A 72,089-nucleotide genomic window follows, 5' to 3' on the forward strand; every position below is an offset into this window, starting at 1 on the left:
AACTTAGTTCGCGCTAGGTTTATTGAAAACTCGAGCTTTAAAAAGTCATTGAATACTTAATTTATTCCAACTTCTAAGCTTTTAATCTTATCCGAGTAGGCTTAATTTTCATAAAAAAAAATCACCGTCCTCGTTTATGTGCCCCCCAAGTAACCAGTTTGTATAAATTTTCCTAGTTGCTTTTACAATTATAAGAACACGAGCTCACAATAATAAACTAGGAAATGGTTATTTAATAATCCATCTGTTATTTAATTGAAGCGACTTTGATAAACAAGCCTACCATTGATGGTAGTACTATTGATAATACTTTTTCAAGTGAAGAGCATTCCAGGTCCGTGGGACTACTTCCACATTTAGTCGAGCTAGCTTGAAAGTTCCTTCGCGTAAGACTTCTATGATCTGGTATGGCCCTTCCCAGTTCGAGCCGAACCCACCATCCTTGTGGCCTTTGTTCACCAAAAAGACCCTTCTGAGAACCAGGTAGCCTAATCAAAGGGTACGCCCCTTGACTTTTGAATTGAAATAGCGAGTGATCTTTTGTTGATAATGGGCGAGTTGTAACTGTGATTCTTCTCATTTTTCTTCTATCAAATTGAGAGATGCATTAAGTAGCCTATTATTCTGTTCTTGATTAAATGTCCTTTGCCTGTGAGTAGTTACCATGGCTTCAATTGGAAGCATGGCCTCGCTTCCGAAAGTTAGGGAAAAAGGAGAATGCCCCGTGGAGGTCCTATGAGAAGTTCAGTAGGCCCAAAGTACTTATGAGAGTTGTTCGGGCCATAATCCCTTGGCTTCCTCTAACCTCTTCTTCAGGCTCGCCTTAAGGGTTTTATTTACAGCCTCGACCTACCCATTGGCTTGTGGGTATGCTACTGACGAGAAACTCTTTGTTATGTCGTATCTTTCACAAAAGTTTGTGAAGAGATCACTGTCGAATTGCATTCTATTATTTGACACGATCTTCTTAGGGAGTCCAAATCGACAAATGATACTTTTCACCAAAAAATCCATGACTCTCTTTTAAGTAATGGTTGCAAGAGGTTCTACTTCTACCCACTTTGTGAAGTAATCAATCGCCACTACCGCATATCGAACCCCTCCATTTCCCATAGGTAGCGAACCTATCAAATAAATTCCCCATGCTACAAATGGCCACGGGGAGGAAATCATTGTTAGTTCGACCAGAGCCACTTGGGCAACTATGGCAAAACGCTGGCATTTGTCACACTTTTGAACATACGAGATCGAATCTTTCATTAAGTGGGCCAAAAATAGCCTTGTCTTAGTACCTTCAGCGCCAGGTTTTTCCCCCAGCATGATCTCCACAAAACCTTCGTGTATTTCTTGCAAAATGGTTTTGGCTTCCTCAGGCAGAACACATCGCAAGAGAGGCAAAAAATGACCACATCGATATAAGGTCCCATCGACTATTACGTACCTTGGAGCTTGATAGAGTACTTTTCTCGCATCTTTTCTGTCGTCAGGTAACTTTCCAGTTGCAAGATATTCCATTATAAGAGTCATCCAGGTCGGTCTTATGTCAATCATTCCGACCTCTGTTGCTTCTCCCGTTACACTTGGGCTCTCCAGAAACTCTACTGGCACTACGTTTAATGTTTCAACCTCTTTCATGGTAGCAAGTCATGCCAAAGCGTTAGCATTAGAATTCTGCTCGCGGGGTATCTGTTTAATAGAGTTGTACTCAAAGTCAGAAAGTTCCCCTTTACCTTAGCTAGGTAGGCCGTCATCTTGATGCCTCGAGCTTGGTACTCCCCCAATACCTGATTTACCATGAGTTGTGAATCACTGTAGTATTGGATGGCTTTTGCCTTCAGTGCTCTTGCCACCCTTAGCCTGGCCAATAAGGCCTCATATTCCACTTCGTTGTTGGATGCCTCAAACCCAAATCTTAGAGCTGGATGGAATTGATGTCCCTCTAGTAATATTAAGATTATCCCAGCTCTTGATCCGTTCTCGTTCGACGATCCATCAACGAAGATTTTCCATAATTCCTATGCCGGCTCCCTCATGAGTTCATCTTAAAAACCGGTGCATTCAGCCATGAAATCAGCAAGGGCCTGACTCTTGATTGAAGTCTGTGGCATGTACAATATCTCGAACTAGCTAAGTTTGATGGTCCATTTTAAAACAAGTCCTAATGTTTCAGGTTTTTGCAAAACCTGCCTTAAAGGTTGGTCAGTTAAGAAGTTGATAGAATGGGACTAGAAGTATGGCTAGAGCTTTCTGGAAGCCAATACCAAACAGAATGCTAGCTTCTCTATTAGTGAGTTACGTGACTCAGCTCCGAGAAGCCTCTTGCTTACATAATACACAGGTTTCTGAGCACGATCTTCTTCTCGAACTAACACAGCACTGACTACATTCTCTATCACGACCAAATAAAGGAATAGAGACTCTCTACGTATTGGTTTAGATAATACTGGGGGCTCAGTCAGATGTGTTTTTAGGTAATGGAATGCCAGTTCACACTCCTCGGTCCACTAAAATTTATTATGTTCCTCTGAGCAAGTTGTAGAATGGCATACACTTGTCAATGGATTTTGAAATGAAGCGATTCAATGCCGCCACCCTTCTAGTTAGGCATTGAACTTCTTTTCATGACCTGGGTGAAGGCATTTCCAATAACGATCTGATTTTTTCAGGATTCGCCTCTATTCCCCTCGTGTTGACTATGAACCCCAGAAACTTTCTAGATGCCACCCCGAAAGTGCATTTCTGGGGATTCAGCTTCATGTCATATCTCCTCAGTATTCCAAGACATTCTTCCAGATCGGATACATGGTTATTGGTAGTCTTCGATTTGACAAGCATGTCATCAACATACACTTCCATATTTCTCTCGATCTGGTTAGCGAACATTTTGTTGACCAAGCGTTGGTATGTAGCCCCGGCATTCTTCAATGTGAATGGAATAACTATGTAACAATATACATTATGCTTGATCATAAAACTAGTATGTTCCTAGTTGTAATGTCCTACTCCCTTAGAGCCGTTACCAAGTGAGTTTTAAGACAAAACAGTGTGCAATGAACTCGCTAACCGAGGTTTTTAAACAAAAGTGTGACTAATAAAAAGTTAAGGCTGTAATCTTTGAAAATGTGTCGTTTCATTAAAAGCTTCTAGTATTAAACATTTGGGATCCCAAAATAAGGTTTGAAAACTATTTACATCTTAAAATAAGTTTACAGTTGATTAATTATAAAAATCATAGATTATTACAGCCATTTCTCGAATAAACCCCCAACCAAAGCAGTCGGGCAGGCCAAACATGTACGCGTCGCTTCACGCTCTCCGTACTCATGGTTGGTTGACTCAATCTATGCCCTTACCTGCAACATAGAGCACCCGTGAGCCAAAGCCCAGCAAGAAAACTCATGCAGTTCATAACATATGCAAATTATACAGTTAATCATATTAGATAGCCCACAGATAAATAGGTCAACCATTAGACTAAGCAAACATGGCCATGCCGCCCCAGAAGCCTTACCACATCCTGGGGTCTCGATCCTCTCCGTAGGGATATCACACGTATCCACTGGTTCCTACCCTGACCATAAGCATCCCATGTGCTAAGTGTTACTACCGGCCCCACTGCCGTTCTCGGCCTTTCGCCGTTCTCGGCTCCATTGCCGTTCTCGGCTCCGCGCCGTATCATTCCACTATAATCACGTATAGTATAAATCAAACAACATTCAAACCAATATCAATTCATTTAGGTCTACACCCTAACATGTAATGCAATATAGGGTCGTGCCCTGCAATCATCACATCATGCAATATAGGGCCGTGCCCCGCAATCACACTATGGGCCCATGCCCTATCCTACGGGTGTTGTAGTTTTCTTACCTGTCGATTCGATAGCCTTGATCACCTGACTCCTTGAGCACGATCCTACTCGAACCCTAGCGCTCACCTATGCAAAATCCATAAGTCAAAGTCATTACCAAATCTTAAGTCCATAACCTAGCCTCGGGACCACTCCCGAGCCCCCGGGAAGTCCTAGATCCCCAAAACAAAGTGGTGGAATCGAGCCCCGAACCCTAGGTCAAAATCCCTTAGCAAAAGCCCAAAAATCCCCTTCTGTGAACAGTGCAGTGCTACAACGCTCTAAAGAGGGCGCTGTAGCGCTAAAAGCAGAACCACCCACCTGAAACAGGGGCTAGCGCTGTAGCGCTAGTTGCAGCCAGACCAAACCCAAAAATCGCATCTTGCGATTTCCTTCTACCATTTCAACCCCAAACTTGTCCAAACCTTTTCCAAACCCAAAAACAAACATATCAACACCTCACACTCATCCCAAGTATCCCAATAACTCAAAACCCAAGCACATTCAACCCAAATCTCAAAATTCACCATGATCAACCCTAAACCCAGAAATTCAGTCAAACAACAAGGTTAAAGGCTTAGAATTCATACCGTTGATGCAATTTTGACCTTGATTCATTTCCTTGACCTCCATAGCTTGCTCTTCCTCAAGCTTGCCCAGAAATTCCCTAAAATTCCCATCATCTTAGCGCAAAACACAGCTCAAACCAGCCAAACCCTTAAAACTGAAAACTCTAAAAACTTACCTCAAACATTGATGTGTTCTTGCTAATCCTTGCCAAATCTTCAAGCCTAGCTTTAAGATCCTTGATGCTCAGCCTATCCTAGCTCTCCACTGAGCTTTGCCCCAAGAAAAATGGAGAGAAGTGGTGCAAGAATGCACAAACCGATCCTTTGGAAAAAACCCCTCTGTTTTCTCTCTTTTCTTTCTTTCCTTTTTCTTTCTTTTCTTTCTTTCTCTCCATAGCCAACACTCTTTCTCTATAAATCCCACTAAGTTTAAAAAGCCTCATAAATCAATCTCTAAAAGACAATTGACCAAAATGCCCTTCCTATTAACTCTAAACCCTTTTTGTCCAAGTAGGGCCATTTTAGTCATTTTACCCAATTCCCGCTAATCCTCAAGTGTCTCTAATATTTTCCCGTTGCTTTCCAATACCTGATAAATCACCAAATAAGTATTCCCCATCATCAAAATTAATCTCAATATATTTTCCAAATTCTCATTTAAACTCCCCAGGCTTAACCCAAGCCGGGTATAAATTCCCGCTTTGACTTTTCCGCTAACCCGCTCATTCTAGGATCTTCTCGAGTCACAGATCACAGATACACCCACATACCACTGTGGTCTCAACAATCATCACATATCAATACAGTTATGCCCAAAATGGCCAAAATTACAGTTATGCCCTTCTAACACGATCCGTGCCTACATGCATACTAATATACATAGTCATGCATCTCAGATAAACAACTAGTCATATAACATGCTTTAAATCATAATCATGCATTTAACTCATCAAAGTCACACATAAATCCCATCATGCCCTCCTGGCACACTAATCAAGGCCCTTAAGCCTTATTAGTGAAATTGGGTCGTTACACTAGTCCCCAGGCTTCATCGCGATCTAATTATATCCAGAATATGCGACCATGAAAGACATGAGCTCATGACCTACCGTGGCGTCTACCAACTAGTCGATCCTGGACAGTGGGAAACAGTCCTTGGGAGAAGCCTTGTTTAGGTCGGAGAAGTCAATACAGGTTCTCCACTTCCCAGTCAGCTTCAGGACTAGCACGGGATTGGCAACCCATATTGGGTATTTTTCCTCTCAGATAAACCCATATTTTAGTTTCTAATCTACTTCTTCCTCAAGGGCTTCAGTTAGGACCGTTCCCAAAAGTCTTCATTTTTTGGATTTTTCCGACACATTCTTGTCCAAATTTAAAGTGTGCATAATTATATTCTGATTGATTCCCACCATATCCTTATGCGACCAAGCGAAGACATACAGGTTTTTCTGTAAAAAATCAACCAGCTCCGCCTTTGTTTTTTCGTCAAGATTCTTTCCAATCTTTACGACTCTTGAAGCTTCTATGGGATCGATGTTTACTTCCTTGAGCTCTTCTATGACTTTTAGCTCTGATCTGTCTTCGCCTATCTGTGGGTCAATGTCGTCGCGTTGCGCGATCTCACTATCCTCTTCCTACTGAGGTTCTTCCATCCCATGAGTAACTTCTACTTCCTGGGACTCCTCACTTTCGTCATATATGACCATCACTTGCTGCCCGGGTTGTGATTTTTTCTTCATAGAAATGCTATAGCATTCCCAGGCTCTGGTCACCTTTGACTGTGCATATCCCCGTAGCTGAGGGGACTTTCATTGTCAGGTGGCGGATAGAGGTTATGGCTTCAAATGCCATCAACATAGGTCAACCCAAAATCGCATTGTATGCGGCCGAACAATCGATTACCAGGAACTCGAGTACTTTGGAAACAGTTCGTGACTCTTCTCCCAATGTCACCACCAGTCCGATTGTCCCGATGACTGCTGACCCTTCACCCGAAAACTCGTACAGAGTCAACGAGGTCACCTTCAAATCAGTTACGAAAAATCCCATTTTTTTCCAGGGTGGACTTGAAAAGTATATTTACAAAGCTTCTTTTATCCATTACTGTTCTTCGGACCCTTCGATTGGTGAGCTAAACAGTTACCACCAGCGAATCATTATGTGGGAATTGGACGTCGCTGGCATCTTCTTCTGTGAAAATGATTCAAATCATTGTTGTTTCGATAATCGTTGCTCCGGGACCAAATCCACCCCATTATAAGCCTTCAGTTCGTTAATGTACCTCTTTTGGGCCCCGCTGTTTGTGCCCGCCAAATGTGGCCCTCCCGCAATAGTGGTTATATATCCCCCTACTATCGGAGGACAGGGGTCTGGCAGGTTCCTGCGACAGAAGCTCGCACCTTCTCCATGTTTATCCGTTCTTAAGCTCGGGCCAAGAATTCATCTTCACTCTTAACTCCTTTTCTTTGGAGCTCCTGACATAAATCGCCCTCGATGAGGATTCCTGTCCTCATTTCCATGAGCTTGGAACTGTCATCAGCATCCCTAGCTCGTGCAGCAACATTGGAAAATCTGCTAAGATATGCCTTCAACATTTCGCCAGGTTGCAGCTTTACATTGGCCAATGAATCGACCTCATCCCGAGATTCCTGTGAGGCTCAGAATGCTTTTTTAAAATCAGAAGAAAATTTCTTCCATGAGCTTATGGAATGCCTCTTGTATTGTTTAAACCACTGCCTAGCAGGTCCGACGAAAGTTGCTGGGAACAAGATACACCTTAGATCGAGCCCGACATTGTGGGCCATCATCATGGTGTTAAACATTCCTAGGTAATCGGATGGATCTCCATCTCCATCAAACTTTAATATATGTGGCATCCTAAAACCTATGGGATATGTTGTCGCCGCAACATTTGGAGCGAAAGGCTTGAGCTCCTCGTCTGAGTCTCAATCATCCTTTTCTTTTCTAGCAAGAGTCTTTTCATTTGCTCTTCCATTAGAGCTAGTCTCTCAAGGATTTGGTCCCTAGTCCCTAGATTAACTGGGGGCTGTTCTACAGCTCCCATCCTATCGTACGCATTTGACAAGTTATTGTCCCTCCAAGCTCGAGCTTGGTTCGGTGGGGCATTCCCGTTGTCGCGTACTATGGATGGACCTCCTTCGTGTAGAGTATTGCTAATATCTTCACCCCGAGCTAGAAACCTTCTCTGCGAGTTCAGATTATCGTGCAAGTCGGGTTGCGGGTCATACCGAGGGCTTTACGCTGAACTCAAGTAATTTCGTAGGTCGCTCTCGGACCTATTGCTATGATGACTTTCAGTCCAGTAACTTCTATTTGCGAAGCTTACAGCTCGCGGTTGAGATTGAGGGCCTGGATTCTCAACACGCGTTCATGGAGCATAAGTATTCGCGGATGGGGGAGGATTTCTCCTTCTGTCCCTATAAGTTACAATATCTCATTGAGGATGAGGTGGCGTCGGATGTCTTACAAGTGATAGGGGATGCCTTATTGGTGAGGCTATCCTTGTTCCATCAAGATGTACTAAATTAGCCCGCCTCTATTCTACTCCAACCATTACACCAAATACCCATTTCCATAACACACAAATATAATACTAATAAAAAAGTGTTATGCTATAGTAATATATTGGGCCACTGAAAAAAAGGCGGTAATAATTCACCATCCCGGCACACTTAGCTTTTCTTTTTCAAGACCTGAAAATATGTGAGACCCGAGAGAACCAATTCATTCCCTTCAATTCTTTCTCTTTTTTCCTCATCATTCTCTCTCCTCTCTCTCGGATCTCTTTCTCCCACCAGACCCGTCGAAGCTTCGACCACGCGGGCCCAAGCCCTCACACGACACCAGAGGCGAACGACGACACCAGAGGCCAGCTCTTCTTCTCCTCTTCTAGCGTATTATTGAGGGACGGCATGACCAGAGCACTGGTTGTGAGGTTTAGTTCCGCCAAGAGAGCTTCCGAGTTGAAGTTCTTCTTGGAGGACCCTGAAAATTTATTCATTCATCCAGAGAGAGAGAGAGAGAGATCGAATATTCAAAATCTAAAAAAGGGGAGAAAGGTATTGATTAACTCTGGCTTTATTCATTTCTGCAAATCTAGACCGAAAATCCCAACCCTAGAAAATAAGAAGAAGAAGAAGAAGAAGAAAGGGAGTGTTTTTTTGTATGAAAGCTGTGATTTTTGAAATCTCTGAAGAACACTTCATTTCGTGTACCCCAGCCATTACCACGGAAGATTTCAGCAAGATCTTCGAATTCCCATTTCCCAAAACGCCATCAGAATTCAGGACGATACGACCCGGAGAAGGAATTCGTTGTTGATTTGATTCGGAAGAGTCAGCTGAAAGGAAATGGCTTTTGTCCCTTTTCTCCACTGCATTTCTTTCTGTTGTTCTCTTTAACATCCGCCGCTTTTAGCTTCTCGGAACCCTTTCCGTTGATCCTTCACAAACTGCTCGCCTGTTATTGAAACAAAAATTATATATATATAAAACAATAAGGAATCGCTAATCTTATTCCCTCTATTTGAAGCTTCAAGTTCATTCTCTGCTCCTCACTCTCACGGAGCTGGTTACGGTGCTCGCCCAGGTGAGTGAGGTTTTTTGAGACATTTGAATCAGAACCTTTCCTTATATAAACTTGTCAGTTTTGTTATGCTATTTGATTTTTCTACGAGTTCTATTTTGATATGGTATTGTTCTTCCCCTGATATATTACTTGTCAATATTATATATATGTGTATTTATATATTTATTTTTAGGTAAATCTACATTTTTGTGTCTCGGTTTGGAGTTTGGACTCTCGGTTTTGATTGTAATATCTCTGGCTAGTTTTTTCCCTTATTCCTGCATCAATTCTTCAGTGCAAGAGACTTAGAGCCCTTGATAAGGCATCCTAATGTTGTAACTTTGAAAGCTTACTACTGGTCTATAGATGAGAAGCTGCTCATATATGATTACATTTCTGATGGAAATCTTTCCACTGCACTTCATGGTAAGTTTCAGCATATCCCATTATCTGACTTGTGCTCATGAATTATTTAATTATTTTGATTCTGGTTTTGGAGTTTGATTGATCACAGGTCTTGTGGTATTCATATTTTGATCAATTTGATTTCTTTTCATGTAATCAGGGAGGTCTGGAACAGAGTCATTCACACCCCTATCATGGTCTGTTCGGCTAAAAATCATGAAAGGAATTGCTAAAGGTTTGGTCTATCTCCATGGTCTGTTCAGCAACAAGAGCATGCTTTCAAGTGTTATTTGAAATTGAGTTTGTTTTTAGTATATGTGAGCTGTGTTGTAACTCTTCTAAATTTTGAAACGCCTCCACCTACTAATTATTTAAACATTTATCTGCTATTATTTCATTATTGAATTGTTTTTCTCTTTTTTCTTTGCCTCAAGCCTCAAGGGTACTGAAATTGGAGAGAAATAGTCTGGAGTATCTTCTACACCACTTTTGTGGAGTAACTGCTAATAAAGAGTTGGTTATAATAACCCTGCTCTCTAATTTGTTCATAAGGGAGTAATATTTTCCTGTACGTTTGTTGTTTCAGGTGCGAATAACTGCTTCTTGGGCTTTGGCAAACATATGTGATTCTATCCGGCACTGTATTGATACTCTGGCTTTGGAAGGCTCCACAGGTGGGTTATATGTTACAGAAGCTATTTATTATTTTCAACTACTTTATTTGAAAAGTTATTGATGTATTATACTTTTCCTTAGACTATACTGCAGTCTCTGAATCAGTGGCATTACTAACTGATTATACTAAAATGACAGCACATAACACCAAAATGAATCATCTGATAGTATCAACCGTGATAGTGCCCCTGTTCTTAAACTGAAATGACAGCACATAAAGTATTGCATTTTTTTGTTGATTTTCTGATGATCTTTCGAAGTTCTTCTTTCATGTTGTTTCTTCAATTTCTTCTATTACTGATTCCACAGTATTGTTCCATTGCAATATATGTATATATGAGTTGGCATGTTGTATTGGCTTCTTCTACTGTATATACTACTGGTATGTGGCTATCATTATTTTGTCTATAAGCTTGAATCACCAAAATACATGTTTCTCTCAGCACCATTGATCTATTTCTCTTCATTTTATTTCTATGACAAATTGACAATGGCTTAGTCTACCTATTATGTACTCTCATACTTATTTATGGTAAAAGAATAGTTGCGGACATTGTTTTTTATTGGAAATTAACAAGTATCAATGCTTTTAAGTATTTTCCAATATCTCTGAGGGGATTGGCCAATGTTAATTTTTATGTTACCTTCTTACTCTAGATCATATCAAGTGTATGGTTGCTTAGTACTTTGTTTCTAATACTAAGAGTCTATGTCCTCTACTTTTTGTCTTCAGTACACTCCTGCAATAGATATTTGAAGCATAAGATGTATTTGCTGAAATACTTCTTAAAATTGTGAAATGTGTGCATTCTTATTTGTTATTTTTTTTTATTTTTTTTGTTGTACTCACTTGATTTTCAAGTTATTACTTTGCTGTTCTAACTAATCATCAATAGTCCTGTTTATTTTATTGAAACATTTTATTCTCCTTGTTTAGTTTCCTATTGAATGCTTTCTTACCTTAAGACTAGTATGAATAGAACTACTGAATGTTGTATGTCCAAACAGGAGCCAGAGTCCTTGGGATGCTTGTTAGAGTTGTCATGGAATGGACAGAAGTCACTGTCATTGAAAGGGGCAACCCGTAAATTCCTAGAAGATGGTGATAAAGTTATCATCACTGGTTTTTGCAAAGTTCTTTGATTCACTAAGACCTCTCTTTTATTTTTATATTTAATGTGATAAACACTCTCTATTAGTACCAAGGCACTCAAAGTACTAAGTCATTTGCTTTAGAATGTTTAATTGCTCTATACTCATTTTGAAAAGATACATAATCTACCAGGGAAAAGTATAAGATATAGAAACGGGGGACAATTTTGAATATTGAGCTGAACCAATAGAGGGAAATTTAAAATCTGAACTTTTCATCAGTTTGATGCGTTTGCATGATTCTGTGAACATTCTGCCCCATATTGATAACAAAAAATTAAAATAGAAATCTAAATTATGTGGAGGTCATGTCAAGTTAGATAATGTCTACTAGCAAATCTTAGCTAGTTTGGTATGGTCTCATTCCATGGCAAGTATAATAAATAATTTAATGGCTACAGAATAGAGAGAATGGGGGATTACACTCTTATATTTTTTTTTAGTGGACAAATCTTAATGAATAGAAATCTAAATTTACAATTATATGCTTCACTTTTGTCCCACTACTTGAAAATTAGCTAAAAACGTGTACTTTGAAGACTAAATATCTTTATTAAACTTTAATAAATCAAAATTTAATAAACGTCTCTTTTTGAGCTATTTTTTCTTGTTGGTTTCAGTTCTTTCAATAAAATTTTCCAACTTTTGACTTGTGTTAAGGGTTTGACACTACTGTTGAGGAAGCACAACGAGCCATTAATTCAGCTTACATCGAGGTACAAATTTTCATTATATTTTGTGATTTGTTCGATTTCATTTTGATTGCTTAAGTTTCATGCATTGTATTTTATCTATACAGTCAGGATATTTAATTAAGGATAATTTGCTCATTGTATTTTATATTATTGTTTTCCTGGTGTGCCCTTTTATGCTGTGCATCTTTATAAGGATTAATAGTCATGCCAGGTTGTACTGTTATGGTTCATCTCCATGGCTCCCAGATTATTGTTTAGCCGTATCCATACATAGATATATATATACATAATTTTAGACCTTATGTTATAAGCTACTGCATTCATACATATATTTTTGGATATAATTGTAGATTTTCTATCTGTTATAAGCTACTGAATCCATGTAGTAAGTATGTACAAATGCTCATTTCATATTTTAAAACAGAGTAGGCATAGCCAAATGTATATGAGGTGTTCAAGGAAATGTCTGACTGTACAACACAATTGTGTTAATATTTTTTTTTACGAATTGATTTTAAGATATTTTATAGTTGATGTTTTGGATGTGCTGGCATGAATTGTTAGTCTTACTGTATTGGGTTTTTCAGTGGCATTTAAATCTTGGGAGGATCATAGAAAACAACTTGAATTGGAGAAGGCTCGTAAATCTGGGCTTGCACCAATAGAGGTTGATGAAGACGGCAAAGAGATTAACTTTCATATTCCTCTATATGTCATTTTTGAGAACCGGTAAGCTTTAAATTTCTGAGATTGCTAAATTATTTTTGTGAGAGTCTAATGTCTAAACTGTATATTTATGCAGCATTGTTCCTTTCTAACTTATTGTTAGAGTTTGAAACTTGAGAGGAAATTGAAATTGGATCCAACTTATACTAAGTCTTGGTATGACAGAGGTGTGCAAATATTTAAATCAGAAAAATATGCAAGAGGGGTTTCTGGTTCAGATTGGTATCATTTAATTAAGTTGTTTATTGACTTTTAATATTAATATCAGTGCCTATTAGTTATTAAGCATCTAGGCTACGAATTGATGCTAGTAGTAGTGACTAGTAATTATTTATTTTTAATACCAATATTAGTGCCTAGTTTTGTAGATTAAATATCTAATAATTAAACACACTTTTATTCTTATTTTGCTAACTACTTTAAACTACATTGGTTATGAGCTTGGGTTTAATTAATAAATCAATTAGCATAATTGTTGATGATTATGATCTTTAGAAAATGGAATCTTATGATTGACAGTTTTGATGAATCGTCTCTTAAGTTAAATAGCTTGTGATATTTTCCCACCAGCTTAACATTGTTTCTAGCTTATTTTGCTTAAGTCTCCCATTCTCTCTCTGTTTTCATAAATGTGTTTATTTATTTATTTTGTGTAAAATGTGATATCATTGAGGTAAGTTTTGGTTTTTTTAGTTGATATGTTACTTTAGAAGAGTGACCTTCCCTATGTTGCCCACACCCCAAATTTTGATTTTTTTTATGATTTCTTTTAAAATGTATGTCATCTATGTTCGTGCTAGTAGGTATGTCTCTATGGTTTGCTTTAGAGGACTTGTAAAATGTTTTTTGATTTCTTATGCAGGAGATGTCGATTTTTTTTTAAAGTGCTTTCTTTCTGTATAAATTGGCTGCGTTTTATTTTCCTGTTACTAGCACAAGTTCTCTGTTTTGTATGCTTGATTCTATGAGCACATTCTAGAATTTCCTATAAAAAAATATCAAGTAATAACCCATAGATCAATTTTTTTGAACATTTTAATTGAATTTGACATTGGAATTAAACCTCCTTACTGATGCAGAACCAAGAAAGAAAAAAGAATGAGAGACATAGACATTGACAAAAATGACAAAGAACTAGAGAGAAAGATAACAGTTTTATTGAGAGACAATCTGATTTTCTTTTTTTATTCTATCGTTTTACAAATAATTCACACCCCTTTTAATCATTTTCTTTATTCTTTCCTGGATTTTTTTTTCTTTCTTTTTTTGGCTGTTTAAATTTCTTTCCTTAATTGCAAGAAATAAACTAAAGCTTTGAATGTGTTTTTGGTCCCCTTTCTAAAATTGTTTGGATGTTCTCATATGCAAACGTGCTTCACTTATTATGATGTTCTTCTGTTAAAAGTATTCTAGAATGTTCTAGGAGAAACCTAGAATTAATTAGACTATGATATAGATTATTATAGAATTATATAGAGAATAGTAGAAACTAGTTAATGACTTGGAAAATTCTAGAATGTTTTAGATTTCTTCATTGTATCCTAATAGAAGAGTGGTGTGTATAGATGTGATCTCAATCATTAGGCCAGAAGTAAATGAGGGTTTGAATAAGTATCCATATGTTAAAAATCTATGTTCAAGAACAGTTGCTAACACTTGGTATATGTTTGTCTCAGTATCTTATGCTCTGTTATGAGTTTTTTGGTTTTGTTGATATGATTCTTTCTGTGGTTTTTGTTGTAGGTTATAAGTGATCCTCAGAAGAGAGCCATATACGATCAATATGCTGAAGAAGGTCTCAAAGGACAAGTGCCACCCCCTGATGCAGCAGGGGGATTCCCTGGTGGTGGTGCTACTTTCTTTCAAACTGGGGATGGTCCAAGTTAGTTATTTACTGATTAGTGGTGCCTTCCTAAATATACAATCGAAGATATATTTAATAGAGATTGAACTTGTTGTATTCACCTTTATATTATGCGTTTTCTATTCCCCGATTGTTGTGATTGATCTATTTCCACTAATTATTATTTTTTTCTTTACTGACTGCAGTGTTGGACACAAGAGAGAGGTCATTCTTGAAAAACAGCTGGTACAGATTACAGGTTGAAAATTTTAGTTCCTTATCATGTTCAAATTCCTTTCCTTCTATTTTAATTCATTAATATTTTCTTTTCTTCCTCCAAAAATTTATTTAGGAAAAGAAAGAGTTGATCTTAAGGTGAAGAGAGCAGTGATAATTATAGCTATTCTGATTGGATCAACTTGAGTAAGAGTCTCTACCCTTACTTCATTCATCTATTAATGTAATATTTTAGCTGAGTAATATTTTGACCTTGCAAATCCAAGAAGTATATGGTCTATAAAGAAATTGACAAGTTTTTATTCTAACAAAGTAACAATTGCCATTGAGGGTTAGCCAACATTCATGGCATAACATTAAAATTTATTTGGAACCAAATAGAACTTAAAGAAAATACTGATTTTGAAGACACGTACAATATAGATATTTTTAAGCATACCTGGAAATTTTGAACAGAACAGATGCATTGTTCTTGTGAATATATTTTAGAATCGACCATAAGACATGGTTTGTGTGAATTGGATGGGAATTTTTTAACATGCACATACAGAGCATTTTTCTTGATATGTGTATATAACTGGTGTTATCATGTCATTTGTTGTTGCTTTATTGGTATTCTATAAATATGAAAGAGATCAATGCTCTAAATCTGAGTTTGAATGTTTGTTATTTGTGTACTATTTAAGTTTATTCATTTTTTTTTTTCACTTTTGTCTGCTACCTTGTTTATAATATATGGTCAAATTTGTTAAAATTCCATTTAGATAGACAGCCATGTAAAGTATTTGTGGAATACAGAAGTAATATTCAGTCATTAATAAATCTACATGATACCTTTGAATATAACTAATAAAGGTAATATATATATGGTTATTAACTCTCATTCATGTTTTGCTCAAGAAAAAAGAAAAAGAAAAAAAGAAAGAAAAACAAGAGGAAATTGAGTTTGATGAAGCAAAACAAAAGAGCTGAAAAATGAGTAGCAGATCCCTCTATTAATCATAGACCAATAAGGACTCTACTCCTAGCAAAACCTTAAGGACTGGCACTATTTTTGTAGCCTGATCTGATCTTTATTACAAACTTTGTACACTTTTCTTTAGAGTTTGTTTATAAATTAAGGTTGCCGGTGTTCTTGCTTTTGCTATAATTTTACTGAAGTCTTCAAAATGAACTGGAGATGCCTGAATCATGATGTATATCATCTAATTGGTTAGTTAAAGTTGAAATAAGTGTTTCTGGCCACTTGAATCTTATTGTTGCTATCTCAGATGCTGAACAGAGAGAAGTAGATACCTGGCACTTCATGTAAACAGCCCCTTGGCTGGGTTTACTTCCCAGTGCTGATGGGAAAGTATTACATTCTCAAGATGGTGGAGATAGTCCAATTCTCAGTCTCTTTAAATTAGTCACTGCTGCAATATTATCTAAGCCAGGGTGCCCAAATCCAACCTCTTTCAGCACCCTATGATTTTCCATTATGTCATATTTTATATATTTCTTTGAAGTAGAACCTGTTTTATGGTCTCTACAGAGATTTCTTTGTATTAACTAGAGTTTTCCAATTTTCTCAGGAAATCAAATCCTTGTTTCCTGCCGATTGCAATCCATTCTAAGCTGGTTTTGGAAATAGAGATACAGATGAAGTTAGCTACCTTAAGGTCGGAATTCCACTAGGAAAAAATTTCTATGCCTGAAAATGAGCAAAGTCAGAACTGAAAGAGCTTCTTCAGAGCTTTGGAAGGTACTTTTTTCCAATTCATTCTTAATATGATATTACCTTCTTTCTTAGGTGCTTTGAGTTTTGCCATCTCTGATGCTAAACATGCTTTACTTTTCAACTTTATCCAGATATAAGATTGCTCAAAAGGTTTGGTTTTTGGCATATAAATTGAAAACCTATTTATGAGCACTTTCCATGTTTTTTTTTCATGAAAGCTGTTAAGTTGTGCTGAATGAATGTAACTTTGGGTTTGCAGGTTGCGGGTTTAGCTGTTGTTTGTGTTATATGTTTCACCTCTAATGCTTTTGGAGGTAGCAAGAGCAGCTAATTATAGTATTGGGAGTAAGATCCTGATACCTAAACCCCTCCTCTCACTTTTTGGAAACTTGACAGAACGAACAGGGTAGAGTGATTTCTTTGGAGCAATTCTTGACAACATTTGTAGTTGAGGCCTTTAGAATGGAAGAATGTATTTCACTAATTTTTGTATACATTTCTTGTTTTGTATTTAGTGATAAAGGAATCTGAATTGGGCATAAATTATGTTGTAATATGATTTCTTAAGCCTAGACTAGTAGACTGAATATTGTAATTACATTTGAGTAATTAATAAAAATCTATTTATGTTACCTTATTTGGCTTCAACTTTCATATTAGTTTTCCTAGTTTTGTGTAAGTAAAAAAAGATTATGTTTCTCTAAGCTAATATAACACATGTGTTATACTAAAGTGTAGTATAACACAAAAAAAGTGTTATATAATCAACTATAAATAACATAATTAAACACTTATCTATATATTAAAATAACACAGAAATTGTGTTATCGTTGGCAGTACAATAACACATCTGTATAACACTGATAAAGTGTTATGTAAAGTACCCTGACCTACGATAACATAGTCGGTCTTAACACATCAGAAAGTGTTATCGTATGTTTTGATAACACATTTTCGGTGTTATTAAAAGAATTTTTCTTGTAGTGAACGACCCCGGGTCTCGGTGTCTGGTGATCCGATCGTGGCACATAAGGGTTTGTTGGAGCATTATGCCTTAGTGAGCCTGTTCCAGCCCCTCCTCATCGATTGTCATGGACATTCCTAGGGACCTGTGAAGAAGGCACCGAACTTGGGGTTGCAGTCCTGACTGACCGACTGACATGCTGACAATCCCTGTGATGGTCACTGGGCCGAGCATTCTAGTGATCTCGCCTCACAGGCACAAAACTTGGGGTTGTAGTTCTGACAAATCGACTTGGTTTAGATCGATTATTCCTATCGGACTTATGAGACCCAGTTTGCCTCTTTCCGACATTAACATCGGTTGCAAGAGGGGATAACTGAGCCAAAAACCTCCTCAATCTGCCTATTTTCCCTAGTGAAATGGCTCCTCAGCTACATGTTTTCCATCTTGATGGCAGTCTGATAGCCTAGATTAGAATTTGGTGGTAATGACGCCGAACTCCCGGTATCGCCTTGACCCGCTGGTTATTTTCTCGGACGTTGTTGAACATATAGACCCCTTTCATTGGGAACAGTGGTATGATGGGCCTCCTGTCCACCAGGCTGTTCTGCCTCATTATCGTGCATTGAGCGAGTGACCACCATGATGAAAATGGACTGGAACTTGTGTAGCACTAGTTTACTCTCAATGAAAGCACCGAACTATTGATGTGGTTTTTCGCCAATGAGATATTAAAAAATAAAATGGGTAGATTAGTGCTTAATAGTAAACTGCAATGAAATACCAAGAGCTCACTCAAAAACACAGAACTTTTACGTGGTTCAGTGGATAAAATCCACCTAATCCATGAGTCAATATTATTACTGTTTTTCTCTCTACTTTGGCAGAGTTTTGGTAATACAGAATAATGGTCCCCTTTCCTGTCCAATATTCTCAGTATTTATAGAGGAATCCCATGGACAAGTTTGGGTAACCATGTAAAGAACCCACGTAACTACACATACGGTGTATAGTTGATATAGATTATTCCCATTTACATTGGGATATGATTTGATAACATAATAAACACGTTCCTGCTATCTCGAATAATAAATGACATAAATACGATGCAACATGGTCATTAATGAGTGTATAGACAGAGTCTCTTGGGATCCTTCAGTATGCGTTATATCTAGGTCTTCATGAGTTGAATATTTCATATGAGCTCAAGGTTGACAACTTATCTGAGTCTAAGCTCGTGCTTGATAGTTATCTGACCCCAAGCTCGTAATAAGTCTATGACGCCTAACATTAGATCTGGCCATTATGAATCTCGAGCTGCTCACATGGTTAATAATCAAATATTCTACTTGGTTATCTTTCCACGTATTTACCTGCCAGCTGTACCCGAGTTGAGTGAATGAACTCGTGCTAAAATTAGGGTACAACAAATTCCATAACGAAATATTGCATATAAATAATAAATACATTAAAATGCATAAATATAGAGCTTATATGAAAGCAAAAAAATATAATACATTAAAATCACTTGCTAAAATATATATATAATCACATAACGGAAAAATCAACAAAAAATATAGAAATCAAATAAATACATTACATAGTGGAGTCCCATAAATAAATATAATCATATAAATAACAATCATATGGCTAGTTCTTTTGGAGTCCCTATGTATATATCTTAATACTTATTATTACAAGTAATCCACTGTAACGTTTTCTAGATAATGAGATACCTTGTTACATTTATTTCCCTAAATCGTGTGGATGATAATATTTTGGTCTTCCATCACCATTTACGCTTTTTTAAAAGTATTCTATGCTTAATTCCAAGTTTTCAGTGTATTTTTTTAATGTAAAAAATTGGTAGTTAAAATCAGATACTTGGAGACTTGTTGTTGTGCTTCCTTGCCATTGTTTTCGTGTTGATGTAAGTGAAGGGCGGTAGATGTCGTGGGGTGTCATCGATGTCGAGCTCGTGGTGGTGGTGACTGCCTAACGCTCGCAGTAGAAGTAGTGATTGTCGTTGATAATGGTGGTGGTGGGGAAGGTCACTAGGTAATGGCTGGCGGCTGCTTTTCTTGATGTTAGAGAGATATAGATGATAGGGTTTTCTACTTGCCACTTATACATGTATAGTTTATATTATTATATAAATATCCATACAAATTAAAACATACATACAATATAAAGATATATATATATGGGCTGGTTGGGTAACAATAACCTATAGTGTCTCCGGCTCGTTTCCGAACCGTATAGGCTCAACCTATGAATTTGAATTCTGAATTGGCTTCGACCCACTAAAATATCTATCCAGTAACACCAAAAATGGATTGGGTTGATCGGGCTATTCGGCACAGTCTAATTTTTGTACACCCCTACTTAATATTGGAAGAAAACGCATGGAAAGCATAACCTAACTCTGAACTAAAGAAACACACATAAAATAAACATACTGGTCAGAAACTGTCGCCGCTGCAACCACCACCATGACCACAACAGCCGCCACTAGTTTGCTAAAGTGAATAGAGTTACAACTGATATATTGATAGTTGTATTATCAGTCTTTGTGTTAGGCCTAGGAGAATAATAATAAGGTCCTTTGGTACCACGGCAGCCACCACCAATATTTGGGGATTGACTTTTTTTGCTAGTACTGTTTTGGGCTGCTGAATCAACTAGTCTCGAATGCACCAAAATATTACTCCCAACTCTACTTTTCTTTCTATCTTTCTTCTCTTCTTTACTTTGGCTCCAAACGAAACCCATGGCTAAAATATCTTCTCTCTCTCTATCCTTCTTCTTAATTTGTTGTTTTTATCACTTTTCGAAGTGATGGAGGGATGAATCTGCTTTATTGTGATTTACAACTTAGGATTATCTCTATATTATTTGTAATTTGGTAGCCAAAAGTGGTTACTCTCTAACAAGCTCACACATTATTATAAAAAAAATATTGATTTTAAAAGGGAAATTTGAGTTTTTATGCTTGATGAGATGTACTAAATCAAAAAAATGCTAGCATTTCTAATCATTTCAAAAAAATACCAAATCTTTTGACAATACCCAAAATACCCCTCTCATAATTTTTCCATCAACTTCCTCTTCTCTCTTTCCTCTTCCGTCTCTCTCCCTCAACCCATTCCTCTCAACTCTTTCTCTAGACATAAATTCATGGGTAAGGTAAAATATAAGAGAACTCAATGTAATAGCAAGTATTCCTTACTTAGGACACTAAAATAATGCATTTCGAACAGATCTGTGCATGATTTTTTAGTTTTTTTTGCGATTTTTTTCAAATCTGAAACTTTGAAATCTATAGAAAATCGACGTGGTTCGATGGTGCTCAATGCCAGCTCGATGGAGCCTTCAAAATCAAATTTTTTATGAAAAAATCGATGTTGCTCGATGGTGGTTCAATGGAGGTTCGATGGTGGTTTGATGGTGTTCGATGCGATTCTTGCAAGATACGTAATTTTTCACTCGTGTGTCCGTTTGCAGTGATTTTTTTTTTAATTTTGGGTATTTTTTCAAGATCTACATGTTTAAGATGTGTATATACACATTTGGGAAATATAAATCTTAAAAAAATGACAAATGCAAAACTTACCTCATGTTCAAGATATGTTTTGGTATGTTTTCAAGTTCTGAACTTTGAAAATATGTATGTGAATATCTAAAATGTGTAGATCTCAAAAAAATACCCAAAATAAAAAAAAAATCATCCCAAACGGACACCCGAGTGAAAAATTATGTTTCTTACAAGAATTGCATCAAACCACCATCGAACCATCATCAAGCAACCATCGAACCACCATCGAACAACCATCGAACCACCATCAAGCAACGTCGATTTTTTCATGAAAATATTGATTTTGAAGGCCCCATCAAGGTAGCATCGAATACCATCGAGCATCCATCGAGTTAGGCATGATTTTTGAGTTATTTTTCAGATTTGAAACTCTGAAATATGTAGAAAATTGATTTTTCTCGATTGTTGCTCAATGGTGCTCGATACTAGCTCGATGGGGCCTTCAAAATCAATATTTTCATGAAAAATTCGAGATTTCTCGATGGTCGTTCGATACAATTCTTGTAAGAGACATAATTTTTCACTCGGGTGTCCGTTTGGGAAGATTTTATTTTTATTTTGTGTATTTTTTTGAGATCTACACGTTTTAGATGTTCACATACACATTTTCAAAGTTTAGAACTTGAAAATATACCAAAGCATATCTTGAACATGAGGTATGTTATGCATTTGTCATTTTTTTCAAGATTTACATTTCTCAAATGTGTATATACACATCTCAAATGTGTAGATCTTGAAAAAATACCCAAAATAAAAAAAATCACCCCAAACGGACACCCGAGTGAAAAATTACGTATCTTGCAAGAATTGCATCGAACACCATCGAACACCATCGAACCACCATCAAACCTCCATCGAACCACCATCGAGCAACATCGATTTTTTCATGAAAATCTTGATTTTGAAAGCTCCATCGAGTTGGAATCGAGCACCATCGAACCACGTCGAATTTCTGCAGATTTCAAAGTTTCAGATCTGAAAAAAAGCACAATAAAAACCCAAAATGCATGCCCATATTTGTTCGAAATGTAGTATTTTAGTGTCCTAAGTGATGAATACTTGCCATTACATTGATTTCTACGATATTTTATCTTACCCATGAATTTTTTTTCTAGAAAGTGAGTTGAGAGGAATGTGTTGAGGGAGAGAGAGGGAAAAAAGAAGGGGAAGGGATGAGAAAAATTATGAGAGGGGTATTTTGGGTATTGTAAAAAGAATTAGCATTTTTTTGAAATGATTTAAATGCCTAGTATTTTTTTGATTTATAACCCCTCATTAAGTATAAAAACTCAAATTTCCCTTTTAAAATTACTTTTAATTGAAAAAAATCTTTAAAAATAGATATTATATTTAAATTTAAAAATATTAAATAAAAATATCATAATCAAATATGTATTTTAGAAGAAGACTTAATTGAAATCTAAAGGAAAATTTTCACCTGGGGTTGTTTTTTTAAATTTTATTTCCAAAAATAACGTGCAACATTATATTTACAAAAATATCATTTTTAATACCTTATTTTTTAAGTTTATCTTTTGACTACTATGTAATAAAATGAATTCTAGACAATATTTTTTTTAACTAATTCTCTCTCCTTTCTCTCTCTTTTCAATGACATTAAAGAAATTTTCGACCACACCGTCGGTCATTTGGGATCATTTTGATATGTGGGAAGCATATATTTTTTCGCCGTCGTCGAAGAAAATGACCGGAATTAAAAGTAATATTTTAGTTTCTTTTATATTTGGTTTACCATCTTGCAAGAAAAATTACGTATCTTGCAAGAATTGCATCGAACACCATCGAACACCATCGAACCACCATCAAACCTCCATCGAACCACCATCGAGCAACATCGATTTTTTCATGAAAATCTTGATTTTGAAAGCTCCATCGAGTTGGAATCGAGCACCATCGAACCACGTCGAATTTCTGCAGATTTCAAAATTTCAGATCTGAAAAAAAGCACAATAAAAACCCAAAATGCATGCCCATATTTGTTCGAAATGTAGTATTTTAGTGTCCTAAGTGATGAATACTTGCCATTACATTGATTTCTACGATATTTTATCTTACCCATGAATTTTTTTTCTAGAAAGTGAGTTGAGAGGAATGTGTTGAGGGAGAGAGAGGGAAAAAAGAAGGGGAAGGGATGAGAAAAATTATGAGAGGGGTATTTTGGGTATTGTAAAAAGAATTAGCATTTTTTTGAAATGATTTAAATGCCTAGTATTTTTTTGATTTATAACCCCTCATTAAGTATAAAAACTCAAATTTCCCTTTTAAAATTACTTTTAATTGAAAAAAATCTTTAAAAATAGATATTATATTTAAATTTAAAAATATTAAATAAAAATATCATAATCAAATATGTATTTTAGAAGAAGACTTAATTGAAATCTAAAGGAAAATTTTCACCTGGGGTTGTTTTTTTAAATTTTATTTCCAAAAATAACGTGCAACATTATATTTACAAAAATATCATTTTTAATACCTTATTTTTTAAGTTTATCTTTTGACTACTATGTAATAAAATGAATTCTAGACAATATTTTTTTTAACTAATTCTCTCTCCTTTCTCTCTCTTTTCAATGACATTAAAGAAATTTTCGACCACACCGTCGGTCATTTGGGATCATTTTGATATGTGGGAAGCATATATTTTTTCGCCGTCGTCGAAGAAAATGACCGGAATTAAAAGTAATATTTTAGTTTCTTTTATATTTGGTTTACCAAAAAGTTTCTTTTCTTCTTTGTTGTATTTAAAAAGTAACTATGTAGTTGCTTTTTAATTTGGTTAAACAAAAATTCATAATAAAAATAAAAAATGTGTATTTTTTTATTATAATATGAAATTAACTTCTAAGTTTCTTTTTTGTTTGATTAATAAAAGAAATACTATTATTTACACGTAAATTACATTATTGACTAAAACGTGAATTAAAAATTTTCATTAAAAAAAGTTACTATATAGTATACTAGAAATAACTTTTGATGGTATGCTATTTATTAATTTGTTAAACTTTATTAACTCATTAGTTCATAAAACAAGTTTAAAAATAACGTAAAAATATCTTAAATAATAAAATACTATAATATAACTTTAAAAAAAATAATGTGTAGTTTAAGAAAAAAATTCAACAAATAACCAAAATATATATAAAATAAAATTATCTAAAAATATTTTATTTTTGTGAAAAAGTAAACAATTGGTAACTTATTACCATTATAAGTAACCAAAATGTTATTTTTGAAAACCCAGAAAAATGAGAATTTCAAGATTTGAAGAATGTTTTCTATTCAGGTATATTATTTTTTAAATTTAGTATTTTTTATGATGTGGCAATGTATTTTTGTAAACAAAATTGTGTAGGTGCCAAATCTAAATATTGACATGTTTTATTGTAAAGATCCCAAATCTAAATATGAGCAATAACACATATTACCGTGCCACATTTTATTAATTAAATCTAATTAAAGATTAGATAATATAGTTAACAATGTATTGGAAACTAAGTAAAAAAGAAGAATTAAAACTTTACATATTACACCATATTTTACATCTTATTTTCAGAAATGCGGTAGCTCATTTAATTTACACTTTGACCACTTTTACATACCAATTTTTTTAAAGAAAATTTTATAACCATTTATTTCTTATGTTGACATGTTTTTGGATTTTTTGGTTTTTTTACTCCTTTTCTCTTCTCTCTTTTACTTAACTTAAAAAAAATGTATGATCAATTGATCTCAAGAGTAGTACCATCGCAACCGACTCTTCAAGGTGATCATTTTAATATATGGGAAGCATATATTTTTTGATGTCAACGAGAGAAGATAACCAAAATAAAAAGCAACATTTAGTTTCTTTTTATATTTTGTTAACAAAAAAGTAACTAAATTTTAAACTTAAACAAAAATTTAATAGAAAAAAGTTTAGTCTAATTTTACATTTAAGAGAAACCATATGGTATTCTAAACAACTTCAAAACTATTTTAGAAACATTTCAGGTAACTTTTTTTAAAATTGATTTTTTAGGATATTGATTGGTAAATTAAGCATTAAAAAAACTATTTTTGGTAACTCACTAAATTCATTAGTTGATTTAAATTTATGTCGTATCCAAAAATTTAGTCATATATCATTAGGTAAAAAATTGGTATCTTTAATGATTCTAAAAGCAACGAAAAATGTAGCTTTTAAAAGTAACTATGCAGTATACTAAATAATATCATTTTCTAATAGGCTATTTATGGTAACCTAGAATTATAGGAGTAATGTTTTATGTTATATGATAACTAATTAGTTTCTAAAATAGACTTAAAGGTAACATAAAAGTATCTTAACTAATAAGACATGTAAATTACACGTGAGACTAAAAAAATCTATTAAAAGTCACTATGTATTATACTTGATGAGTCTAGTTTTTATGATGTCTTGGTGATGTTTTTAGTAGTCTTTTATTTTATTTTTCCTTGTTTTAGTGCGGGTTTACGCTTTGTTTGGTTGTTTTTGTGAATATCAGGAAGAATTGAGCATGTGGAAGGAAATGCCAAAGAAAGGGAAGAAATAATCGAGTTTTTCATCATATTTTGATCAAGAATGGTTCTCAATACCATTTGGAAGTGTTGGTGAAATTTTGGGATGAAAACTTGAAGAATTGAAGAATTCCTTAAGAGCCACGGCATGATCAAAGTAGGGCCGCGGCTAGGGGGAGAAACAGCAGCATGGTTTTTGAGGACATCTTCGGGCCGCAGCATGGCTAGGTAGAGCCGCGGCATGGATGGGCATTCTGCCCAGAAGACAATGATGCGGGCCGCGGCATGGTTTCAGAGAGCCGCGGCATTGAAAGGATAGTCTGCCCAGAAAGTTTGACACGGGCCGCGGCATAGTGTATGTAGAGCCGCGGCCCGCCTCTCTAAAATCTAAAAAATCCTAGGTTTTAAAGGACGAAAAAGAAGAGAGAAGGAGGTACGGACGAAGGGAGGAGTTCTGGTGTTGAAGGCTCAAGCTTAGAGTATTTTTACATGTTTTTCTTCTTGATGTTATCTTTAAATTCTGTTGTGATTAGCACTATGACTATGAACTAATTTTCTTTTTAGGATGTTCAATTGAATCACTTGAATTTCTATTATGACCTAATGCAATTTTAATTTCCTCTTCTTCAATCTTCTTCAATTCCTTATAACCTGTTCTTATAGATTGATTATTGATTGGCCATCTTTAGTCATATATATATATGTTTTTAAGTCAAAATCTGAGAAGTGAGATTTAATTATGCTGTGGTTATATTGGACATAATTCTAATTTAGAACGAAAGTATCTGAATTAATTGTGTAACTGTTATTAAGTTGTGGAATTTAATGCTACCTTTGTCGTTCAATTTACCATAGAAATATAGGAAATTGTCACCTAGGTTGAGTTTATAATTCATAGAATGATTATAGGCTGTTGTCTCAACTTGTTAATTGAATTAGGTAAAAATAAGAAGAATTCATACTTGGCATTAGGGAATAATAGGAAGGATAGTTGATGAGATTGAATATACTAATTGTTTCTCAGTGATTGAATTAAGAGTTTTTACTATTAGTTATTATGCTATTTAATTGTCGATTATTATTTCTGCACTTTATCGGTTCTTTTGCTGTATTTTACAAAAATCAAGAAGTTTTAATTCATCAAATAGAACAAGAGATTAATTGACTGGTAATTGATAATTCAGTCCTTGAGGACGATACTTGGTTTTACCATTTTATTACAAGTTCGCGACTGTGTGCACTTGCATAGCAAAAATTATCGCAACAAGTTTTTGGCGCCGTTGCCGGGGACTGAAAATTATCAATATCAGTCTAATTAATTTTTATTCTAATTTGATTTTAATTTCTCTCGTTTCTAATCTGTTTAGTTGCTTAATTTGTCTATCTCAGGTGAATTTTGGTATATGCGTGGCAGAAAAGGAAAAGCCACACTTGTTCCTCTGAATCCCGAGATCGAAAAGTCTTGCAATCAAATCAGAAAGAATAAGAGAGAGACCCAGAATTATGTGAAGATGGCACATAATGATGGGGATGGCAGGAATGGTCTAAATCCAGGAGTTGTCCAAGGGGTTCAGGCTCAGACCAACGCTGAGAGGAGTCTGAGAGATTATGTGCTACCCACTCTGACGGGAGTACAAAATAGTATATGCCCACCAACTGTAGAGGCCAACAACTTCGAAATAAAGCCTGCTATTTTACAAATGGTGTAGTCCTCTGTGCAATTCAATGGGTTGCCCTCTGAAGATCCTCACACCCATTTGTCCAACTTTCTGGAGTTGTGTGGAACCTTCAAATATAATGGGGTGAGTGATGACGCAATCAAGCTTAGGCTCTTCCCATTTTCTCTAAGGGACAGAGCTAAAAGTTGGCTGAATTCTCTGCAGCCAAACTCCATTGTCACTTGGCAAGATCTAGCTCAGAAGTTTTTGTCCAAATTCTTCCCTCCGTCCAAAGCTGCTAAATTAAGGGGAGAGATAAATAACTTTTGCCAGAATGACGGAGAGTCATTATATGAGGCGTGGGAACGGTTTAAGGAACTCCTTAGAAGATGTCCTCATCATGGCATTGAACAGTGGATGCTAGTACAGAACTTCTACAATGGTTTATGTCCGACAACCAGAACCATTATAGATGCTGCAGCGGGTGGCACTTTTATGAGCAAGAGCGCAACTGGCGCTTATGAGCTGCTGGAGGACATGGCTACAAACAACCATCAGTGGTCTGAGGAAAGATCATCAGGAGTCAGAAAGGTAGCTGGGGTGCATGAGCTAGATGCAATCACTGCCTTAACAGCGCAAGTAGCCTCTTTGACCAAGCAGTTGCAACAGAGTAGTGTGTCTGCTAATGCGGTTCAGATGGCAGTGAGATGTGAAATGTGTGGTAATGCTCATTCTGTCGATCAGTGCCCTATCTGTATGAATAACACCCCCATGGATCATGCTCAAGTTCAGGCGGTGGGAAATTTTCAGAGGCCACTCAATAATCCATTCTCCAACAACTACAATCCTGGGTGGCGAAATCATCCCAATTTTTCGTGGAAGAATAATCAAGGCCAACAACCTCAGTTTCAGGGTCAATTTCAGAATAACATGCCTCAGCCACCTATGAATCAAGCTTCGTCATCAATGCAGCCTAGGCCTCAACAATCAATGCCTCAACCTGAGAGACCTAATGAACTGCAAGCTGCCCTGTTGACTCTTACTAACACTCAGACTCAATTTATGACTGAGACAAGATCCTCCATTCGAAACCTTGAGACACAGGTTGGGCAGTTGGAAAATATGCTCAATAACAGACCCCAGGGAAACTTGCCAAGTAATACTGAAGTCAACCCCAAGGAGCAAGTTCAAGCAATCACTTTGCGGAGTGGGAAGCAAACAGAGCAGCCTAGACCTCCACAGGCAGTGGTTCAGAAAAAAGAGATGGGTGCACAGTCTGATTCAGAAAGGGTTACTGAAGACCATCAGAAGTCAGAACAGAGTCCCCCAGTTGTCATTGAGCAGCCAGTTAGAGTTCCATACCCTCAGAGGCTTAGAAAGACTACCCTTGATAAACAGTTTTCTAAGTTTCTTGAGGTGTTTAAAAAGCTGCACATAAACATTCCTTTTGCGGAGGACTTGGAGCAGATGCCCAGTTATGTTAAGTTTTTGAAGGAGATTCTGTCAAAGAAAAGGAGAATGGAGGACTATGAGACTGTAGCACTCACTGAAGAGTGCAGCGCTATTTTACAAAGGAAGTTACCCCAAAAGCTGAGAGATCCGGGGAGTTTCACCATACCTTGCACCATTGGCAAGTTTGAATGTAAGCACGCCTTATGTGATCTGGGGGCAAGTATCAATTTGATGCCCTTATCTGTGTTTAAAAGACTTGGTTTGGGGGAGGCAAAACCAACAACTGTCACTTTACAGCTCGCAGACCGATCGTTAACACATCCACGAGGTATTATTGAGGATGTTCTTGTGAAAGTGGATAAGTTCATATTTCCCGCTGACTTTATTGTTCTGGACATGGAGGAGGACACAGATGTTCCTATTATTCTTGGTAGACCATTTTTAGCCACAGGCCAAGCTCTTATTGATGTTCAAAAAGGAGAGCTTAAGCTGAGAGTTCAAGGAGATGAGGTGGTCTTTAATGTCTTCAAGTCTATGAAGTATCCGGTGGCTAGTGACAGTTGCTTTAGTGTGGATATGATAGAAAAGGCAGTCTCCAAGAGAAAGATGAGCAGTGATGCCTTAGAGGCAGTATTATTGGGTGATGAGGGCGATGATGATGAGGACGCTGAGATCAGAGAATGTGTAAACTGGATCAACTCTTTCTTACCATATTGGAAAAAGTTCCAAGAATTAGCGGATGCGACTGATAAACCGCTAACCTCCATTCAGCAGCCACCACCGTTGGAATTAAAGGTCCTCCCAGATCACTTGCAATATGCTTATTTGGGAGAGAATGAAACTTTACCGGTCATTGTGTCAGCTGACCTGTCAAAGGTAGAATTGGAGAAACTGTTGAGGGTTCTAAGGGAGCATAAATTGGCCATTGGGTGGACATTGGCAGATATTAGAGGAATAAGCCCAGCGACAGTGATGCATAAAATTTTATTGGAGGAGAATAGCAAGCCATCCATAGAGGCCCAGAGAAGACTCAATCCAGCCATGAAGGATGTAGTATTGGATCAGATTCTTAAATGGTTGGATGTTGGGGTGATCTACCCAATTTCTGATAGTGCATGGGTGAGCCCTGTGCAAGTGGTACCTAAGAAGGGTGGAATGACTGTGGTGAAAAATGAGAACAATGAACTCATTCAAACAAGGACTATAACGGGGTGGCGGATTTGTATAGACTACCGCAAGCTCAATAAGGCAACAAGGAAGGATCATTTTCCTTTGCCTTTTCTTGATCAGATGCTTGACAGATTGGCAGGCCACAGCTACTACTGTTTCTTGGATGGGTATTCTGGGTATCATCAGATCGCTATTGCACCAGAGAATCAAGAGAAAACAACCTTCACATGTCCTTATGGCACATTTGCTTTCAGGAGAATGCCATTTGGACTATGCAATGCCCCTGCAACATTTCAACGGTGCATGATGGCCATATTTTCAGACATGGTAGACCGGTGTATTGAGATTTTCATGGATGACTTCTCTGTTTTTGGCTCATCATTCGACCTCTGTTTGGGTAATTTAAAGAACGTGCTGCGTCGTTGTGAGATGGCTAATCTGGTGTTGAATTGGGAGAAATGCCATTTTATGGTGAAAGAGGGGATTGTCCTTGGCCATAAAATTTCAAGTGAGGGAATTGAGGTAGATAGAGCGAAAATTTCTACCATTGAAAGGCTGCCTCCACCAGTTTCAGTCAAAGGAGTTAGAAGTTTTCTTGGTCACGCTGGGTTCTATCGAAGATTCATCAAAGATTTCTCAAAGGTGTCTAAGCCTCTCTCGAATCTGCTTATGAATGGAGTTGTCTTTGATTTTAATGACGAATGTTTGAGGGCGTTCAATTTCTTGAAAGAAAAGCTTATTTCTGCTCCAATTGTGATAGCTCCGAGATGGGAATTGCCTTTTGAGTTGATGTGTGATGCCAGTGATTACGCAGTGGGGGCAGTTCTGGGACAGCGGATTGATAAGGTATTCAGGTCTATTTACTATGCTAGTCGGACTCTAAATGATGCTCAGCTTAATTATGCCACTACAGAAAAAGAGTTGCTAGCTATTGTGTTTGCTTGCGATAAATTCAGACCATATCTGATTGGTAACAAGGTGATTGTCTACACTGATCACTCTGCCATTAAATACTTGATGTCAAAGAAAGATGCCAAGCCCTGCTTGATTAGATGGATTCTGTTGCTTCAAGAATTTGACATGGAGATTCGTGACAAGAAGGGCAGCGAGAATGTGGTAGCTGATCATCTCTCTAGACTTGAGGTGGAGGAGACTGAAAATAAGAAAGCAGTGCAAATCAATGATCATTTTCCTGATGAGCAGTTGTTTGGGGTAAGTGAGACTTTAGCTGTCCCGTGGTTTGCAGACATAGTGAACTTTTTGGTTGCAAAAATTGTGCCTTCTGAAATGTCAAAGCAGCAATTAAAGAAATTCTTTTCTGAGGTGAAACACTACTATTGGGAGGAACCTATTCTCTATAGGCACTGTGTTGATCAGATTATCAGAAGGTGCGTTCCTGAAGAAGAGACGCAGTCCATTCTTAATCACTGTCATACTCAACAATGCGGAGGGCATTTTGGTGCATCAAGAACGGCGGCTAAGGTATTACAAAGTGGTTTCTATTGGCCTTCATTATTCAAGGATGCAAATGTGTTTGTCAAGGCCTGTGATAGATGTCAGAGAACTGGCAATATCTCGAGGAGAAACGAAATGCCTCTACAAGGGATTCTTGAGGTGGAAATGTTTGACGTATGGGGCATCGATTTCATGGGGCCTTTTCCACTGTCTTACAACAATGAATATATTCTCTTGGCAGTGGACTATGTATCCAAATGGGTGGAGGTTGCAGCAACTAGAGCCAATGACGGTAAAACTGTGCTTAATTTTCTGCATAAACATATTTTTACTAGATTTGGCACTCCCCGAGCTCTGATTAGTGATGAAGGGAAACACTTTGTGAATAATCAACTGGATGCACTGCTGGCTCGTTATGGAGTTTATCACCGAAAAGCTTTGCCTTATCATCCTCAATCAAATGGGCAAGCTGAAGTTTCGAACAGAGAAATCAAGAGCATCCTTGAGAAGACTGTTGACAGTTCGCCGAAAAATTGGTCGAAAAAGTTAGATGATGCGATTTGGGCATACAGAACTGCATTCAAAACACCAATAGGCATGTCTCCTTATAGGTTGGTGTTTGGTAAAGCGTGTCATCTACCAGTTGAATTGGAGCATAGGGCATTTTGGGCTATGAAAAAGTTAAATTATGATTGGAGTGCCGCTAGTGAAAGAAGACTGTTGCAACTGAATGAACTTGACGAGTTCAGAAATGAGGCTTATGAGAATGCTAAGATTTATAAAGAAAGAACAAAGGCTTGGCATGACAAGAACTTAATCAGAAGGGAGTTCCAACCAGGGCAGCAGGTACTTCTGTTCAATTCAAGACTTCGACTGTTTCCTGGAAAATTGAAGTCAAGATGGTCCGGACCATTCACTGTAGTTCAAGTTTTTCCTTATGGTTCTGTAGAAGTTCGGAGCAACTCAGGTGATTCATTTAAAGTCAATGGCCAGAGATTGAAGCCCTACTTGGGTGGTAGTTTTGATCAAGCGAAGTCTATCCTCCTTCTGAAGCCTCTCTGAAGAGGGTTCCGCGTCCGGCTAAATGACGTTAACGACAGCGCTTGTAGGAGGCACCCTATATTTTACTTGTTATTTTTTATACTTTTGTATTTGTAAACAATGGATATTTGGTTTATTTTTGGACTTTTAGAATCGTGAAAAACGTGAAAAATGAAAAAAAATCAAAAAAATCAAAAAATTAAAAATTCCTTAAGGGCCGCGGCATAGCCCTATGATGCCGCGGCATTGGGGGGTTCCAGAGGCTCACGGATTTGGCATAGATGAGGAGGGCCGCGGCATAGATGAGGAGGGCCGCGGCATTGATCCCAAGTTTTCCCAGAATCACAAGGCGGGCCGCGGCATATGTCTGAGAGGGCCGCGGCATTCCAGTGTGGAAATTTGATGCGGGCCGCGGCATAGTCAAGGTAATGCCGCGGCCCTAGTCCGAAAATTGGGATAAAAAGCCCTAAATCAGCCATTATCCCATTCATTCACTCTCACAATCTTACTCACACTCAAAACTTCTTTTCTCTCTAATTTTGTTTGAGACTTCCATCAGTCAAGGAGACCACAAGAAGGATTTTTGTGCCATTCAAGTAAGTGTATCTTCTCTAATCTAATACTTTTGATTAGAGATTAGATTGCATTGTGGTGTTGTGGATTGTTCTTTGTTGTTCTTGTGAGAAGATTAAGGGTTTTGCCAATTTTTGATTGTGGGAATTATTGTTAAAGGCTATTGATTGTGGGCATTATTGTTAAAGGCTATTGATTGTGGGAATTAGTGTTTGGGGTGTTGATTGTGGTAATTAGTAAGTTTGGGGGGGAGTGACACCAAAAAGGAAAGTATACTCAAGTTCTTGAGAGCATATTTGGGGGTTTAGTTGGTTCTTTTTGAAAGATATTATGGGTCCTAAGCGAAATCCCCCTAGAGGTACCTCCTCCAAGAAAGCATCCTCATCACGCACTCAACCACCACCAACACCACCTGCCCCAGCTGAGTATGACACGAATATTTTTGTGAGTAAGGATGCTGCCGAGTTGTTTAAAAAGATTTATAAAAGATCGGTGGTAAGGGAAAGGGGGTTTGACTTTGATGAGGCCCCTGCTGTACATCACCCTGGTTATGAACTTATAAAAGCTGAAATAGTGCGTCGAAGATGGAATTTGTTTTGTGACTCGAACCATGTGGATTCAGCCAACTGCTCTATTATATATGAATTTTTCGCCAATTTCTCCTATGAAGATGCAGAGCAGAATAATTTTGTCAGAGGCAAATTGGTGCCTACATCAGCCTATGCATTCAACCAATTACTGGGTCTTCCCTCTTTTTCTGCACAAGAGGATGAATACTGGCAGTTAGCCCATTTCGAGGAGCCAGACTATGATGCGGTGGCTGAGGTCTTAAGTATGGAAGGGGCACGTTTCAGTTATCATAATGGGAGGCCCAAAGAGTTGTTCAGGTGGCAGCTAAACCCAGTGGCGAAGGCGTGGTTTTATTTTGTGTGTGCACGTTTACTGCCGACGTCTCACCTGTCTTCTGTTGATCGAGAGCGTTGTTTGTTAGTGTACGCTATCATGACTCAAAAGAAGGTCGATGTGGGCCGCATTATTCGATATAGCATACGCAACATCAGTCGATTCAACACTACCGCTGGTGTCGCCCATGGTACCTTCCTTTCGACTTTATGTAGCACTTATGAGGTACCAACCTTTTCCAGCGATCTAGTCTGGAGGCCAATGGGGGCCATCAATCAGACCTTGTTTACGGCCTTTCCTCCAGCCTGTCTTACGCAGCCTGACTCTACTCAGCCAAATAAGCGCAGCCGGGCTGATGAAACAGGGGGCCCTGATCGCGCTGAGGAGGAGGAAGTAGAAGAAGCGGGTCCCAGCAACCCACATGAAAATTTGGCAATTGGAGGACCGATTGACGAGCACACGCAGAGTACGCATGCTCGATTGGATTACATTATTCAACAAAATCAATATTTAATCCAATCGCAGCAGGCGCAAAATCAGCACTATAATGACTTTATGGTGCAACAAAATGAATATGGCCGGGCTCATATTGAGGAGTTGAATACTTTGGTCACGAGGTGGACTATGAGTTCAGCCGATGAGAATTATTTCACTCCACCGCCACAGTACACTCCATATCAGTGGCCACCTCCACCGCCATACTGATGTGGCGTCAGGTAAGTTCTCTTCCTTTGTTCTTTTTCTTTATCACATTGGGGACAATGTGCGTCTTAAGTTTGGGGGGGAGCTTATTTTGTTTTATTTTTGTTTTCTGCGTTGTTTAGTTTAGTTTAGTTTTCTGTAGTGTAAAAGTTAAACCATCATTCTTGTCTGTACTTGCTTTGTCTTTGCTCGTGAAAAGGAAATTGAATTCAACTGTGTGCTTGGTTCAATTGTTTTAGAGTTAAATTTAAAAAGTTCTGTGGGAAATTTTTAATATGTTTTGAAAAGATAACATTTTGGATTGTATTATATGTGTTTGACTAGGGTTGGTGGAATGACAATTTGAATCTAATAGAACTTGCATTATTTGGCTTTTGAGGCGAAATTCTTGATGACATGTGTTTAGAAAAGTGATTTAGGCAATTTTTTTTTGGATCGATTGTGCCTTTCAAGCCGACCTTGAGTTAATTATCCTTAGTTACCCTTTTGAGCCTTGAATTTGGTTTTTGTTCTTGATCATACTATTTGAGCCTAAATTTCTTAACTTCTTTATTTTTGTTTTCCTTTCCTTTTGTTATCATAAGCATATAATATGTGGGAAAGAAGAAGGAAAAATAGTAAGAGGTTGTTATGATGGAATACAGTATGATTGTACAAAAAGAAGAGAGAGAGAAGTCTTTGAGAAAAAAAAAAAAAAAAGAATAATATCACTTTGTCACACTCCTTGATCATATTTATATATAGAAAATAATAAGTTTGGGGGAGTGTGATTTGAAAAAAAAAAAAGAAGTGATAAGTCTAGAAAAAGAAAAGAAGAAAATAATGAAAAGTGTTGTCATCTCTCTCTCTAATTGTATAAAAGGGTGATTTTGGGTGTGGTAAAGAAAAATTTGGTTGGTTTTAAGGTTTTATGCTTATGGTAACAATTGAGCTTAAATGAGAATTTCATCTACCCTTACCTAAGCCTAACACTATAACCTGTGAAAGTCCTGTTGATTTCAAAACATGTGTTGTTGACATTAGTGGAGAAGGTCGAGTAATGCAAGCATATTGTAGATTTGGTTTGTGGAATTATCTGGAATGAGTTGAGCATATATGATAGAATGCAAGTGTTGTAGTCATTTTCATGATATATTATTGATTTTCCTAATTGAGATGTATAAGTTGGACTTTGAGGCAATTGAGCTGAAATTCTAGTTATAAATATTGCAATTGAGATTTCATGAGTGTTGGCAAAGCAGTGTAGATGGTAATGATGGTTTAACTTGTTCGTTTTTGTGTTTGTTTCTTTTTGTTAGTTTAACTTGGTCTTTACTCGAGGGCGAGTAAAGGTTAAGTTTGGGGGAGTTTGATGAGTCTAGTTTTTATGATGTCTTGGTGATGTTTTTAGTAGTCTTTTATTTTGTTTTTCCTTGTTTTAGTGCGGGTTTACGCTTTGTTTGGTTGTTTTTGTGAATATCAGGAAGAATTGAGCATGTGGAAGGAAATGCCAAAGAAAGGGAAGAAATAATCGAGTTTTTCATCATATTTTGATCAAGAATGGTTCTCAATACCATTTGGAAGTGTTGGTGAAATTTTGGGATGAAAACTTGAAGAATTGAAGAATTCCTTAAGAGCCACGGCATGATCAAAGTAGGGCCGCGGCTAGGGGGAGAAACAGAAGCATGGTTTTTGAGGACATCTTCGGGCCGCGGCATGGCTAGGTAGAGCCGCGGCATGGATGGGCATTCTGCCCAGAAGACAATGATGCGGGCTGCGGCATGGTTTCAGAGAGCCGCGGCATTGAAAGGATAGTCTGCCCAGAAAGTTTGACACGGGCCGCGGCATAGTGTATGTAGAGCCGCGGCCCGCCTCTCTAAAATCTAAAAAATCCTAGGTTTTAAAGGACGAAAAAGAAGAGAGAAGGAGGTACGGACGAAGGGAGGAGTTCTGGTGTTGAAGGCTCAAGCTTAGAGTATTTTTACATGTTTTTCTTCTTGATGTTATCTTTAAATTCTGTTGTGATTAGCACTATGACTATGAACTAATTTTCTTTTTAGGATGTTCAATTGAATCACTTGAATTTCTATTATGACCTAATGCAATTTTAATTTCCTCTTCTTCAATCTTCTTCAATTCCTTATAACCTGTTCTTATAGATTGATTATTGATTGGCCATCTTTAGTCATATATATATGTTTTTAAGTCAAAATCTGAGAAGTGAGATTTAATTATGCTGTGGTTATATTGGACATAATTCTAATTTAGAACGAAAGTATCTGAATTAATTGTGTAACTGTTATTAAGTTGTGGAATTTAATGCTACCTTTGTGGTTCAATTTACCATAGAAATATAGGAAATTGTCACCTAGGTTGAGTTTATAATTCATAGAATGATTATAGGCTGCTGTCTCAACTTGTTAATTGAATTAGTTAAAAATAAGAAGAATTCATACTTGGCATTAGGGAATAATAGGAAGGATAGTTGATGAGATTGAATATCCTAATTGTTTCTCAGTGATTGAATTAAGAGTTTTTACTATTAGTTATTATGCTATTTAATTGTCGATTATTATTTCTGCACTTTATCGGTTCTTTTGCTGTATTTTACAAAAATCAAGAAGTTTTAATTCATCAAATAGAACAAGAGATTAATTGACTGGTAATTGATAATTCAGTCCTTGAGGACGATACTTGGTTTTACCATTTTATTACAAGTTCGCGACTGTGTGCACTTGCATAGCAAAAATTATCGCAACAATACTAAATTAATTTTTATTAATTAGCTACATGGTAACTTGCTATACTATATGACAACTTATTATATTCTGAAATAAGCTTAAAATGTATCTTATATAATAAGATATCATATTATAACCTAAAAATAAGTAATTGATATATTAAGATGCCTACAAATAACTTTTGGAGGTAACCAAAAGATATCTGAAATAATATGATCGAAAAATAAAGCTTTTATAAAAAAAGTAACCAATCGGTATCTTATCAGAATCGTAAGTAACCAAAATGTAACTTTTTACAACCTAGAAAAAAATCCGGGAAGCGAGATTTCCCAATTTTTTTTTCAAAATCCAGTATACTATGCTGACGTGGCATTGTCCATGTGTAAATAAGTTGTTTTAAGATATTTTTGGAATAAGTATGTATTTTTAAGGTATTTGTGTAAATTTCCCAAAAAACAAAATCTTGAAAAAAAAAGAAGATTCATAGAGTCGCCAATGAGAAGAGAGAGACTCATTCATCTAATCTTTAACCTTCTCCATATACAACCCTTCGAAAAAACTAATGGGAAACAACAATGTCGTTTGACACCTTTTAAAGTGCTTGTACTCTGACTCAAATTCCACTTTACTATTCTCCTTCACTCATCTCCATCGCCAAACACAATGAACTCATCGCGATTGTAAAAGTCTTAAGCAACTCAACAAGCCTAAATGGATTGAAAAAGACTTAGGTATTCAGCTCTACCCATTTGAGAACTCAATGAACTGATAAAGATCTAGGAACCATTAACTTCTTATCATTATTATTATTAGGAAAAATCAGATCCCATTTGACCAAATACAAAGATTTAAGCACTAAAATACTTGTTTTGGTAATCATAAAAGTCTACTAAGTCCCAAATTATGAAGGAAAAAGATGTCAAAGGGTGTGATCATTTTTTGGTGACAGTATGAGTTTTTCTTTATGAAGATTTGTGGTTATCTTGATGGGATTTGAGGTTTTTTTTTTACATTGATACCTCCTCATGAGGAGAAATGCACTACTACTTGGTCATTTAAAAATCATCTTTTTGGGCCCAAAGTGTTTCTTTTGAGTATTTGAGAGTACCCAAAAAGTTTGGTAGAATTTGGAGATATTTTTAGACAAATTTTGGAGCGTCAAAACAGTGGCATCGGTGAGGCATCGCCTCTAGGTGGAGACGTGTCACTTAGCCACAAAATGGTAGTCCAGGTGACGTGTCGCCTGGTGCCTAGTGCCAGGCGATGCGTCTCCTAGGTCGCTTGTACGTGTTCGTACAGTGACGTGTGTTTTGCCTCAAAATTCAAATTAAAATGCTCTAATCTCATTGGTTGAGTCTATGAGGTTCATATACTATTTAAAAAGGTTCATTTAAGTAAATTGGTGACTTGATCACTCACCTCTCTCTCTCTAGATTTCAAGATTACTAGTTTTATCCAAGATTTTCATCAAGTGTATGAAGACCCGAGGATTGTGAATCTTAAACTCATTCTATTTTAGTAGCTTCAAGCAATTCCATGCAGAAGGCTAGGAATAGAGGCTTTTGGAAAACAAATCTACATTTGTACCAAGCCTTGTTACTTTTGTGTTTCACATAAAATCATAAACTTGTGATTTTATGTTTGAAGGTCGTTCTTCAAGAAAGGTCCACTCTACACTTTGTCTTTTGTGTTTATGTAATTTGCTATTATCTTTCATTAATGTTAGATTACTTGTTATTTTTGTTTTGAGTTGTAATACAAAACCCAGATTGATTAAGCCTAACCCCCAACAATCCCTCCACTAGACTCCTCGTTCTTATCTCTAGAACGGGATTTCTCCTCAATCCTCAAGTGTTTGAGAATTTCCTCCAAGGAAAATCTCCTCATTCTTGTGGAGGAATTTCTTCCTATAACCCATTCAAGATGGAGACAACTTGGCTATTATGGCACCAACAAGAAATTGCTCTGGTAATACAATATTGAGGGTAGATAACTTATTAATAATTATTTGCAACTCATGTATTTGGGGAAGAATGAGGTTCATATCATAAAACTTAAATTCCATGTATTGAGTGATAAGGAATTTCTTTTTACCTTCTTCTTCCGCTTTGTACTTTTTCTCTAAATCTTCCTATATCTCCTTGGTGGTCTTTTTGTTGGTGTAGATATCATACAACCGATCTTATAGCGTGTTGATAATATGACCCCTACAAATTAACTCACATTCTTCATGTTTCTTTCTTTGTTTGATGACTTCATGAGTGTAAACTTCTTTAGCGGGTTCTATGGCTTTTAGATCCTTATCCAAGACATAGAAAACTTTGATAGTTGTTAGCAAGAACCTAATATTGTCTTGCCAACAAACAAAGTCAGTTCCATCAACTTTATCTAATCTAACAAACTCTTGAGTCATGAATTTCAAGGCTGAAAATGAAGACGATTCTTCCATGATGATTATCTCGGATAATAGAAAATTCAAATTTTGGGGGAGAGTGAGATTACACCACCACAAAATTATGAATCTACACAAAAATATCCTTGACAGAGACCAATAAAAGATTGAGTTAGATAATGCAAATCCTAGTTTGTAGACCAAACTTCTTGAATCTTCTTGGAGCTTCAAAACCTTGCTTAGAACACCATTTTGAACTTCTTCTTCTTCTTCTTCTTCAACAAAACACAACCAGGCTTATACACGAGAATTATCGCTATCCTAATTCTCTATTCCCTATCCCTTAATAGATGTTTGAGGCCTTTTCTAAGAGAAAATGTGAATTGGGATTGAATAAGCCTTTAAAAGCACAAAGACAACACTTTCTTTATGAGTTTCTTGGAGAAAACTTGAGATCTTGAAAGCTAGAGATAAATACAGGTTAGAGAGAGATTTGCAAGAGAGATCAAGTCTATCAAAAATCTATGAGAACCCTTTTACATAGTAGGCACAGTCATTAGGTCTAACCAAAAGGATTAGAGCCTAAAATACACATCATTTGGAGCTAAAACACGTGTCTATACAGACATGTGAGGTGACGCGTCGCCTGCTAGTAGGGGATGCATCACTTGTAGGCATCCCTGAAAACCTAGGGTTTCAGATGATTTAACACCTCATGGGTGGCGACAAAATTCCACCTAGTAGATCAAAATGTCTTAAATTGGCCCTAAACACCTCCAAATGCTCCCAACCATTTTGGGCATCCTTAGATACCTCAATGTATCGCTTTGGACCCAAAATCACAATTTTTAAGTGCCTAAAATTGAAACTAAATGTTACACCTTTATTATGTGAAATTATTAATTGTATTACACCTAACATGTAAAAAAAACACTTAACGTTTGCATTCAACCAATCATAACATAATGCACGCCGCTCATTGTACAAGAGCAGATATTGTTGGGGTTTTATGCCCTGTGTAAAACCAATTTTCTATGTAACCTCTTTTCATTATCAATAAAGAATAGAAATCAATTTTGACCTATCAATCATGTTGCTTTCTTGTATTTACATGATTATTTATTTAATATAAACATCTATAAAATCCTGAACATGTGGATAATCACATTTATGGTTACTTGGTCACATTGGATTATAATTAGGGTTATATGTTCTAAAGCATTAGTCCTAAGATTAAGTTAGTGCACAGGATTTACACTGACTTGTTAATCTACGATATGATCTACTTACACAATCTGGTGTGATATCCTATCCAGGACTTTGACCAAATAAATAAGATCAGATGTATATTGTTACATCAGACTGGACCGATATTGATTATAGACAGATAAGTAAAGTATAATTATTATCTGATCTAGTCATATCATAAAGTTGACCATAGGTCAATTCAATTTCAATTATGACAGATTAATATTCCACTAATTATATTATTAAAGTCCTTATATTTGTTCGTTACCAGCTTACCCCATGGACTAGCCCATACTTACATATTGGGGACTTGGTAGTATAATTGAGTGGGAGTATTTAACATAGATATGAAATTTATAGCTTATATATAAGAAGTGAAATGATAATTTCCTTGTAGCTTAGTTCAAGCATTAAATGATAGAGATCTCCATTATGTAATTAAGTTTACCAAAATATCATTTACAATGAACTTAGTGGTATTTAAGGATAAAATACAAATGAGGGGTAAAACGGTAATTATCACTTGTCTCATTAGTAGATCATCTATATAGGGTTAAATGACGGTAATGATTGTAACAATGGATAACTTGTTTACTTTTGGTGTAAGGCTTTCTATGAATTCAAGAGTCCAATTCCAAGTCTATATATATGTGGATGCTAAAAATTCTATACTTGTTAAAAACCCAAATTTCGAGCTAAGGTCTCGTGAATGCCTAAGTACGTACATGCGCCTACACCCCAAGACGAGTGTTGGGCAGCCTCGCCAGGCGAAGCTCCGTTAGCCACATGAGACCCTCGTCTCGTACACTGCGCATGTAACGCCCTAGATAGCCAGGACCGCTACACTGTGTACTTATAAAGGTGCATGACTTGCTAATCAAGTCATTTAGTCAAAACGTGTCACTAAACCATAAATGTGCTAGGGCTAAAATGGTTTTGGTCTCAAAAGATACATTTCATATATTTAAACAGATTTACATATGCGATCCAAAAAAAAAAAAACAGTGTTTAAAAGTTGGTTTAGAAAATTTCCACAATACAGACTGCCGTCAGCCACTCTAAGGCAAAACAGACATTTATAGCTCTTCTGTTCCTGTTATCCTCTCAACCGTGGCGGCTGAGCAGCTGGTCATGTACATTTTTCTCACAGAGCTCTCCATGTCAGGGCTGATAAAGTTTGCTCTTGCCTTTACTTGCACCACGTAGCACCCATGAGCCAAGGCCCAGCAAGAAAACATAATACACATCTCAACAATCATAACAAGAGTATAATCCTTTAAGCATGATCAAACACTTAACATTCCACATTAACCACATAGCATGTAATCGGAATTCAAAGATGCTACCAATCATTAATAACAGTCAAATCATATAATAACTAGGGCCGACAACTTAGGCCGCACCCTCTGTTTACCCCACTAACTCCGTCTTGCTTAAACTGAGCTCAGTGCATAATAAGCTGTCCTCGGCTACCAGTGGCCGAGCTGCGCCCTATGCGCAAGTGTAACCTTTGGCACTCTTAGGTCGTTGGTTTACTATTTACTATTTACATGGCATAATACCATCCTTTTCAAAGCATACATATTAGGGAACCCTTAGTCCCATTACAAATACACAACCGGGTGCAGTTTTCTTACCTTTGGCTTCCAAGTGTACTAGCTATGAGCAATGCTCCTTGAGCGCGATCCGATCCCCGAGCCCTCGCTTAACACCTAGTCAAAACCAAGATAAAGGATACCATAAACAATCTTAAAATAGCTTCTAGAAAAATTTCTAGTCTCCGGAACATTGAACTTCACCAAACATGGTAAAAGATTCAATCCCGAGCACCCTAGGTTAAATTCCCAAGCCTAGAATCTCAAAATCCCAAAATCCCTTAAGGGCCGCGACATTAGCCACCCATGTCGCGGCATGGCCCCAACCAGAGGCCTCCCAATGCCCAAAAACAGAAAAGGGTCGCGGCCCTACTCAGACCATGCCACGACCCGCCCTCCTTCCTCAGCACACATCAACTTTGAAGGGCCGCGGCTCACCAAGAACTATGCCACGGCCCGACCCCTTTGAACCCAAAAAAACCTCCATTTTTTACTCTCAAACCTCATTCAAACTCATCCAAAACTACCCCAATTCCACAACTCAACTATCCAAAAACTTCCCACAAGATTCCAACAACATAACCGAGCTGAAACCTAGACTAGAAACCCACCAAAAACCTATTTCAATCACTGAAACTTTCTAACTCAAGAACACAAAACCCAACCATGGAAACACTATAACTCAGCCATTAAACCTTAAATTCCAGCTTACCTCAATTGTAGAACAAATCCTCCAAGAGCTTTCTGGGCTAACTTCCAAGGTTCTAGCCTCAATTTAATCTTCAAATCCAAAACCCAAAAACCACTTAGAATACACTAAAAATCACATAATTTCTACCGCAGAAAATGGGATTCAATGCTTACCTCAACCTTGATTAAGTTCCTTTGACAATCCTTGAGCTAATCCTCTAAATCCCAGCTTTAATCTTCATAATTCCAGCCACAATCCTATGTTTTATGTTTTTCCTTTGAGAGAGAAAGAGAGGAAGAGGAATGAGTCAGTCTATTTTATGTTCTACTATTTTCTGTAGCTCCTTAAGTCTATCCTTAGGCAATTAAGCTAATCCCAAAGCTCGGGGTACCAGAAACGTCCCTGAGGGCAAAATGGTAAAATTTCCCAATATTCCCACCTAGACTTCCTAACCTCAAATGTATCTCCAATTATTTATTTTCATAACCCGATAATCTAGATAACCACCCGATACCTGAAATACCCATTGACTTGTCCAAAGTCAAACATTAGGCCCCGTTGTGACTTTCCCGATATCTAGCTCCCTAGGATCGCCTCAAGTCGCCCGCTGCAGATTTACCCACATAATAATGTGGTTCTCACAAGTATAACATTTAGCCACATGTATATACATATAATCATACAAGCATGCGTATCATGTAATCATGCAATCATGCATTAAATCAATAAATTCACACATAAACCAATTATGCCCTCCTGGCACACTAATAAAGGCCCTTAAGCCATATTAGTGATTTTGGATCGTTACAGCGCACCTCGCCGATGCACCCCGTGAGGCCCCCCATCTCAGACCTCGCATGCCCAGTCGATACATCTCACGAGGCCTTCATCAGGCGCTTCGCGCACCTCGTAGTCGTGCCAACGCCTTGTGAGGCACCGTCTTGCGCCCCAAGCCTCTGCCTTGCACCACAGGCCTCTGCAGCACGCCAATGCCTCGCAAGGCACCTTCTCGCAACCCAGGCCTCCACCTCGCGACCCCGTCTCGTGCCACAGGCCCCTGCTGTGCACCAAAGCCTCGCAAGGCATCGTCTCATGCCCTAGGCCTCTGCCTCATGACCCCACATCGCTCCAAAGGCCCCTACTGCATGCCAACACCTCACGAGGCACCGTGTCATGCCCCAGGCCTATTCCTCGCGACCTCGCCTCGTGCCACAGGCCCCTGTCGCGCGCCAACGCCTCGCAAGGCACCGTCTTGCACCCCAGGCCTCCACCTCATGCCACAAGCCCCTGTAGTGCGCCAATGCCTCATGAGGCCCTGTCTCACACCCCAGGCCTCCGCCTCGCGCCAAAGGCCCCTACCGCGTGCCAAACTCTCACGAGGCTCTAGCCTCCCATGCCTTTTGGGATTGTGTCTCTCTTGATGACCCATAAAGACTTCAAAAATTAAAGGTTAAAGGGGTAGGATGAATTGTGAGGATAAGAAAACCTACGAATGACACAAAGAGATCATACGGATATGAAGTGTGTGTGGGGGTACAGCCCTGAAGAATCCAGGTGACTAACCCTAAACACCTCGCCAGACAAGTAGTGGTCGTACGAGTAAGGTACCTGATGAGGTCCTTCCTAGCCAACCTCTGACGTTCATACTAAATAGATGGTGGAGGTACAACTAGGTACTAAAGTGGAGGTGCTCCCATAGACCCTTTGCATGTACTGGAGCCGACCACCATGTTCCTGGCACCACTACCATCTGTAGATTGCATATGCAGAGTCATGTCCCTATGGACCACCATGTACAGTGAGCCAATAGTGCTCTACAATAGATATGACCTCCCTTCACCTGAGAAGGGGGGGGGGGATTTTTGGAGAATTTTGTAACCAGTTATTGCTAATGAAAAGAGATATTCAACATTCTATCGATTTTTCATTCTAGAATTTCATCATTTACCTTTGATGTTCTTGAAATCTAAAGGAAGTTTGCCTGAAGTATAGTGCGTTAACAATTCACTTCTTTTACAACTGCAAAAGTTCTTGATCTAACTTAGTTGACGAGTTCTTACCGTTAATAATTTGGCGCCGTCTGTGGGAAGGATAAGTGTCAAGCCACTGTTCTTCTCTTGATTCCGGTAGAGAAAGATGTTGAGGTGTCCTAAGCGTCTGAAAGAACCACAAGGGGTTGAGGTCCACCTGGACAGAGATCGGCTGAAAGCCTCCATGAGGAATCCTCCACCCGAAAATGTGGATGCGTTGAAAGAGCCCATGGCTCCTGAAGATGAAAGGGAGGCTTTTTCCCCAGCTGTCTAGCTAGATGAAAGTCATTCAGGACCGGTGGCAGCCCCTACGGGAGGTGTCAGAGCATTTCCGTCCCCAAGGTCGCTACAGGTGCCAAACCTCGGCCGGCAAGATCTGGGTCCATCAATGCGCAGGCCCGACAAGAGTCCTCGAGTACATTCCATAAGTTCGAGCTCTAGGACTCGATTCTATGAAAAGGAGATACATGAGTTACACCAAAAAAATCAAAGGCTAGAAACCACCTTAGGAAATATGCAAGAGGTGTTGAACGACCTGTTACTGGGAAAGTCAAACATGCCTGTTCCTAAGAGAAAAGGGGAAGGCCATGAAGGAGGAGAAACCACAGTTCCTATAGATGAAGGGAGGACCTGAATCTCCACCAACAATACCCCTCGACAAAGGCAGTGCGAGCGTCCCGGACAGGCGAAGCAGCTTAAGAGGCCAGAGCGGGGGAACAACACTAACCCTCATAACGAAGTGGAATCACTTCAAGGGAAACACCCCCAAACTTGAGGGAAAAACTCAACAAGAAAAGAATGAATGAGAGGACCACACCTCCTGTGGCTCCCCCAGAAGTTAAAAGAAAAGGAAAGGCCTACCCATCTGACTTGAGAGACTCCTTCAACAAAATAAGGCAAGACTTAAACTTCGAGATCAGGAGCCTACGGAGCAAGATAATCATCGCGTCTGGGGGCACACTGTCGAAGATGAGTTTGATTACAAATTGCCCTTCGTTAGAGAACTCCAAGTTGTGCGACTCCCATCCAACTTCAAAGAGCTTCACATGACCCCTTACGAGGGCAATATAGATCCAAAATACCATCTTGGTGCGTTCAATGACCTAATGAAGTTAAGGGGAATTACAACCAGAGCCAGATGCCACTGCTTTGCTGTCACATTAAAAGGTCATGCATACAAGTGGTTTCAGAGACTCCGGCCAGTGTCCATCAGGTCTTGGCAAAAAATTTCTGATGATTTCTCTAGCAACATCACGCTGTGCGTGATTACACCATTCCAGGCACCAACCTCGCTAATGTCAAATAAGGAGAAGAAGAGAGCCTGAAGAGCTATATTCATAGGTTCAATATGGAGGCAGCCAAAGTAGGAAGACTAACCCGTGACCATACCATGGCAGAATGCACTCATTTAAAGGTGGAAATTGAAGAACTCATATGCAGGAGCACTTGGGTAGAGACTTCTGAAGAGAAAATGAAAGACCAGATGATAGACCACCCTCGCAACGAGCACAAGATGTAGCCCCAAAAGTACAAGGAGAGGTGAGGACAATCTTTGAAGGACCAAGATTTGGTGGAGAATCGAGAAAGGGGAGAGATAGATATGCCAAGGAAGCCAAACGAAGTCCACCCTCATGCAAGCTAAGCTTAGAACAATGACCCCAAAAGAACATTAAAGGGGAAAATGACTCAATAACCTTCACCGAAGAAGACGTGCGAGGTGTGCATTTTCCGCACAATGACCCCTTGGTATTAAGTGTACAACTGGCTAACATGAAGGTGCATAGGGTTCTGGTAGACAATGGGAGCTCCGTAGACATCCTATATCGCCCAACCTTAAGGAAGATGGGGCTGGGCATCAAGAACCTAAAGCCCCGCAACAACTCCCTGTATGGGTTTACAGGAGACTCGATACAGCCCCTGGGCATAATCGAGTTAGCCCTCACCATGGGAGAGCAACCTAGAAGGACCACTGTAATGACGAACTTTATCGTAGTAAGTTGTTCCTCGGCCTTCAACGTGGTATTAGGGAGACCCTCCCTGAGAGAATTGAAGGCAATAACCTCAGTATACCACTTGGCCATAAAATTTCCAACTTCTGGGGGAGGGGTAGCGAGCGTGAAAGGGGAACAGAAAGAAGTAAGGGAATGCTATAATATGTCCCTCTGCACAGTCATGAGACCGCCAAAACCTATGGTGATGGTAGTGCATGGGAGCACAAACCCACGTGAGTTCAACCCCAAAGTTACTGAGGAGACCAGAATTGATGGTTGTGCATATGTGCGTGAGAGGGAACATCGGGTAAAGCTCCACTTTTAGTATGATAATCAAAAGTGTTACCATAGTTAGCCCCCCAACATAGTTGTGAGTCCTCTCCTTAAAATCAGCTATGAATTAGAGGGGTAACCTATATGCCCTGATATGTAGTAAGAACAATGTTACCATAGATACCTATGTACTCTACTCATTTTCAATGAATATGTTTCTTATTGGCATGTCACACTCCTCATTTACGTGAGGACGTATCTAACTCTCGTGTACCTATCACCAATTGGAATTGTCAAAGTGCATGAGCAAAATGATCAAAGAGCCTGACAAGATAAATCTTGTCAACCACTTGGGGGTCAGAGCATACAGCAAAAAATGGTCCTAAAAGAGACCCTTATAAAAAAATGGAAATAAGGGAGAAAACCTTGCAAGGCATCTATTGAGTTCACGAGGATTAGCTACCCTTATGAACATCAAGATGGTCAAAAGGTCCTACAGGAAAAGCCTCCTAATAAAGGTTGATACCTCCACGAGAGGAAAGGCCTCAAGAAGAGCATCCACCAATAAGCCTAGAGCGTCCACCAAGTCATCTAGCCAAAAAGGGTCCTAAAAGAGATCCTTGTAAAAATAGTACTATGCATAATGACAAGAAGGACGCTTCTCGCAACAAATAACGAGCGCGCGCAAAAATATATAAAAGGATGGCTAGAACCCAAAAGGTCAACATATCCTTACAAATACAATCAAGGTGCACCAAAGAGACCATCATTACTGGTCCAAATAAAGTGTCGACAAGTTATTAGAAAAAAGAAAGACCTATCAAACCCATTTGGTGGGCTCAAAAGGACCTCTAGCATAAAGAAAAAAGAGAGACCTATCGAACCCCTTTGAGTGGGCCCAAAAGGACCTCAAGCATAAAGAAATGAAAAAAAAATGATCACACATATATATATAAAAGAAGAAAGTTGTGATAATGTTGCAGGATAAAGTTGGCATCAACCATGGCAGGATTTAGAAATGTTCCTAAAGAATAAAAAAAAAAACCAGGAGAAACCTCTTCGGGATAATAAGGTTCAAATAAGCATACAAACAAATCGAAGTGAAAGATAAAAATTGTAGAAACGAAATCTCAAGGCCTCCCGTTGTGAGCATTCCACTCGATCACCTTGGCAACGGCATGGTCACCAAATGAGGAGAAGTCGAAGCTAGGATTCTGCCACCACATTCCATAAACGGTGCGCTCTATGGACTTATACTCAACCTCTGCAAAATCAACCTCCAAGAGAATTACCCCCTCCCACAATAGCTCAGACTTAGCTTCCGCTCTCTTCTTCTTTTTTGACGATGAAGAGGCTTTCGCTAGGGCTTTCTCCAGCTTGGGTTGACATCGACAAGTTGTCCCTCAAGCTCCTAAACTTTGACGGCTAGACGATCCCGTTCGATGTTGGAGGAAGATAGGCCCTGTGCCGAGCCTATGAAGTGTTGAGCCACTAGAGAAGCCTACAAGGAAGTAAAAAGTGAGCAAACAAGAAACCCAAAACACAAAATAGACCAATGTGAGATGCGTGAACTCACCCAATTTGTGGAGTGGAAAAGGGTCTCCCCAAGCTCCGCCATGGTAAAATTCTCGAGACCTCTCCACTCAGTCTCGAGAATACCATTGGCAACTCAGGCATACCTTTGCATGTAAGGCGCTGACATGCGACCCACCCAAGATGTCCCCTCCAAATCACAAGCGCCCGGGTGAGCAGGAACAGATGATCCACTCACCGAGGGAGGAGGAGGGGCAGGAACATTAGACAAAGGACACCTTGAATGGCCATGACTAGTGGGAGTATAAAGAAGATTATTAAATTCATCGGAGAAGGGTAGAATGAAGCGCCCTTGCATGGTCTATGAATCACGTGAATGAGAAGTCGTGTTGCGGTCTGTAGGAGCAAAAGGGGAATGCCCCCGAAGGATGGAGATAGCCGAGCTCGACGTTTAGATTTAGGGGAAACCTCCTCAGGAACCTATTCAACATCAGCCTCGTCCGAGTGAGGTTCTGCCGAAGTTTCCTTCTTCATTCACTCAGAAATGTGCCATAGCAGGCTGGGCTCCGAAACCTTGGATAGACCATAGTGATTGAGGTTGGCCATAGTAAAGAGATGGGCAACCATTTTCATTACAGAGTCTGCATCAAGGAAGACATCTACCGGTGCCGCCTTTGACTCAGAAACATTGGGGATACTGAAGCTCTCTAAACAATCAACTCAGTTGTCAATATGAGTGTAAGTTCCACAATAGCAAACTCAATATAAAAGGAAAGACTTGAAGTACTTACTTGGGGATGAGCGAAAATGTTTGCAAATGGAAAGGGGACCTTTCACAAAGAAAAATTCTTGCTTCTAGGAATCCAAGTTAGACACAGAACCCTCTATCAAGGAGACCTGAGAGTTGGCTTTCTGTAAGAAGTAGAAGCCTTTAGATTTAGGAGTGGGCATGAGATTGTACATAAAATGTACCTCCTGAGCCGTGGGAGCGCGACCGTTAAGCTTCACGAACGCCATATACAGGCAGCTTAAGGTCAACCAGCTGTTAGGTTCCAGCTGAAGTAGAGCAAGGTCGAAGTGATTCAGGAACATGAAGAAGAACAGGTGTAAGGGAATGGTCCCACCCGCCTTCAAGATATGTTTGCTCATAGCGACATAGCCTTGGGGGGGATTATCAGCCTGGCACTTGTTGGAGGGTACATACAGCTTGTACTCTTTACTAATGTGGTACTTCTTGAATAACTCTAATAGCCTATTTTTCAACACGTTGGCAATGATAGTGGATGCCAATAAAGGACCGGAGTCTGGCTTCTCAGGAGCCACCTGTCGTCTCATTCTCTTTGACATGTCTGCAAAACCAAAGGAAAAAGGTGAGGTCAAAACTAAGCAATTTACCCTCCATTTTCTTCTTCTTGCGTGAGTTTTCCACTGCGAGATTGAGTATGGAAGAATCAAACATGGGTGGATTAACGACAAGGGTTGTGGGGAACCAGGGGTGACCTCGGGGCTACTATAGGGAGAAAATGGGGCAGGGGATTTAGGAGGGAGGTTTCACTCCATGAACTCCAACTCCATTTGTAGATCAAAAAGGCTCACTCTAAGGCTTGCAATGTGATCATTAATGTCAAAGGAGAAAGAGACTCCATCACGCCTCAAAGTTGAATCTATCTCGCTCTCCACCACCCAGATTTTACGCCTAAGCTCGGCCATGCATTCAAGGTGACATATACGAGCCCTCCTCAAGGTGTCATAGTGTTGGTAAGGGTCATTTTCGGGGGACCCCGAGTTTGAGGATAAGTCTACAAACTTGACCCCCGACGGAATGCTAGACGACCCCTCACATGCCATAAAGCCACGTCTTATTGGTAATAAGGGTGCACGTTTAGGTGGAAAGGGTACTACAAAACACAAAATAATAAGCTCAAAACCTCTAGACACAAGTGCTCGAAACAACCAACTACAAGGTGCAAGGAAGGGTATATGTGCAAATGGGCGCATATACATGAATTAGCTCATGAGGTGCTCCGGCCTAGACAACCCTTCCCAAGTAACATTAATTTAAACCCATTAAGCATAAGAAAGGGTGAAAGCATACCTTGAGCGGGTAAAGTCGCGCACCATTGCAGCTGAAGAAATACCAGGGGTCAAAAGTACACGCCTACAAAAGGAGAGGGGAAAGATGTTTTAGTCTCCTACCACATATATAGACATTTACATATAAAAAATAAGGAGAAAAGAATGACAAAGCACCCTTGAGAGAACCACTCACCTCTTGGAAGATTTGAAGACACGAGTACCACCAAGCTAAGAAAAGAAAATAGAGTAATTATCTTTGAGAAGCTCAAACTCATCCTAGCCGTTGAATCCAATGCTTGATCTATGGCCAAAAATGAAGCCAAACACCTACATTGAATCCAAATGATAGGCTCACATTCAATCTTAAGGGATCATGAGGATAACCACCTCCAAAGTGTGTTTTTATATACCACCAAAGCAAAGAAACGCACTAATGCCACCTATTCTTTGAAGACACCATGGCGAAGAGTCTACCAGAGCGCCTAAAGGCCCTCCCCTAGACTGGGGGCAAGTGTGGATGCTAAAAATTATATACTTGTTAAGAACCCAAATCTCGTGCTAAGGTCGAGTGAATGCCTAAGTACGTACATGCACCTACACCCCCAGATGAGTGTTGGGTAGCTTTGCCACACAACACCCCGTTAGCCATATGAGACCCCCGTCTTGCGCACCGCTCGCCCGGCCGATGCACCCCGCGAGATCCCCCATCTCGCCCCTCATATGCCCGGCCGATGCACCTCACAAGGCCTTTATCAGGTGCCTCGTGCACCTCGTAGTCACGCCAATGCCTTCCGAAGCACCGTCTTGCGCCCTAGGCCTCCACCTCATGACCCCGCCATGCAACACAGGCCCCTCCCACACACTAATGCCTTGCGAGATACCTTCTTGCACCCCAAGCCTCCGCCTTGCAACCCCACTTCGCACCACAGACCCCTGCTGCGCGCCAACGCCTTGTGAGGCACCATCTCGTGCCCCAGGCCTCTGCCTTGCGACCCTTCCTCCCTTGTCGCATGCCAATGCCTCGCGAGGCACTGTCTCATGCCCCAGGCCTCCGCCACGCGACCCAGCCTCGCACCACAGGCCCCTACTTCATGCCAATGCCTCACGAGGCACCATCTCACATCCCAGGCCTCCGCCTCGCAACCCCGCCTCGCACCACAAGTCCCTGCCGCGCGCCAACATCTCACGAGGCTCTGGCCTCCCATGAATTTTGGGATCGTGTCTCCCAGATGACCCATAAATATTTCCACACTTAAAGGTTAAAAGAGTAGAATGCATTGTGAGGATAAGAAAACCTACGAATGACTCAAATATATCATACGGATATGAAGTATGTAAGGGGGTAAAACCCTGAAGACCCCAGATGTCTGACCCTTAACACCACGCTAGACAAGTAGTGGTCGTACGAGTAAGGTACCTGATGTGGTAATTCCCAGCCAACCTCTGATGTTCATACTAAAAAGATGGTGGAGGTACAACTAGGTACTAAAGTGGAGGTGCTCCCGTAGACCCTTGGGATGTACTGGAGCCGACCACCACACTCCTGGCACCACTGACATCTGTAGATTGCATATGCAGAGTCGTATCCCCAGGGACCACCATGTACAGTGAGCCAATAGTGCTCTACCATAAATATGACCTCCCTTCACCTAAGAATGAGGGGAATTTTTGAAGAATTTTGTAACCAGTTATTGCTAATGAAAAGGGATATTAAACATTCCCTCAATTTTTCATTCTAGAATTCTATCATTTATCTTTGATGTTCTTGAAATCGTAAGGAAGTTTTCTTGAAGTATTGTCAGTTAACAGTTCACTTCTTTTACAACTCCAAAAGTTCTTGATCTAACTTAGTTGACGAGTTCTTAACGTCAACAAAATACACTGTAACTTATTGAGGCTTGATTTCTTGGATCCATGGTCCTCGCATCTTCTTTGATTAAATCATCTAGAATGTCTCAATTAATTGATTTAATTATCAATTTAGAATATTGAATTGATTAGGTCAATTTTGTGATAGTTACATGAAATATGAATTAGAGAAAAGAATAGAGTTATTGTAAAAATATTGGGAATATTTATTAATAATGACAAATTTGTGTTAATATTATTAAATATTATTAAATCAAGTTTCAATTTATAAATAGTTAATTTGAATAAGGATTTAATTATTTAATGAATTAATTATAAAGTGTATAAATAAAATGGTTTTGAATTTGAGAACATGTCCAACCTAGTTTTAGGTTGATCAAAGACTTGGTGAGGAAGACTGTGTTGCTGATCCAGTTTAGGTTCTTGATTATACTCTGCTACTACCATAATTCAAAGGTTAGAAAACTTGAAGGAATGAGTTGTTCTAGTTCCATAGCGTAATGTAAGTTTCTAATTGCTTTACTTTGTATTTGTGTCAATTTCATAATAGAATAAATCTCTCGAATGTCCACTTTATAAAGGCTTCATCAAGAGTAGAATAAATCTCTCGAATGTCGTTAACGACATACTTAGGATCCTCTTCTTCATAAAGTTGCTTCGAGAGCACTAAATGAAGATTCTTGATAGATCTCCCTAAGAAAGGCATACAAGTCCTTGCGCACCAGCGACAGTACCACCATGTACACTAACCCATACGAGTAATACTAGGAATATGAACATGAATTCTGGTATTTCTCCTTAAAAGCAAGGCCCAGGCTTTAGCAACGTCAGCTATCCCACATTGCGTTCTTCGAGAAAAACTATAATAGAGTTCATTTGAGAGCACACCTTGATCAAAACAAAATTGGTGAGAAAATCTTTTGGGAAAGGATGGATCAACATATAAATCCTTACCTACTCACACAGGTAACATAGAAGAACACATAGAAACCAACATTTCAATTCTATCATCATATAGCTCTTCATTGTCCATACAATCAAAATCTTCTTCAGCAGGGAAAGAATTTGGTCGGTGAATGATATAATCATCTTCTCTTAAAATATGGCGGGCTACATTGAGACTCTGATTCTCAGTTGGTACCCCAGCATATTTTCTTAAAAAAGGAAAAATCAATAGAGGAGCTCCAATTTCTATGCAAGTCATGAAAATGTTCAGCGAACCCACCTAATACATATTGTATAGGAAATAGACTTTGGCCTTGACGTTGCACCTTGATTCTGTTTATTATTGTTAGTATTTGTTGACCCTCAATTTAGTCAACGACACAAAGTCAAAAAAATGATAAGGATTACAGAACTGAATGCAAGAAGTAAAACAACACAATGAATTTATAGTTGTTTGGCCCCAGAGATTTGTAATAACCTACGTCCACTTAGTGTTTTTATTTAAGTAGACTACAAAACCTACAATCAGCGAACTAGGGTTCACTAAGTATCACAAGCCCTGAAGTTGAATACAAAGAATCATGTATAAAAGAACTTGTTCTCTCTGAATAAAAAATATTGCGTATGAAATAATTAAATCCCATGAGTCCTATTTATAGGCTCAAGGATGTACATATGGGCCTATGGGCCATCCTTAACTTTTGTTACGAGCATAACAAAATAGTAATAAAAATAATGATATTTATATATAAAAGTAATCAAATATCTTGGTAATATCTAACTCATAACCATCCCTGAGAACTTGCCTCGGTTCAACAAGCAAATCTGGTCGTAGATGTGAGCACATGTTCTTTTCCTGCTGCTCAGCATATTCCTTGCGTCTATCGAGTAGCTCAATTTCCTCTCGATATCCTGGTTGTTGGTTGACCAGGTCTTCATCAATAATCAACCATGTGTTGTCCATATGCCTCTTAAACATGCCACCTCATCATGTAAATATTTTAGGGAAATATTTGCCCCCCAAGTTTATTTTAATGCGATCAACATTTAATATACTTATTCGACCAGCAATCATGCTGACTCGTCACATCTATCAGTACTTACTTTCTCGTAAAGGTAAGTAATCATTACCCTTTCGGTTCCCCAAACACGTTTTGACGATTATTATTATTCCCCATGCATCAAAACACTATTCTCATCAGTAATCACCATTAATGCCCTGAGCAGTAAAAATATAAACCCCTTCACTCATTTTCATTCTTTACCCAAACCTTCTCTTTCTTCAAGATCACTCAGAAAGAAAAGAAAAAACCTCCAAGAAACCTAGACACTCTAGTGCGATCCGAGGCATCTTCAAGCAAAACCTTTGTGATTTCTTACACAATTCGTACTTCAAGTAAGTTTTGAAACCCATCATCTTATCTTTGTATCAATTTTCATGCATTTTGGCTTTGATTTACCTATTTTCGTAACTCTGTTTTCACTATTCTTGGCGAGTTTTTGGGTAAATCAGGTTTAGGCAAAAAACACATAGAATAACTATGCTAGAATAGGGATTTTAGGAAATATAATGTACAAAACAATGTTTAGAAGGAATATGGAGTTATTTACACTTATTTCGGGCCCAAAATCGAAGTGAAATTTTGATTTTGGGTATTTCGGGAAAACTGGGTTTTTCCTGCCTATTTTCGGAGTTGAAAAGTTTTTTCTGAAAAAACTTTTCATACTTGCTTTTTGATCCATTTTCCAACCTGTTTGAATGTTTATTGTGTTTTTATCAGGATGCTACTTGTCGTATATATGCTTAAATTTTATACACGAGCAATGTTATCCTTACTTTTCAGTTTCTTCTTTATCTATTGGTTGTAGATTCTCACTTCCCAGTTGTTCTTCTCAGATATTCATGCATGATCCCTGGGGAGGTGAGAGACCAATAGACAACGACGTGCTTTCTCTACAGTTTGAGGATCAGGAACAACCTTCTCTACCTTTTTCAAAGCCTTTGAAACCACCTCCAATTCCTACGACCAACCTTCCTAAAAATCCTCCAAAGAATCAACCAAACATGGGTTGTTTCAAACACATTGCTCATAGGAAAAGAAAAACCACAAACTCACCTACCACTTAACCATCTACTAACACCGAGGGTCCTTCGAATGACCCTCAACCTTTGAACATTGCACCACCAAAGATTCAACCCAAGGCCCACCCACATGAAGGTCCACGAGTAGATATACCCTGGTACATCGCCCCTCCAAGTGTCATATCGACTAGGATGGAGGCAAAGTATCGCAAGAAGTATGGGCTTCCTGGGATTACTTTATAAAATGCTTACAACCGACCAGAGGGCAAACATGCCTAGAGGTGCCTATAGCCCCTGGTCAAGGTACCACATAGAAGCAGGGGCAATTTTGCCCTTGCATGACTTTTTCCGAGGGGTGGCCAATTATTTCTAGGTTACCCCATTCCAAATAACTCCCAATGGATATAGAGTACTTTCAGCACTCTATTTCCTATATTATCATAAAAAGTGCCCTATGTCTACCCCTCATGAGATCAACTACCTATTCGATCACAAATCCAACCTTAACCAAAGCAACAAGAGGTTCTTCCATTTCTTTCACTAGGAATCCGTTCGCACATTCCTGGGTGATATAACTTATAAATCCAATGTGGTAAAATACTTCCAAGAGTACTTCCTCATGACCAACCTATTCGTAGACAACATGTCCTTCATGCGCGGTGGTAAACTCTTTTAATCTCTGTTCGACATTCTTCTAGTCGCTTTGTATCTTTTACTTGTTCTTAGTCGGTTTGCATTGTGCCTAGGTCCATGGTACCGAACAAAACTCACTCTAGAGATGGAGATAAGAGCTACAACCCTGGCCAACATGATGCACATAGAATAAAGTGTCAAGGAGTTGACTACTTGGATGCATATAGACTACAACCCTGGCAATTGACTACTTCACAAAGTGGGTTCAAGCCAAACCACTCACTATGATCACCTCCAAGAAGGCGCTGGACTTCTTCATCAAAAACATCATTTGCCGCTACAGGCTCCCAAGATAGTCTCCGACAATGGCCTGCAGTTTGACAGTGAATTGTTCACTGACTTTTGTCAAAGGCATAGAGTCATGAAGAGTTTCTCCTCCAACTCTCACCCCCAGACAAACAAACAATTGGAAACGATCAACAAGACGTTTAAAGCCTTTTTGAAGAAAAGGCTAGAACATGCAAAAAGCACCTAGCCCGAGGAGTTGTCTAAGGCATTGTGGAGCAACTGCACCACTCCTAGGACCTCCACTAGCCATTCACTATTATCTATGGCCTACGGGTATGAATCCATGCTCCTAGTTGAGGCAACAATCTCCATGCACTGAAGAGACACTTACGATGCGACCACGAATCGTGCTTTACTCCGAGAATGACTGGACCTATTGGAGGAGCTTCGAGAAGCTTCACAACTGCGTGTAGCGTCCTACCTACAGAAGGTGGCCAAATATTTCAACTCCAAAGTGAAAGATAGAAATTTTGGGCTTGGAGACTTGGTGTTGCAAAGAGTTTTCCTGGAAAACTGAGATCCAAGGGCTGGAGTACTAGGCCCTAACTGGGAAAGCCTATACCAAGTCTAGAGCATTGTGTGTCCTAATACATACAAACTGGCTCGACTGAATGGGGCATTAGTGTTGTACACCTAAATGTCAAGCTCCTTCATTGGTATTATCAATAATATGAGCAATGTATTTTCTAAATTTTGTAATCATTTGTTGCCTCCGAGCACATTAATGGAAATCGTGTTTACAAAACATGATATATGAAATTTAGAGAATTTTCTTGTATTTTTAAATTTTCCAAGTTATTTATTTATTAACGTTTAATACCCGAGGAGTACCCGCTCGCTGGCCTAGAGAAGTGAATGCAGACTAGTCTCTGATCACTTGGGGGTATAGCTGGGTCACCTCCTAAGGTAACCACTCGCGGAGCACGACCTAGGGAACTAAGCTTATCATGACTAGAGTAAACCTAGTTTCAAGGCTTGCGAGAATGAAATAACCTAGGAAACTAAGCCTAGTAAGAGTGGAGTTAACCTATAGTTATAAAAATTTAAGTAACCCACAGGCGGAGAACTTTATTTATCTCCTGAGAACTATGCGCCCAAGGAGAAATTATGGTTTCTTGACTTCCAAGGGGTGAAGAATAAAAACCTCGAATCACCTGTACTCGGGTACAAGCCTTGAGTTGCCAAAACATAAGCATCATAAAAACCTTAAATAAGCTAAGATCGGAGAACTCTAACCATCTCTCGAGGACAACAAGCCTGAGGATCGATAATGAGTTTCCAATTTCTGAAAGGATGAAAGGTTTAAAGCCCAAGTAGCCTATACTCAGGGGAAAGTTTAATGTTACCATGACCTAAGTCTGGACTGGGCTCGTGAAAGCCCAGTGTGACTTCCCAAGGACCAGGTGCCTATGAAGAAACATTGAGTTCTTAAATCTTATGCTATTTTTACTTCCTAAACCCCGATTCACCTAGGACTCAAGTACAAGCGTCGAGTGCTCACACTTGATAGCATCCTAAAGTTACTTACGAGGACTATGTGCCTGTGAAGCAACACTAAGCATTAATGGGCCAAAAACGAATGGGATCAACAAGGCCAAAGTCACCAAGACTCGAGCGCAAGTCCCAAGATGTGCTAACTAGGGAAATTAAGACTTAAGTCTCGTGACTAAGGCCTACATGTGGTCGACAAATGAAGGTTAAATAAAAAATATATACTTTTTGTGATGACAAATTACGTTAAAAGTTGAAAACAAAACCTTGTAAATTTTAAGAACAATTTGCATAGTTACTAAACGCTAAATTAATAAATGTGCTATGTGATAAAGTAAAGAAGGTGAATAAATAGAGCAAGCAAAGGCTACTTTCAAAATTATATATAATTGTGCCTGAGGGCTTGAGCATTAATTTGTCTATACCCCAAAGAAAGTAGCACGTGGGCCAATTCACATAACAAAATAAAGAAAATTATAAAGGGCCTAACTCTCGTTGGGAGGAACCTCCTCGATGATGTCTATCAGGGGGTTGGCCTCAGGAACTTGACAGGCCTCCACAGCCACCCGAGCAGCAGCAGTTGCGGCCTCATCTACACGAATTCGCTCCTCAAAGAGAAACTTCATGTTGGAATCGTCCATGAAGTACAGGTCCATTTCTCTATTACTCAACCATGCAACGTAGAGAATGTCTTCTGCCAATACATCTGCCCCCTTTTTGAGGGCGGAGACCTTGTCGTTGAGTTCTTGGACCTGGCGCCTTATATCATCTACCTCTGAAGCAGTTTTTTGTGCCCTCGAAGCTAGTTGTGTGGCTTCTCCTCTGGCCTTGGCAGCATCATCTGCATGGTAGGAAGCTTCCCCCAAGGCTTTGGCGACTTCCTCCTTAGTAGCCTTGGCTTCTTCCTATGTTGCCTTATCATCCTCCAAGGCCTTAAGCATGGTCTCCTCAGTGGCCTTGGAGCAGTCGGTTGCCTCCTCCACTAGCTTGGAAGAAGTGTCTTCCACAGCTTGGAGCTTGGACTGCTCCTCGACAAGTCAGCTCTCTAGCTCCGAGGCATGGGTTTTCTCGTCCTTGAGAGCCTTTTGAAGCTATGAATGCTCCTCGAGAGAAACTTGTTGGGACCGCATCGCAGTCAACTCCTCCCGAGCCTCCTTCAACTCGAAGTACCTCGTCATCACGACGTCCCCAAGTCGCTGACAAAAAACACCAACTTGTACAACGACGTAATTTAGTTCAACAGTGAAGAGCACAAGTATAAACTAAAAAATAAAAATAAAAACAAGACCAAAGCTTACCCGAGCGCTGGCTTAATGACAGGCGATGAGGAGGGAAATCTCGTTGTCCCCTCCTGCTCAGGCGTAACTAGGGGAAGGCATCTCATATAGTCAAGTTCTCAACCCATGCAGAAGCTCCACCGCCAATGGAGCAGTCCTACTGCCAAGTCTACATGCAAAGAGGGACTCCAGCTCTGTCCGGCCAAAGGGGAATTATTGGGTTTGACTCTAGGGAGGCCTGTCTTCGCGAAGATACTCCGCGAATACCTTAAAGTCTTTCTCCCCTTGCTACAATCGGGTGTTGAAGTATTCAACCACCGTCTTGTACCTCTCCAATTATTCCCCCTTGTAATGCTCAGAGAAGATAACCAGTCAAGAAATCCTAGCTGGAGGGTTGCCAGACACCTCGAGTGGCGGAAGGTCCTTTTTCGCCCCTGAAGTCCCATCCTCGAAGATGGGAGATCCTCCACAGAGATCGATGACTGGTGGATCCACCATCATCAGTGTAGCGTCCCAAATTTGCTAATAAGGCTTAGCGCCTTAATTAGCGTGCCTGGAGGGCAATAATTGATTTATTATGTTAATATGTGAATTTGATGAGTATATGATTAGAAATGCATGTTTAGGTGAATTAAATATGCATGTAGGCCCCTTTTTGCTGTAAGGCACATGTTTGTAATTTTAGCCCGTTGAGGTAATAAATGCAATATTTGTATATATTGTGATTGATACCACGTGTGAGTGGTGATATATTGGTGATGCATGATCTAAGACAGTCCTAGGGAGCGGTTTAGCTAGAAAGTCACAACGGGGTCAAATGCTCAGCTCGGGAGGAGCCTGGGGGTATTTAGGGGATATAATGTATTCGGGAATTATGGAGTAATGGGTAGTAGTTTGGAAATCATTTGGACATGTTGGGATTAAATGGAGATTTGTAGGAATACTCGGGGATTTAACAGGATTTGGTAAATGACTAAATTTCCCTTGGGTCACTTAAGGGTTGAGGATAAGCTTAAGAGGGTAGTTTGGTCAATTGGCAGGGGTATTACATAGCTTAGAGAAGCCTTGGAAAACCACTGGAACAAAACAAAAGTTTCTCTCTTCATCTCTCGGTTTCTTCCTCTCTCTTTGGATGCTTGAAGGCTAAGAGAATTCTAAAGGATTTAAGCTAGGAATTCAGAAATTCAAGGCTGGAACTTTGGAGGCTAGAGGCTTGGAACTCGGGAGATTAGTTCAAAGGCTTAGTTCAGTTCAAAGGTAAGCTCTTAAACATGTTGATCAAATTGAATTCTACTAGTTTTGTTGCTAGAACTTAGGCTTGCATGGATTTGGTTTCCAAGATTGGTTTTGGAGGTTTGATGGGTGTAAGAATTTTTTTTATGAGTTTTTTAGGATGTTTAGGCTATATGAGTATGAATTCTAGACTTAGTTTGAGGTTGGCTGAAGTTTGGGGTGTGAAATATGGGTTTAAGCTCAGGGAAAAACTTGAGAAAAAGGCTTGTTTTTCTGGGTTTGGAGGTGTGAGCCGCGGCCCAAGGCTGGGCATGTCGCGGCCCGTGTGTGCGTGAAGGACTGGGGAGGCCTCTATTCTTGAGGTGCGCCGCGAGCCAAGTAAGGGCATGTCGCGGCCCGTGTCTCCCAAGAGGGAGGCATTTTACCTCTGTCTTGGGGCATGCCATGGCCCTTAAGGGGCTGGGCTGCAACCCTAATTCAAAGTATTAGTTGTTTGAGGATTGTTGGCTCAGGAACCCAAAAGTTAAGGCTCGGGATGGATTTTATCACCCAGATTGGTAGAATCCAAGGTCCTGGAGACTAGAATTATATCCCAAAGTTATTTAATGGATTAGATCTTGATGGATGGAAATTGTTGATGCTTGTGAGTAGGTATTCAGCGAGGCTCGAGATAGAGGACTGCACTCAGGATTTCGGTGCTCAGGAAGCTTGGGACATAGGTAAGAAAAATGTTGTACCCATAGAGCAGGGCATGGCCCTATAGTTTGCATTGTAGGGCATGGCCCTATAGTTTGCATTGTAGGAGGGCATAGACCTATTGTTTATGTTTTGTATTTGATAAGTACTTGTTGATTATATGCTATGCATTGCATATTTGTGAATGAACGGGGAAGGCCGAGAATGGCAGGAAGTCGAGTACGACAAGGACCAGGAACGACGTTAAGCACGTAGAGTGCAAAGTCGAGTACAGCAAGGGGCCAGGAGCTGGGTTGAGCACGTGGAGTACAAGCCGTTAGGGTGAGACCCTTCTTAGGATGCTGAAGTCATCCTCATGGTTAAGACCGCAAACCCAGGGCCTGGTAAAGCGCATGGGACGGCATGGCAGCTATGTGTTTAGACTGTTGGCTGCATTGTTATATGTTGATTGATAGATATGCATATGCTGATTGTTTTATGTTGAGATTTCTTAATGGGTTTCGGCTCATGGGTGCTTTATGGTGCAGGTAAGGGAAAAGGAAAGGTCAACCAACCATGAGTACGGAGAGCGTGGAGCGACGTGTACATGTTCAGCCTACCTGGCTGCCATGGCTAGGGTATTTTTGGGAAATGTTATGTATTAACCTGAATTTTGTCGCCTAGTTGACCTGAAATGTATTTTGAGTTATAAATATTTTCTAAGCAATATTTGGGGATCCCAGCTGTAAAACTTTATGAGATTTCAATGAATATCATATGTTTTATACTAAATGACTGGTAATAGATTTTAACACAGTTTAGCTACACTTTTAACCTAAAACCTTGATTAGTGAGTGATTAGCACGTTTTAAACTCACTTAGTAACGGCTCTAAGGAAGTAGGGCGTTACAATCAAGATCTCCTCTCTTACCGCTGGAGTTAGGGGAGTAATAGTGGGAGTAGCTGGTGGAGCTACAGGGACCACCACCGAAACTATAGAAGCAACCGCCAAGGGCTCGGGCACTAAGGCCGGTGCTACAGGGACTTGAATCTGCACGAGTCCCTGCACCCTTTGTCATTTTGCGCGAATGGAGTCTGCCAAACCCATTTGACCTCCAAAAGGTGAAAAAATAGTTAGTATTCATCAAACTATACAGAAGAAAAGTATAATGCATGCAAGAGAGTACGAAGGCTAGTCCAGAGCATGTGAGCTCCTCGAGAGGCCCACCACTAGATGGCTCATTCGGGTGAAGGATGGAGTGCACAAATTCCCTCATAATTCTACCCATCTCTTGGGTTGTATAAGTCTCATATTGGAAGAACCATCTTGCGTGCATGGCCGTCACATCATCCAAGGGAATGAAACCATGAGGAATCAATTAGATTATGGTAATCCTGAAACTCCTCATGGTCCAGTGACAGTTCGATGTCTAGCCGCACCAGAGGAGCGATGACGAGTCCCATGCATGCTCAAGAATTACCCCATCTCTTACTTGTCTATCATGGTACATGGTAATTGAGGATTTATCTTGGTCAAAGGATGAAGACTCCACCCCACCCGGAGCTCCTCCTCGAGCTCCTGTCCTCTCGAGCTTTATCAGCTACCCAAATAGCTAGAGCATTCTCAAAGCATTCCTCTTGCAACCGCTAGTTATATTAGGTACAGAACAACCCGTCTATATACTTTGTATGATGAGATGCCATTTCTCGAGACCTTCTAGAGTTCCGGTATTGGGAGAGGTCGACTTGTCAATGTGTTAGGCATCCTGGAGAAGTCCAACTGCTTGCAAGAATGCCTCCATCACTAGGAAGCTGAGCTCCGTCTCCACCTCCGAAAAACCCTTCATCTCCAGTAGGTGGTCATCATACACCACGACGTATGGAGTTTGGCAGAGGAACCTATCGAGAGAAAATTCCTAAGAATAAGAAGATAACTAGCGCTAGAGGACTAATCAAAAGAGGAGATCTTTACCAACCCTGACAAATTCGAAAAGAAGAGTCTGGTTGGCCAACGTGGGGAAACCATCTGTGAAGAAAAAATGGTCCTTGATGTCCCACAAATGACTCTCATTGTGATAGGAAGCCATGTACACCATTTTTGGATGATTGTACTTCATCAAGGTGTAATACCCATCACCCCGTGTCTTCTAAGGGCAGGCCCGGAAACTATATATATATAGTATCTCGGCCAGAGAAGGCCCAAGTGGCCAGTTCTTCCTCTTGTAAAGGACATATAATCCTGCGAGGACCCGATAGTCGTTCGGGGACAGATGGAAGGGAGCAATGCCGACAAACTATACGAAGTCGACATAATATTGATGCAAGGGCAGCACTACCCCTGCTTGGAGGTGGGAAGCGCTCCAGGCCCCGATGTAATGTCCCAAATATGCTAAAACAACATAATTCCTTGATTATTGTGCGAGGAAGGGATAATTGAATGTTTATGTGTTAGTATGATTTAATTGTGATTACATATGTTAGTTTTATGAGTTATATTATGATATGACTGCTCACGCATGTTTATGTGTATTAATTGTGCTTATAGGCCTGTTTCGGTCAAAAGGGCATATTCATAATTTTGACTCACTAAGGGTGTATATATAATTATATATGCTTTTTGAGTGGGACCACATTATTATGTGGATATATTTTAGATGTGTGGCACAAGGCATTCCTAGTGAGAAATTTGGCCGAAAAGTCACATCGAGGATTAATACCTGGCTTGGGATGAGCCTAGGGGTATTTTAGTAATTTGATGAATTACCGAGGGTATTGGAGTATGAGTTATAACTGAGGGAAAATATTGGTGTTTGGAAGATTAGTGGGATTAATTGGGAATTTTAAGTAGAATTTGAGGTTTAGCGGGAAAGTGGCGTCAAATGACCTTTTTGCCCTTGTGGGCTTGGGTGAGAAACTTAGTAGACAAGGGTACAATAGTATTTTACCTAGGGGTATAGCTAAAGACTTACCCAAAGTCTGAAGGAATGTTTCTCTCTCTCTTTCATGTTTCTCACTATCTCTCTCTCTACTCTGTTCCAAGAGAGAACCTTGGAGTCTGATCATAGAAGTGATCTAGGTGGGATTTAAATCTTGTGGTTGGGAATAAGAGGCTACTAAGACTATTACCTATTGAGGGATTCGAGTTTTCATACTGGAATTCAGAGGTAAGATCCTTGTCCTTGCTAGTTTCTGTGTGAAGCTTGGTGAGTCCTTAAGTTTGGGATTTTAGGGTGTTCTTGGGACTTTTTGTTGGGTGTTTAAGTTACTATATCTGTTTTGTGGTTTGATTTCTACTCAGAGATTGTTAATTGGGTAAAAAATCAAGTTTGAGGTAGATTGGGGTCAGTTTACAATTTCTAGAATCGCATAATTTATAGGTTTGCAGGGTTGCGTCGTGACACTATTCTTTGTTCTTGGAGCGTCGCGGCCCGTGTGAACTCAGAGGCCCTGGGGTTCCTCTGAAGCGCCGCAGTGCGTGTCTTGTGACATTGTGGTTTGGGGTTCTCTAATTAGAGGTACACCGCAACCCTTCGGGGGCGATTCATGGCTCTAATTGGGATAAGGGGCCAAATGAGGTTTTGAGTTGCAAAGACACAAACCTAAGAGCTCGGGAAAGATTCCACTACTCGGTTTAGTAAATTTGGAAGTCCCAGAGACTAGGACTCAATCTTGAAGCTCTTAATTGGTTTAGTTCTTGATGTATATCCTTTAATATGTTGTGACAAAGGGTACCGTAAGGCTCTAGAGAAAAGGATCGTGCTCATTGTCGCTTTCCCTATTGTTTAGGACTTGAGGAAAGAAAATTGTAACGCCCTCCTAATCCAGGACCGTTACACTGTGTACTTAGAATTGTGTCAGACCTGCTAATCAAGTCATTTGGCTTAAAATGTGTAACTAAGGTTAGTGACAAGGGTTAGGGTTAAAAATTTTGGTCAAAGAAACAGTGACTTTTATTCCAAAAGTTTTATATAACATAGGATCCTAAAATATTGCAACTCAACTGTTAAAAAGGATAGATACAAATCAAAAGTTACATCAGTCGGCCTAAACGGAAAAACAGGGCTACAACCCTAATTCCTCTAAGATAACCCTGGCTATAATGGTCGAGCAGCCACATATGTACACATCGCCAACAAAGCTCTCTAACTCGTGGCTAGTCAAGATTTCCCTTTCCCTTACCTGCACCACAAAGCACCCGTGAGCCGAGGCTCAGCAAGAAAACAAAACATGCAACAACAGAAAACATAACTTTAAAATAACCAATATTAATTCTTAGCCAATATCACTTAAGTTCAATCACATGATCATTGGATCAACCTGGGGTCGCATCCCTATTTAGTTGGCATTTAAGCCACTTCCCAGACCTATGCCATAGCTATGTGACCATAGAGTCACCTGGGGCCTCGCCCTTAGCTCTGTCTCGCTAGCCATAGAGCTAGCCCAACCCCTGTGGTTCACCATTGACCTTAGATTCAATCAACGTAATAGTACGTTGTTGGTTTAGGCCAATGCCTCTCGACCAACACACTGCGCACTATTGTCATCCTTGACTCATAAGTCAAGCCCTGATCTAGGATTACATATCTTACTTATAAGAAACAGATGTGAATAGGCACATCCCGACAAATTAAGCACATATTCATGCTAATCATATAATCCTAGTGAATAACCACTTTCATAATACTAACATATTCATATAACAGGGCCACATGCCCTAATCATAGAATTCATGTAACGATTATAAGCACTTAAGCATTTATCGACAAGCATTTAGAACTATAACCTAACATATAAAATCTTGGGGCCCAAGTCCTAATCATATTAATATACAACTGATGGGCCAAACCCTAATCACATACAACACGTTTTGGGTGCAGTTTTCTTACCTTAGGTCCAAGCAAGCGTAAATGAGAACGACCCTCGAGCACGATCCCGGTTCTGAGCCCCCTAGCGATACCCTAGGTCACAACTATAAAATAATATTCTATTAATATCGAGCGACGGCTTCCAGACCAAGTCCTAGCCTCCAGGGACTCGAGTTCCACCTCACTGGGCAGTGGAAACAATCTCGAGCCCTAAGGAAAAACGTTCTATTTTAACACAAACTCCCCACGTAGGTCGCGACTTGCCCCCATGTGGGTCGCAGCGCACCCTCTGACCAGCCTCTTCCTCCTCTCTGCCTAAAGGCACGGACCACAACTTGGCCTATCAAGTCGCGGCGCGCCCCCCAGGTAGAGGCCTCCCAAGGCGCCTGATTCAAGCTAAGTCGCGACTTGTCAAGAACAAGGTCGCAACTTGGCCCCTCAAACCCAGCCAAATTCAATCCTAACCATACCAAACTTCACCCCCAAAACACAATTCAACTATCCCAATCACTCTAACATGTTCCCAGCAATAAAACCTATAAGAAAACTAGCTTAAAAACTCATCAAAATCACACCTTCAATCTTTGAACTTCAAGGGCTCAAGAACACTAAAACCCAGCCATGAAAACTCATAATTTAAATGCTTAAACCATAGGTTAAAGCTTACCTCTACTAAAGAATGGATCCACCAAATTGCTACTGAGTTAATCCCTAAGATTTATCTCCAATCCTTGTGTTTGTAGCCTAAAATTCTCCTTAGTTCTTTAATGGTTAGCTTAAAAGATTTTTGAGGAGAAAAGAGGTTGAATAAGGGAGAGGGTCGGTTAAGGCAGCTTCCAAAGGTGTTCTATTTTTTTGTCTTATCTAACTTATGTCACTTAAGTTAATCCCAAAGCTCGGGGTACCAAAAAACGTCCCCAATTGAAAAATGGTAAATTTCCCCAATATTCCCTCGTAAACACTCTAACTCCAAATATATCTCCAATTATTTATTTTCATAACCCGATAACCAATTAAATATCTAATACCAAAAGTACCCCTTGACTCGCCCTGAGCCGGGTATTGGGTCCTGTTGTGACTTTCCCGCTATCTTGCTCCCTATGATCGCCTCGTGCCGAATAACACAAATAAACCAACATAATAATGTGGTCACTCACAATAAACACATATATGCACATAAATACACAATTATACCCGCAACGGGCCAAATTACCAAAGTTTCCCTTCTAATAAGAAGCGGGCCCACATGCATATTTAATACCCCTAAATATGCACATCTTTCCATATTATCCCGTAATTCACATAATTAAAATTAACATAGCAATTAAACACATATTTTCACATATTTCCATCCTGGCCCCCTAATCAAGGTTCTAAGCCTTATTAGGTAATTTTCGGACGTTACAAAAATTGACACTTGCAACGAGTGTAAGGCGTGCACCCTAATTATAGGGCATGGGAATGACCGCATCATGAATCCGTTTATGGGTAAATGTCTGCTTTGTTTGAATCTATATTGTTTTAACTGTTTGTACTGAAACCTCGGTCAGGAGGCCATTATCGGCATTACATGCATAATGTATGTCGTAGTGGCGGGGCGATAACGCGGATACGATATCCATCATTGTGGTGGGGCCATTGTGAAGATGTGGCACCTGTCTACTCCGCATGAGTTGTATATTTTTTGGAAAATCTTTGTGAAGCAGTTGTTGTTATAGAGTACGCAATACATGTCAAATGTTTTTCTGAATATCTATATGAATTGTTTGGGGTTTTCTTGATGAACCATTTCTCATGGGTGCTTCGTGGTGTAGGTAAGGGCAAATGATAGATGGATCAGCCATGAGTTGGAGGGTCGGCGTGTACATACTCAGCCTGCTCGGGCGCCATGGTTGAGATATTTTGAGAAGTAGGAGTCATTAGTTGAAATTTTCCGCTTAGGTCTGGTAAGTCTATAATTTTAATAAACTTATATTTTATTTAGAATTTTTTGGGATCCCTTGTAACTATTCAAACCTTTTTAATGAAAAGTTCAACTTACCAACCAAAAACTTTTAATACCTAAACTGTTGTTTAACCTTAATTACACATTTACGTCCGAATGACTTGCATAACAAGTTAAGCACTATTTTTAACACACAATGTCATGGTCTTAACTATTCAGAGTGTTACAACTTGGTATCAAAGCTACCAAGGTTTATTAGTTCCTAAAGATTGGGTGGGCATGTACACTCACCGCTAAAGATAAGCTCGACTCAAGGTTTGGTAACTAATGATATGATAATGTGCCTAATTGCCTAAATGAAAAATATATGCCTTATTTGCATGATTGATTAGGGAGAATTAGCTATACTGATAGGACCTGGCCCTTGACTTCTAGTTGAATATGAGAATGTATGCTTTTTAACGTTGTTGATGCATGTGAAATGTCAAACAGCATTATGTTTGTGAGTGTTGCTTATTGGCTCAGTTGTGAACCATGTGGCAGTTGTGGAATCTGTTATCATTGCCTGATGAGTCGAGTTGTTGATTGCAGATATACTTGGAGAGTTATGCCTACGAGGTAATAACTAGGGTCAAAACCATTTGCCATCTCTTGAGAACTAGCAGCAGATGCTTGCTGAAATGCATGTCATGCTGCAGAGACAGGAAGATGAAATTCGCCAGTTGAGATAGCAACAGGTTCCAGCAAGGAACGCTGCTCCAGTAGTACCACCTGCTGCTCTACTACCAGCCATACAGTAGTAGCCAGAGGTTGAGAATCGATGGGAACTATTATATGAGAGGTTCAGGAAACAACACCCTCTAACCTTTGAGGGAGGGTTAGTGTAACTTCCCAAATTACCTAATAAGGCTTAGGGCCTTGATTAGTGGGTTGGGATGGAAAATTATGGAAATTATGTGATTATGTGATATATATATATGTGTGTGTGTATCATTATATGATTATGTGAGCTATATTATAATATGACTTGATATGCATGTTTAGGTGTATTAAATATGCATGTGGGCCCATTTCTGATTAAAAGGGCAATTTTCATAATTTGGCCCGTTATGGGTATATTTGGCATATATGTGTGGGACGACATCATTATGTGGATATATTTTGGTTACTTGGTATGAGACGATCCTAGGGAGCAAGCTAGTGGGAAAGTCACAATGAGACCCATACTTGACTTCGAGCGAGTCATGATATATTTGGAGCTGGTGAGATTAGGAGGGAATTCTGGGGATTTTGATTATTTGGCTCCCGGGGACTTTTTTGGGTACCCCAAGCATTTGGATTTTCTTTAGGTTACTTAAGCTTAAATTAACCTTACAGAATAAATAAAAAGAGAAAGTTCAGCTCTCTCTCTCTCTCTCTCTCGTTCTCTTTTTGGTGTTTGATAGCATTTTCGAAGGAAACTCGAGTTTTAGGACTCGGATTCAAGCAAGGTTAGAGTCATAATGATTATAGGGAAGATTAGAAGCTTGATGGCCAGAGGATTTAGCTGGGAAATTGCTTAATTGGAGGTAGTCTACGCTTTAAGTTTGAAGTTTGTGAGATTTTAAGATTTGATTGGATTTTACGTTTTGATGAGTTTTTGAATTGTTTGGAACTTGGATTTTTATGGGTTTGGGCCATGGAGTTGATTGGGAACTTTTTTTTTTTGGATTTGGATATGTTTGGATAAGTTTAAGGAAGGTTTTGAAATGGGAAAAACAGAGGAAATTTCTGGATTCCAAATCAGGTCGCGACCCTGTTCTTAGGTGTCGTGGCTCAGGCTTGACGAAGGTGAAGGAGTTGGCTGCTGGGCCATTTGGGCTGCAGCATGGGGTGTAGGTAGAAAAGAGGTTGGACCTCTATCTTGGGCAGGACACGACATAGAGGCTTGGGGTCGCAGCGCTTAAGGGGATTTTTGGACACAATGGGTTTTTAGTGATGGGAACTCAAATCTAGGGGCTAGTGATCGATCCTACTAACTGGTTTAGTAGGATTCGACAACCGGAAGGCTAGGACTCAGTACATAAGCCTGTGTTTACTTGTTATTGATGGGATTCTATATTATGGTTGCGACTAGGTTATCACTAGGGTCTCGGAAGTGGGATCGTGCTCGAGGGTCATTCATTTGTAACCTGTACTTGGACCAAAGGTAAGAAAACTACACCTAGTATGTGATAAATATGATATATGTGATTATGCCTTGGCCCAAATTATTGAACAGGGATATGAATAAGGCATGAACGCTTGAGAATTTCCATGATTATGATTATGCTTGAGATTATTGACTAAGCATGTTGAATGCTTTGTACATGGATATTTGATATATGATATATGCTGGTTTGCATTATCTAATTGAGAAAAACGGCCTTAGCACGTTAAGTGCTGGTCGTAAAGCATTGACTTATTAGTGAAGGATGGCCTTAGCATGCTGAGTGTTGGTCAAAAAGCATTGACTTATGAGTCAAGATAGCAATAGCACACTGAGTGCTGGTCGATATGGTTATGTCTAACCAGGAGCGCATCATATGCTTGACTGACCTATCGGTCGGGGAAAACTCAGCGCCTGGTACCCTGGGCCAGCTCTAAGGTTGGCTATATAGAGAACAAGGCAAAGGGCCCCAGGGTGACTCATTAGCCCCATATCCTAGAGCGTTGAGCCAGTATGATTTATTAATCATGTGTTTGGGAACTGATCCTCAGTATGATTCCACAATCATGTATTTTGGGCATTGGACCCCGATATGATTCATTGATGGTTATCTTAGACTATTGGCCCATATGACGTTGTAGTCATCAATATGAATGGTATGCATGCATGAGTAGGGTTATTACTACTGTTGACCCTCGATTTGGTCAACTTACACGGAGTCAAATGCTTGATGTGACTAGATGTATTGAAATGGATTTAATAGCAAAAACAGTGAAGAACACAACAGATTATAATGGTTTGGCCTCACGTAAATCGTAATGACCTACGTCCACTTAAGATATTATTGATATGAATTCTCAAAGGAGTGATCAAAGAACTAGGGTTCTCTAAGTTTCACAGACCTGAGAGAGATCAACAATACAATCGCAAGATAATAGCCTTAATTCTCTTGTAAAGCGTAAACTAAAAATTAGCCAAAAGTCCCTCTCTTGAGCTATTTCACTCTATTTATAGGCTCAAGGAGGATTACATGAATCAGTTACAGATATTCTTTCCTAAATAATCGGATCATCATGGATCATGGGAGATAATCTCGGATATGATTACAATTGTACAAAATTATCTCTAAATATATGGAGTATACAACCAGGCTGGTCGTATAAAAGCATCAAATGTTACGCCAGGGGAATCTCACTGGTCGATGGTCGAACGGACCTTCTGCCAGGTGTCAGCCACGTGCTAAAAAAGTCTGCCACATAACCCGTGCCTATTTTTTGGATAACATTTCTTTCTGCTACATCCCGCGAGGTGCGGGCCTCCACAGATGGTGAGTAAAGTGCCAGCTACGGGATCAGGCTGCAAAGGTGGCGAGCGTTGGCGTGCAGGCGCCTGCTCATTTCCACCTAGAGCCTCTTGTTGGGAAGTTCCCGAGGCCCGTACATATCTCCTCAAGTGTCCTTGTCTGATAAGGAAC

The 72,089-nt window shown here is 39.3% G+C and overlaps 2 long non-coding RNA genes and 1 other non-coding gene across 5 annotated transcripts; 2 read left to right on the top strand and 1 right to left on the bottom strand.

The window, feature by feature from the left end:
* Nucleotides 1-8,394: 8,394 nt before the first annotated feature.
* LOC133777652 (uncharacterized) lies at nucleotides 8,395-9,760 on the top strand. Its single transcript, XR_009868747.1, has 3 exons — nucleotides 8,395-9,030; nucleotides 9,203-9,435; nucleotides 9,575-9,760. It is a non-coding gene; the product is annotated as an uncharacterized LOC133777652 (long non-coding RNA).
* Nucleotides 9,761-9,844: 84 nt separating this feature from the next.
* On the top strand, nucleotides 9,845-16,771 carry LOC133777651 (uncharacterized). Of its 3 annotated transcripts, XR_009868745.1 has the most exons (6): nucleotides 9,845-10,088; nucleotides 11,098-11,957; nucleotides 12,524-12,665; nucleotides 16,014-16,179; nucleotides 16,317-16,486; nucleotides 16,722-16,771. It is a non-coding gene; the product is annotated as an uncharacterized LOC133777651 (long non-coding RNA). The 3 variants fall into 3 exon arrangements; XR_009868744.1 differs by having other exon boundaries at nucleotides 16,014-16,486; XR_009868746.1 differs by lacking the exon at nucleotides 16,722-16,771 and adding an exon at nucleotides 16,594-16,615 and having other exon boundaries at nucleotides 16,014-16,486.
* Nucleotides 16,772-27,518: 10,747 nt separating this feature from the next.
* LOC133781022 (small nucleolar RNA R71) lies at nucleotides 27,519-27,625 on the bottom strand. Its single transcript, XR_009869820.1, has one exon. It is a non-coding gene; the product is annotated as a small nucleolar RNA R71 (small nucleolar RNA).
* Between the last annotated feature and the right edge of the window lie 44,464 nt (nucleotides 27,626-72,089).

Source organism: Humulus lupulus, chromosome 5 (genome assembly GCF_963169125.1).
Source record: "Humulus lupulus chromosome 5, drHumLupu1.1, whole genome shotgun sequence".
Taxonomy (NCBI): Eukaryota; Viridiplantae; Streptophyta; class Magnoliopsida; order Rosales; family Cannabaceae; genus Humulus; species Humulus lupulus.